Source organism: Rattus norvegicus, chromosome 11, assembly GCF_036323735.1.
Source record: "Rattus norvegicus strain BN/NHsdMcwi chromosome 11, GRCr8, whole genome shotgun sequence".
Taxonomy (NCBI): domain Eukaryota; kingdom Metazoa; phylum Chordata; class Mammalia; order Rodentia; family Muridae; genus Rattus; species Rattus norvegicus.
This window is the reverse complement of record NC_086029.1, coordinates 83972448-84023856: the sequence shown is the minus strand read 5'-3', so window position 1 is coordinate 84023856 and position 51409 is coordinate 83972448. Positions and strand designations below refer to the sequence as shown.

Sequence of the window (51409 nt, the reverse complement as noted above, 5' to 3'; positions counted from 1 at the left end):
CCTAAAAATAGAACACACGCACACACACACACACACACACACACACACACACACAGCCATCAAAACTCAGAAGCAATCCCTCTGCTCCCCACCCCCATAGACATCGAAAGTCCCTTATGTGTCACAAAATCAGAGGCAAACCTTGTGTATGAAAACCTTTATTATTAAGCACACACAGCTCAGCTAAGAAGAGAGAAACCGTGAGAGAGAAAGACAGGAGCTGGTTTTCTGGAGCTGACTAGCAGGTCCCTTGGCTTGGGGAACTTGGTGGAATCCTCGGAATGAGACAAGGAACCCAGTGAGGTGAAATTGGGACAGGCAGAAAGTATCAGGGAACAGCCCCAGAGGTGAGCCCGAGTCGGAGAGGAGGCACTGAGCAAAACTGGTGGAGTGAAGAAACCTGTGCCGAGTGGCTGCAGGCGTTTCCCCAGCACGTCTAACGTCAGGCGCGGAGAGGCAGCCGCCAGCATTAATTAGGTACAGATGCTGGCGCAGGGCAAGCCTCGGCCAGGAGCCGCTCCCGTAGGCGCGCGCCCCAGGCGCAGCCGCCACCTCCGCAGCCCGGACCAGCAGCCGCCGGGAGCCCGGAGCTTTCCCCGCAGCGCCACAGCGCCCCCTCATGGTAGTCTCAGGCAGACGGCTTCAGAGACTGGCGCCCAAGCCCAATGAAAGCCAGTACCTTCAGTACATCTCATACACATATTCTGAGTGTTTAAAAATCCTGATGCCTCCTGGAATCCCGTGCTTATTAAATTTGGATATGAGAGCTGGACTCAGGCACCAGGGCTCCAAATCTCTCTGCAGGTGTTTCCAGTCCGCAGTCAAGTTCAGAAGCAGTTGTCCTATAGCGGTAGTTCTGAACGTGAGGGACATTGGAACAACCTCGGAGACAGCATAAGGCGAGGGTAGATTCTGCTCCCACGGATCTGGGGTTCGGTCTTGTGAATCACCCTTTCCTTTCCCAGGATATAAACAGGACTGGCAGAGATTGAGCACTGACCGGGAGCTCACTAGAAATTCAGGCTTAGAGACCACCTTCCACCAGCTTAATCACACTCTTGTTTGACACACACGAATGGGTCCTCTGATATCATGGCTGAGAAATGTTATTTTAAGCACTCTTTGGTCAGAGTTCACACGGCAAGCTGAAGAGAGAGCTTCTCACCCTCCCCAAGACTGCTGAATCGGAGGCCAGGATAGGATGTCCCAGGTCCAACTATCTTGGGAGAAACTGAGGCCCAGAGGATGGGAGGATACCCCAGAACCTGATCTGTCTCCTCCACCAGTCAGGTAGCCAACTGTCAAGGGCTACGGTTGTAGCCTTGCCTCTGCTCTGCTTCATAGGACGGGCTGAGGGAGCGAGCGGAGACACAGGAAAATGGCGGTTGAGGGTGGGAAGCAGGCAGATATGCAAGATGGCTCAGAGCGGAGGTTGAGAGGATCTGTCAGTTTCTGACCCTCAGTGCTGAGACCCGGCCATCACCTGCTCGCAATTTCCCATCTGAATTCCCAGGGGTGGATTAGAAACCAATCTTATGAACCGAAGAAAGTCTGTAACACTGAGCATCCTGTCCCCAAAGTGGGCCTCGAAACAGCATATGGTGGGTCTCCATTTTCTTTGTTGATGTCGTCCAGTAATTTGACTAAGCACTGAGCGATCTGTGAGGTTGTGCAGGCCTGGGGACCATGATAACTGTGAATATAAATTTGAGGAGAGCATGGTGGGAACTTTTGGTGGCCATTGTTTTTTTTTGTTTTGTTTTGTTTTTTTAATTTTTTTACTTATATACTTTACACCCTGCTCATTGCCTTCCTCCTGGCCATCCCCTCCCACATTCCTTCTCCCCATTGCTCCTCCATTCTCCTTTGAGCAGGTGGGGACCCCTAGGTTTTCCTCGACCCTGGCACCTCAAGTCTCTGTGAGGCTAGGTACATCCTCTCCCCCTGAGGCCAGACAAGGCAGGGTGGCCATTTTTCTCCTGGGTATACAGAGGCATGCAAACTGTGTTTTGACCATAGTTTAGGGTCCATGTAAGAAGCTAAATAAACACATGAATACATGAGAAATAACAGTACAAGTCTGGAGAGCTCAGTATCCACAAAAGAGCAGGGAGATACTCAAGAGACACTTGCATGGCCCAGGGACACCAGAGCAGGCTTCCTGGAGATGCGATAGCCATCACAGGAGGGGCATGGTGGATGTTGGATGGGGACCACACATCACGTCACTGTTCTATTGCTGGGAAGAGACACCACAAACGAGGCAGCTCTTATAAAAGAAAGCATTTGATTGGAGGTTTGCTTAGAATTTTAGAGAATTAGCCTATGATCATCATGGTGGGACAGAGGCAGGCATGGCTCTGCAGTAATAGCTGAGAGCTTTACATCCTGGTCCACAGACAGCAGGAGAGAAAAAAAAGAGAGAGACTGGGCCAGGTGTGGACTTTTGAAACCTCAAAGCCAGACACACATCTGTTCCAACAAGATACCACAATACCTCCATCGAAGCCACACCCACTCCAACAAGACCACACCCACTTCAACAAGTCCATCCTTCCTAACTCTTCTCAAACAGTTCCACTTAGTCACCCTAGTGACCAAGTATTTAAATATGTGAGCAGATGGGAACCATTCTCATTCAAACCACCACCCAGCCTTAACCACTCCCCTACCCTGTTCCCAAGGGCCAGGAGTAAGTGAGCCTCACTTTAAGGCTGTTTGACATCTATAAAAAGGATGTGTGCCTGGAAGGAGGGCTCATCCCAAGATGGCCAAGGCTGAAGAGAGAGCTCCAGAGAGACCACCTTGAATTTGAAGTTGATGTGTGCATGTTTTCTCCAGGATTCTACAGAAAGCCATCTACACTATGGGCTTGGTTGTGAAAGTGATGGAAGCTTCAGAAAGATGGATTCTTCCCAGAGGCCAGCATGTTACCTAACTTTGACTGTAGTAAATGAAATGAGAACATAACCACTCTAAGGTATGGTTGAAGAGAAGCTGTTTATTGTAGAGGTGAGGGAGAGTCCAGCCAGAGGCCTCTGGAAGAGTCCAGAGCAGGGAGAGAAAGTGAGCATAGCCAGCAGACTGAACTGGTCCTTGAGAGGAGTGGGGTTCGGGGCAGAGAAGAGGGGCCAGCAAAGGAGACTGAGAGAGAGGACCAGGAGTGGAGCAGGCAAAGAGAGCACCAAGAGAACCAAGAGAGCATGACCAAAATGGCAGGGTTACACAGGAATGAGAAGCTGCGGGGAGGGAACCCCACATGTTGGAGAACTTTAGGCTAGGGGGCAGGTGAGAAGAAAAGAGAGGAGCCCCAGGTACTGAGCGAGCCTGGAGGCCTATGAGGGCTTTGGTATGCTGATAGGCACCCCAGCTAGTGTTTGTCCTGCGTTTCTTTGGGACCTGCCATTTTGGCCATGCTCATCTCTGGGTTCTTTGTTCTCTTGGTCTCTCTGTCTCTTTTGCTCCTCCCTTTTCCCTTTGGTCACACCCCGACTCCTCTCATGGCCCAGGTCTGTGGTTAAAGCATTCCTCGTGGTCTGTGCCCACTTGCAGTATTTTGGATGGCCATAGTTAACATTCTATATTCATTTCCACTTCCTGCAAAACTGCTCTGAGCAAATAAGCGTTTTTTAAGATTTAATTTAGTATGTGTGTGAGTGTACGTGTGCATGCGCGTGCGTGCGTGTGTGTGCACGTGCATGTGCTTTCCCCACATGTGTGTAAGTGCATCACATGCATGCTAAGTGCCTGCAGAAGCTGGAAGGCATCAGAACCACTGAGCTGGAGTTGCAGGCAGTTCTGGTATCAAACAGGTGCCAGAAACTGAGCCCAGGTCCTCTGCAAGAGCAGCAAGTGCTCTTAACTGCTAAATCCTCTCTCCAGCTCCCAAACGATCGATTTTCCTGCTATGTCGAAACAGAGTGGGTGTTTGTTTTCTTGGGGGCCTTGCTCTTTTGTGCTCCCAGCTACCCTGCCTGCCCTGTTATCTGCCTTACAGAAAGCAAAAGCACTGAATTGAACATTAACCAGAATGACTGAGAATGGGGCAAAATGCACAGTCCTGGCTTAGGAGACCAGAGTCCCCTAACCCCAGTTGTTTGTTCAAACAGGAAGAAACCCTGTGGCAGGCCACATCTCCAAGGGACTGGGGGTCAGCTGAAATACTTTTCATGGCAGTTAATAAATATTTACTGAATTCTGCGTAGGGGTATCCTCACAGGGCTAGCCACACCAGACACAAGGAGGGCTCAGGCAGGGAGTCTCCAGGTACATGGGAGAAGAGCTCTGAGGAGGCAGGAATGAGGTGGGACCCTGTATTAGTCAGGGTCTCTAGAGAAACAGAATTTATAGAATATATATATATATATATATGCATGTGTATGTATATATATGCATGTGTATGTATATATACATATATGGGATAGAAATAGAACATATATGAACATATATAAAGGGTATTTATTAGAATGGTTTGCAGGCTGGAGTCCAGCTAGTCCCACAATGGCTGTCCACCAACAGAAGATCCAAGAATCCAGTAGTTGTTCAGTCTATGACACTGGACGTCTCAGCCGCTCTTCAGTGGGTGCTGGAATCCTGAAGAAGTAGGCTCAAATCTTCATGGACTTGCCAGAGAGCAAGCAAAGAGAACAGGCGTCCTTCCTCCATGTCCTTTGCACAGACTGTCAGCTGGAGGTGGGCCCAGATTAGGGTGAGTTTTCCCACCTCCAAAGGTCTGGATCAAAGGCGTCTGGATCAAAGACCGGATTAGAAGTGAATCTTCGAACTTTAATGATTAAGCGAACTGCAAGGTGGTGCACACCCCTTTAATCTCACCGCTCCGGAGGCAGAGGCAGGAGAATCTCTGAGTTCTTGGCCAGCCTGGTCTACAGAGCAAGTTCCAGGACAACCAGAGCTATATAGAGAAACTTTGTCTCAAAAAAGAAAAAAAAAATTAAGCAAAAATCCCCCACAGGTGTGCTCAGATGAGTTTCGGTTACTCTCATACGTAGTCAAGTTGACAACCAAGAGGAGCCATCGTGACACCAAACAGAGTGAGCTACTGAAATGGGCCTGAGTTTAGAAGTTAAGGGACTGGAGAGATGGCTCAGTGGTTAAGAGCACCGACCTGCTCTTCCAGAGGTCCTGAGTTCAATTCCCAGCAACCCCATAGTGGCTCACAACCATCCCTCTTCTGGTGTGTCTGAAGAGAGCTACAGTGTATTCATATAAATAAAATAAATCTTTAAAAAAAAAAAAAAAGAAAAGAATGCTGACTGCTCTTCCAGAGGTCCTGAGTTCAAACCCCAGCAACCACATGGTGGCTCACAACCATCTGTAATGGGATCTGATGCCCTCTTCTGGTGTGTCTGAAGACAGCTACAGGGTACTCACATAAAATAAATAAGTCTTCTTGAAAAAGAAGTTAGGGGTTGGGGATTTAGCTCAGTGGTAGAGCGCTTGCCTAGCAACCGCAAGGCCCTGGGTTCGGTCCCCAGCTCCAAAAAAAAAAAAAAAAAAAAGAAAAAAAAAAAAAAGAAAAAGAAGTTAAAGGGTCTCATCTAAATCACGGACGGGTTGCGTAGACACCTTAGAATGGCACCCAGGACAGTAGGAGGGAGAGTAGCCCACTGGACTGACCACAGACTTAAGAGGAAAGTGTCTGGGTTATCCTGATGTGGATGACAATGTGAGACCATGGAGAGGAGAGGTGAAATGGCTCAGTCTCCTGACTTGCTGGGCAGTGGGAGGTGACAGTGCGCTGTGTGCCATCTAGTTACTGTCGCCTTGATACAAGCATCATCTGGAAAGAGGGAAGCTCAACTGAGGAGCTGTCTCTATCAGACCGGCCAGCAAGCCTGTCTGTGGGACATTCTTTCTTCCTTTTAACTTTTTTATTGATTCTTTATGAGTTTTACATCATGTACCGCAGTCCCGCTCATCTCCCTGTTCCCTCACATCCTCCCTCTGCCCTTGCAACTCCCCCCCCCCCCAGAATAAAAACACATACACAGACAACATCACCCAGCATGCACTTTCTATACCTTTCGAGCAATCTCATTGGCTCTGGGATGAAAGATTTATTTTTGGCTCAGCATTTTGGAGTTTTCAACCCATGGTCAGTGTGCTGGGTAGCGTTTTGTCAACTTGGCATGGGCTAGAGTCGTCTGAGAGGAGGGAACCTCAGTTAAGGAAATGCCTTCATAAGAGGGCTGCAGGCAAGCCTGTAGGGCATTTTTAAAATTAGTGATTGCTGAGGGAGGACCCAACCTGCTATGGGTGGTGCCGGCCCTGGATTGGTGGTCCTGGATTCTATAAGAAAGCAGGCTGAGTAAGCCATGATGAGCAAGCCAGTAAGAAACATCCCTCCACGGCTTCTGCATTGGCTCCTGTCTCCAGGTTCCTGCCCTGTTTGAGTGCCTGCCCTGACTTCCCTCAGTGATGGACTGCAATGAAGAAATGTAAGTCAAAGTAACCCCTTCCTCCCCGAATTGCTTTTGGCCGAGGTGTTGCAGCAACCAAAACCCTAGCAAAGAGAGTCGGCTTGCCTGATTGCTATGGCCAGTCATGCTCTGGGCCACGGACCCATGTCCTCAACCCAGTCCCTACCTCCTGCTTCCCACCGCCTCCCAGCACCATCATATTGTGAATCCACCAAGGTGTTGGGTCTAAGTCCTCAGATCCAACCATTTCCCCAAGCCATTGCCTCAACACATGAGCCTCCTCGGGAACATAATTCAACCCATTCTGGTTCCACAGATGCACAGGCAGAAAAGGGACTCTTGGGATCACTTTAATGGAGGGCTTTAACCCAGGTTCCAGGAATGGTGTGAAAATCCAAGAGCACATTTCCTTTAGTTCTTAGAGGCGCTGGCAGCCAGTGAGCCGGGAATGTTTCCAGGTTAAGCTCCCCCACCCTGCAGTTGCATCCCTGCCCCCACCCTACCGCACACACGTTCCCCACCTCAGGGAACTATGCTCTCTCTTCCTGCTTCTTCCACATCCTGCCCTGTGTGGATGCTGCCTTGTCCTCAGAATCTTCTCATATCTGATTTTTCCAGCCCTCAAGACCCAAGCCAAGCATCGCCTCCCCTGGAAGGTCTCTCTGGATGCTTCATCTCCTTCTCCTGACATGTCATTCCAAGTTGATCTCTCCCATATGCTAGTTCCAGCCCACATAATGTTCCTGATTCAGAGATGGAGTCTGTGTTCCCTCCCCGGGGTCTGGATGGGACCCGGGACTTCTGAGGCTGAGTTATTGAAAGGCTAACACTTCTTTCTCCTCTCACGGTGCTTGGGGACACAAAGGGAGTCCTGGCCACAGTGAGAAGCGGTACCCAGTGGCACAGACAGACCGTCCCTGTGCTGTTTGCACAGACAAACCCACAGTAATGCAAGAGCCTCAGTGAGCACTGCTATTTTAAGCCAGGACATTGGAAAGCAATTCGTCACTCAACAAGGGACAGAAACACTTCTCTGGGGTCCCTTGCCTCCTGCTCAGAGCATGTTTCTCACCAGAGGCTGACTAGACATCTCCTGCTGCATTTCGATCACTCAGAGACGGAGGTCATCACACCAGCTGCCTTCCCCGGCCAGACGCATTCCACAAACGTTTACCCAGCGGGCCCCAGGAATGGAGAGAGACTCCGGCGTGTCAAAGGTGAGCTCTGTGGTGACAGAACCATGAGCTACATCTCTGGCCACACAAGATGGATGCTTCAAAGCAAACGCAGCATTGATGGGATGTTCCTCTAGACTTTAAGGTTTTGCATATCATGGCTGCATCTGCTGCAGCATGAAGGGGTTTGTTTGTCCTCCACAGAAGGCACCTGTCCAAGTACCTGGTCTACACCGTATCTCAAGGGCCTCCTAAGCAGGGATTTACAACCACAGCAACCTCGCAGGAGCACTTGAGGTTTTCAGCTCTTCTGTCTTGTGCCGTTTGATTGGCACCCTTTTCATTGACAAGATAGGAACAAAGACCCTGCTATCAGTGAGGGAAGTGTCCAACAGGGGTCCCTTGCCTGGACCTCTGGCTCCAAATCCCAGCCCTCACACACCCCAAACACAGTCAGTACAGCTGCTACTAGGCATGGGTCCTGCTAGGATATACTTGGGGTTGATTGACCATGTGGGGATTCTCTCTCTTAGCACCCAGAGTATTGTTCAGCCCTGTGTTAACCAAACACGGGAACTCTACATGCAGCCATATTGCACTGGATTCAACTAGTACATCTGCTGCCTGAAGAAGCAACACACATACATACACATGCTCTCTCACATGCATACACATACACATACACACACACATACATATACACGCATAGATATACATACTCTCTCACATGCATACACATATACACATACACACACATACACATAACACATACACATGCACACAAATATACACATATACACACACATACACACATACATACACATACATACATACATACACACAAATATACACATATACACATACATACACACATACACACATACACATACACACATACATACACACAAATATACACATATACACATACATACACACATACACACACGTACACATACACACATACATACACACAAATATACACATATACACTTACATACACACATACACACACGTACACATACACACATACATACACACAAATATACACATATACACATACATACACACATACACACATGTACACATACACACATACGTACACACATATACACACACTCACATACACAGATATATATGTGCATATAATACACAGATATGTATGCATATACACACAAATACATATAAACTCACAGACACATAAACACACACATAATTCTCTTACATATATAAATAGACATCCATACATTTTTATACACATAGATACATACATACTGTGATAGTTTGAATATGCTTGGCCCAGGGAGTGACACTATTAGGAAGGAGATGTGGCCTTGTTGGAGGAAGTGTGTCACTGTGAGTGTGGACTTTAAGACCCTTTTTCTAGCTGCCAGGATGCTAGTATTCTCCTGTTTGCCTTCAGAACAAGACGTACAACGTTCCTCCAGTTCCATGCCTGCCTGGAAGCTACCATGCTCCCGCCTTGACGATGAACCTCTGAACATGTAAGCCAGCCCCAACTAAACATTCTTTTAAGAGTTGCCTTGGTCATGGTGTCTGTTCACAGCAGTAAACCCTAAGATACATGCATACTCTCTCATACACACATACATGTGTGTGCACCAACACACACACACACTCACACACACACAAACACACACACACAAACACACACACAAACACACACACACTCACACACTCACACACACACAAACACACACACACTCACACACTCACACACACACACTCACACACACAAACACACACACAAACACACACACAAACACACACACACAAACACACACACTCACACACACAAACACACACACACAAACACACACACACTCACACACTCACACACACAAACACACACAAACACACACACACAAACACACACACAAACACACACACACAAACACACACACTCACACACACACAAACACACACACAAACACACACACAAACACACACACAAACACACACACACAAACACACACACACACAAACACACACACACACACACTCACTCACACACTTCTTAGGTTGTTTCTCCTGGACTAAACTAAGAATCACGTTATCTGTGCTCCATCTGCCTCACACATGTTGCCTGTATAAACATTTAGGTGTGCAAGCACGCACCCTATCTCTGTGTCATGAGCTCACGAGGGTCAGGACACACTCTAACCTCCTTCTACATGCCTCCACAACTTGGTGGTGTCTCTTGGCTAGCGTCACTCCAGCTAAGGGCCAGGCTGGAAGGACACAGGCTGTGCAGTCACCAGTCATCGGTTTACTGTGAGCTGTCAGCAGGTGATGGATGCCCAAGGGTAGGCTGTAAATAAGAGTAATGAAACTCCAGCAGGCCTCAGCCTCCCGGGACACACGCCCCTTCCATCAATCTCTCCACATGACTGCTTAGCATTCAGGCTTCCGCTTGACCTGGCTCCAGTGGGCCCCAAGCATTCTTCTTCAACAGACACCATCCCTTCCCAGGCTAGAACAGGTAAACCTGGGAACACCCTGCTCGGTGACATCCGCATGCCTTTATGAATGAATGACAGAGACTGTTTTTCATCAACCCTGTCCTCAGGAAGCAGAGCTGTGTTCCCTCTGCTGGGCTGGGGAGGGTGGATGCTAAGTCACATTGGTCCTACCCAGCAGCTGCTTCTCTGGGCCCAATCCCAGTGAGTTCATGTCCGGGAAGAGGAAAGCGGAGTCCCGTTCTAGTTACATGGAGCAAACAGAGGCCCTAGGGACAATGGCTTCCTTAAAGCCAAGGGACAAATGGAAGACCCAGGTTGCCCAAACCAGAACTATGGGTTGCCCAGTATCTAAAAACAGTTCTCCCACAAGGTAGAGCTCACATGCAATGGGTTCATGTCCTAAGCTGGGGGCCCAGAATGGAGGGGCTGCTGTGCTGGACACTGGGAGACATCAGGAACCCTTCCTGCTTCCCTCCTCATTTCCATGACTCGCTGGCCTGCTGTAGCCTGTATGGCCATCCTCTTTTGCCTCAGTCGAAGCAAAGGAGGACAAATGACCAGCATTTCAGAGGGTCCCCGATCGCCACAGATGGCCCCCACTAACAGTTCCAAATTCTTCCGACATCGCCTCTTGTTCTATCTTTGTTTGTCTGTTTTGCTCATGTGGGGGTGAGCCCAGGGCCTTATGCTTGCCAGACAAGGGTGCCAGCGTTAAACAGAACCCCTGGCTTCCTCTTACTTTTTATTTTGAGACGATGCCTCACAAAGTCGGCCAAACTGGTTTTGAACTCACTCTGTAGCCCAAGCTGACCTTGAACCTCTGATCTATCCTAGCTCTCTTCAGTAGCCGGGCTTACGGCCTGTGCCACTGGCCCTCTATCCCTTCCCTTTAATGTGTTCCCCGCACCTGGATCGGCCCTTCAAAGGTTGTCTCTACAAAGACTGACCTAAGACATCTTAGGACTAGCGGGTGGGTCCCTGCACCCCAAGATAGCCAAAAGAAGAAAACAAAAATATCTCAGATGAACAGCCTTAGACCAAGCAGGATTGTGGTGGGGGTGAGGTGGGGGCAGGCTGCACTTCAGCTCCCAGAAGTCAAGCCTGGTCCCATGAAGTCTTCAGTCAGTCAGTTCAAAGCAATATCTCCAGTTTGCCTTGTTTCTCCTCTGTCGGGATCACCAAGCCCTTTGTAACTCCAGGCCCTGCCCGAGGCAACACAGAACCCTTCTTGTTTAGTGTAGGTACAGTTTACCTCACACACTGTCAGCTCACCCCTTCCTAACAGCCACTATGATGGCCGGTCCTGCATCCTCTGTGGTTGGTATTGGTGGGTAGATTCTTCTCCTCATGGGAAGGCTGCTCTTTTGTTCTCGACACTTCTTAGGCTACATGGCAGCTCTTAGGATCCATCTTCTCCTGGACTCTCTCCTTTCTTCCCATGGTCCCGCTTCATCCCCTGATTAGATGGCATCTAAATAATTATCAGAAACTCTGCTTCCAGGGCAATGCCAACCTGGGCAGCATCCTGGGAGACGCCGAGTTTCCCAGCATCACTGACACGCTACTCTCACAGTGTGAACTCCCTCTGTGTGACGCTGCAGGCTGCCCTGATCTTTGCGCGTTGTGACTGATTTTTGTCATTTTCTCATCACCTTCTACGTCATCAGCAAACCTTCCTCGGCAAGACTCTCCAGCGTGTGGCTTTTGCTCTTAATCTACAGTGTGGGCATCATGTGGGCAAACCTGCTGGCCTGGATCGGACACAGAGCCTGCTGAGTTCTGGGGCGGGAAAACACCTCTGTCAACAAACACGGAGATTATAACAGGTGCTTGGAGCATTTTGGCTACTGATGAGCATGAAGACATCCCCGCTTTAGAAAGCTCCCCTTCAGTGAGTGGGAGGATGGGCTACTGGGGTTTCTTTGCTGGAACTCTTGTGTTTCCAGTTGAAAACCAGCCACCTCTGGGGGTGAGGTTGGGGTATCTAACAGCGAGCCCTGGAGCCTTCTGTTTGCCATTTATTAGGACACGGCCATCTTTTTTTTTTTTTTTTTTTTAAGATTTATTCATTTATTATATATAAGTACACTAGAGCTGTCTTCAGATACACCAGAAGAGGGCATCGGATCTCTTTACAGATGGTTGTGAGCCACCATGTGATTGCTGGGAATTGAACTCAGGACCTCTGGAAGAGCAGTCAGTGCTCTTTTTTTTTTTTTTTTCTTTTTTTCGGAGCTGGGGACCGAACCCAGGGCCTTGCGCTTCCTAGGTAAGCGCTCTACCACTGAGCTAAATCCCCAGCCCCGCAATCAGTGCTCTTAACCTCTGAGCCATCTCTCCAGCCCAGGACACAGCCATCTTATAGATCCAATTTTTAAGATGCCTGGAGACTTCACACGTTTCCCAGTTTCACAGATGTCAAAGCAATGTCACACACTAGGACACGGTGATTTCAGAGCAAAAAAAAAAAAATTAAGTTATTCCACCGACCGATACCAATCCCCCCCTTTCGGCTTCTGCGTCTCACTCAGAAGTGCATAATCTCTGGGAAAGACCCCTGTTTCCGGTTGTAGGAGGGAGGAGACGTGTGGCACGCTGGCTTAGGTGTGCTTCTGTTTCTTTCCTCATCACTGTGACACTCGTGACTGACCAGAACAACGGAGGGGAGACAGAATAAACATGGCTAAGGGTTTCCAACATAGTCAGGCCCGTCATGATGGGGAAGGCAGAGCAGAGGGGCCTGATCTGAGGTAGCTGTTCGTTCACATGGTGGCTGGGGGGAGGGAGGGGGACGGGACACAGAAAACAGACCCAGCCAAAAGCAGGATAACTTTCAAAGGTTCAATCCTGAAGACCTCACCCTCTAAAGGCCAGCCCTCTCCTCTTCCTCCTCTTCCTCTTCCTCTTCTTCCTTCTCCTCTTCCTCTTCTTCTTTCTTCTCTTCTGTTTTGTTTGTGTTTGTTTGTTTGTTTGTTTGTTCCTTGAGACAGACTTTCTCTGTGTAGCTCATACTGTCCTAGAACTCCCTCTGTAGACCAGGCTGGCCTTGAACTCAGAGATCTGCCTGCCTCTGCCTCCTAAGTGCTGGGATTAAAGATGTGCACCCCTACCTGGCTGAGCCCCACTTTTCCTAAAGTCTCCTCGACGTTCAAGAAAGTTCCACAAGCTAGAGACCAAGCATCCGGACATGGGTGCGTCCGGGACAGATTTAAACCAAAACGAAAAAGCTGTGTGTTGTTCCTTGTGTCTGTGCGTGTGGCTGGGGTCTCTTCTGGGGTCTGGTTCCTTTCTCTGAAATCGTTTGAATCTCAGCATGCAGGGAGCAGGCCCCTGCAGGCCGTCGCAACACACCTGGTGACGATAATGATGCGTGCTCCATCTCCAGGTTCAAGAATAGATGCCAGGGGTTGGGGATTTAGTTCAGTGGTAGAGCGCTTGCCTAGGAAGCGCAAGGCCCTGGGTTCGGTCCCCAGCTCTGAAAAAAAGAACCAAAAAAAAGAATAGATGCCAGTAGGCAGATTCATGGTCACCTGTCGCAGAGTCCTGGGAGTGGGGGAGGGAAGAATGACCAACTGGTCAAACTGTCTTCCAAGCGGTCATTGTGCAGTCGCATATAGATTTACTGTGGGAAGTTTTACCCAGGAGAGAGGAAGAAGCTACTGCAAAGACCTCCCCAGGACAGAAAGGGAATGGGGATTCCCTGATGCATGAGTGGAACGATACAGGGTAGCTGTGTGCTCCTGCTGGAGAGAGACCAGCCCAGGGTATCCCATTCCACCATAGCTCTGGACTCCATGCCAATGCCATGGTCGGGAAGGTCCCAAGGTCTTTGGGCAACAGATGATAAGAGAGCTGAGGTGTCCGTGCAAAGCTTGGTCACTGGTGTGTGGTTGGAAGGATGCAACAAGCTAAGTAGATGGTGATGGGGGGTGGGGAGCTATTGTCTGGAGAGAGGCTGGAGGTCGGCTAGTTGTTAACATGATCTGGAGGCCGGGCGCATCTAGTGACCCTTTTGGTACTCCTGAGGGTGACAGCTCAGGTTAGCTATAATAAGCAAGACTAGGGCCAAAACCACATGAGTGCTGGCACAGAGGATGTCAGTGGGACGCTGACGTCTGCATCCAAGCAGAAGCCCTTGGAGGTTCCCAGACAACAAAGCAGAGCCGAGAGCCCTGGATGGATGTCGCAGGCCCATGAGACCACTTAACCCCTTAGTGAGTCCCAGGGGAAATTCTTAGGTTCTGTGCGAGCAAGAAGGGCTCCGCCCTGTAAGCAGAGGCTTTAACTGGCCTCTAGGCGGGAATCCAGGAGTATCCCAAACCCTCTGAGGGTCAAGATTCTCTAAGGCAGAGCTGAGCTCCAGTTGTGAGAGTTGATCAGCTGCACGGTGGATGGGAATCTGGCAGGGTAGAGAGCTGTTCTCCCTGGATGCCTGCTCTCAGAGAGCGTCCAGCTGGACTGGCCCAGGAGCGACTCGACAGTGTGCTTGAGGGTTCCAAAGAAGGCATAGATAGGATGGACAGTCCCAGGGAGACTGCTTCCACTGGGGAGGGGTGGGGAAGGGAACAGACAGTGGTCCTGTTGCCTCATATGCTCAATTCAACAGGGTACAGGGGGTTGCTTAGAATCCTAGGGAGCTGGAACATGCTGAACTCTCTGGTGGGGGTGCTTTCCACTTAGGAAAAGCTCTGAAAGGCTTTCCTTCCTTCCTTCCTTTATTCCTTCCTTCCTTCCTTCCTCCCTCCCTCCCTCCCTCCCTCCCTCCCTCTGTCCCTCCCTTCGTTCCTGTCTGTCTTTCACTGGTATTTGAAATGTTCTTTTGCGTGTGGATATGCACATGCCATGGCGTGGCGTAGTGGTTAGGAGACAAGCTTCAGGAGCCAATGACCACAGCTCAATCTTATTTCTGTCATTGTGCACGTTCTGACTCGATAGCTCCCTGCCTCCCATTTCGCTGCAGGAGTCCTGGGATGACCAGTGCTTATCACCATCTGGCTTCTTCCATGGGATCAAACTTAGATGCTTCTTCCAGCCAAACAGCACTCTCAGCCAAGTGCACATGCCAGGCAGAACGCTGGTTCCTTGGGTGAGACAGAAACATCTGTACTAGTCAAGTTCTCTTACTCACAGAGCCATTGAACAATGAGCCCCTGGCTCATTCTGCCACTCCGAAGGCCAGCAAGTTAGTCAGAACCCTTCAGCAGCCACCACGTCAAGAAAAGGTTCTAGAGAGCTCTGCACCCCGGGCCTCCAGGGGAGTGGGCTCTTGTTCCAAAGCAGATGTGGCACCAGCTCTCTCACAGCCGTGAAGAAGCATCTCCCTCCAGGGATGCCCTCCCAGGCAGTGCCTGAGAGGAAGGCTAACCCTGTAATGTCTCTGTCACCTCCTGACATTGCAGGGCTGAGGACTAAGTCTCTACCTGCAGTGGGGACCCCTTTGGGGGAGAGAGTCAAACGATGCTTTCACAAGGATCTCCAAGGACCGTCCTGCAAATCAGATATTTACATTATGATTCATAACAGTAGCCAAATTAGAATTATGAAGTAGCAATGAAATAATTTTATGGTTGGGGGTCACCACAACATGAGGGGACTGTGTTAAAGCATTAGGAAGGTTGAGAGCCGCTGCTCTGGCACGCGGGCCTTAAAGGGCCTGAAGACAGGTGTGCCTGCTTACAATACGTAAAGGGAGATATAAAAGAAACGGCTCTCTGTTTATATTCAAATTAAGATTCCAAAATACAGGCTGTTATTTTGCCAAGAGGAAATTATTTTACAAAAGATGAACAACCACTATAGTTCTAAAGAGACAAAACCTGCTTCTTCCCGCAAGCTCTGGCGGTCCAGGAACTCTGAAGCAGACATCCATGCACTCAGACTCCAGCAGTAGACGTAGGCAGTAATGACTGTTGACTGGATTGACACCATAGCGGTGTCTAGCGGCACCTTTGGGCATCGTGGGAGGGGAGCAACAGGTCAGCTTTGTGCCAGACCGGCCTCGCTGACATCAGGCTGACCTCCCAATTACCAATTCCGTTCCTGGGCGTGTGGGCACGGACAGGACCTGGCACTGCGGCTGTGCGGCCCGGACGAGGCGTCACGGCCACCGCAGAAAGCCGTTCTACCAATCGGCCACAAGGGGGCGCGCCGAGACCAGGATCCTAACATCTGCAGGGCTCAACCAGATGTGCCTCAGAAGCTAGCTGAGACCCGGGAAATAATTCACAGTGGTATTTGTACAGTGCTTGGTTCTCTACTCTGTAACCGCACCGTGCAACATCTGCACCGCAAGATTTAGAAAAGTACATTTCCCTTATGCCCAAGTACGCAATCACGAAAAAGAAACAGCAGTGTCCACATTGTCAGGAGACAAGCCAAGCAGAGCAGGTAAAACAAAGCGATAGCCAAACAGGTGACCAGCATTTGTCCAACCCTTTCTCCATTCACACCCAATTCCTTAGAAATACAGTCGTGTCGTATCACACATTCTTATAATGTGAGGAGGTTCTGTCAGGGTTTCTGTTGCAATGACTCCAACTCAGGTGTACGGGTCAGCCCCTCTAAATGGTCTCATGCGATCAAGAGAGTGGGCAGCATGAGATGTACTTGGATGCCAAAGCCTAAAGCAAGGTGCTGAACAGTAAACATTTTGTTTTGCCTTCTTTAGGGTCTCAGGGACACCATCCAAGGTCTCTCCACCTACTAGACAGGCAGTCTACATCTCTGTACATGTTTCTCAGACATGAAGAAATCCACTCTGAATGATGGTAAATAAACAGGCACAAGAATATATTAGTCACTCATGGTAGGTAGAGCATGCTGTCTATAATTGCATATGTTATTCTTTGATGACAGTGGCATTGTTTACAGTAGATCCCCCAGAAAATGGTGAGTAAGGTCCTCTGATGTTTGAATGGTTACCATGTTGCTAGAAGGTAAGAATTCTTCACGCCTGTTATTATCTTATGAGGCAGTCTATGTACGCCGCCCATCACTGACCAAAACATCATTTTAAAGGGAATAGTAGTAAGTAGTAGTAGTAGTAGTAGTAGTAGTAGTAGTAGTAGTAGTAGTAGTAGTAATACAATCACTCTTTGGAAACCCATCTTACTCTGCTGTCTTGGTGTGCTGTGAAATATTGAACTGTTGATAAGGAGACACAGCTTAGCCGGCTGCCCAGAGTTCCCCTGCTAGCAGATGACAGGAAGTCACCAACCTGCAGTGTCAAAAGACTCCTGCGAAGGAATCCTGTGTGCCAACAGGGGGCGCTCCACAAGGACAAGGGGAAAAAAAGAATATAAGACATGGTCTTCTATGCTGTTTGTGGCTTGATTCGATCAAAGATCCATATACCGTGTTATACTGGGTAGGTCCCGTGAAGCCAGCATTCACAGCACAGCCCTGGCTTAGGATGCAAATGGCACTGTTGGGCACAAATCTGGGTGGCGCCTAGACAAGCCGAACCTTGTTCTCACCCCTGGCTGTGGGTTAGAATCATGAAGAGTGAATATTTGCTGTTTATTTTAGAGGGTGACATCTTTGCCACCTCCCAAAGTAATTTTAGTCAGAATCTCAGAAGATGAAGCCCAGACACCTTATCTTGCTTGTTCCTGGACTTTTTTTTTTTTAACTATTTATTTTATGTATATGAGAACAATGGCACCAGAAGAGGGCATCAGATCCCATTACAGATGGTTGTGAGTCACCATGTGGTTGCTGGGAATTGAACTCAGGACCTCTGGAAGAGCAGTCGGTGTTCTTAACCACTGAGCCACCTCTCCAGCCCTGGCCTTTTTATTTTATTTTGCAATGGATTCTCCCTATTTTGCCCAAGTGAGACTTTTCTGGGCCAAGTGATCCTCCTGCCTCAGCTCCCTGAGTAGTCAGGACTATTGGTATACATCCCTGTGCTCAGCTAATGTTTGGGGCCCGTTTATATTTTAGTGCTAGGACCTCAACCGTGCTAGGCAAACAAAATACTCACAAGCCGCAGCACCCGTCTCTGGTATTCTCTGTGTTCGTTTTTTAAGGGATAGATGGTTCTGGGGTTCCTCCGACCTCTCTGTCGCACAGATGACGAAGCAGACCCAGTAAGAGGGCATAAGTTAATAAATGTCAGAAGTTCTAAAGGCGGGTGGGGGGGAGGGCAGTGCTCCGATTTCTAGTACAGAATCATAAAAACAAACAAACAAACAAACATAAAACCCCAAACCCAAAACCACTCAATTCTTGGTGGCTGTCGACAGGGCTCAGTGGTTAAGAGCACGAGTTACTTTCCCAGAAGACCCAGGTTCTGTTCTTAGGGCCCATTTCAGGTGACTCGTGATAGCCTGTAACTCCAGGTCTGGGAGATCTGACTCTCTTCTTCTGACCTCCAGGGGCACCTGGACACATCTGCACATACTCCCCAGGATATACATACATATACATAGTTCAAGCTAACATAAATCTTTAAAAAAAAAAACCCTCAGCTGTTGGATCAGGCTGGACTACCCCACAAGGAGACATGACACGAGACCCCTGGGTATCAGGCCATACACTGAGAGTCACCTGCTCACACAGCCTACCTGGATGTAAGCTGGCTGTTAACCAGTGTTCTCTCCCCAGAATCATTTGTCTCAATACCGTATTATGCTCTAATGTAATCCAGAGTTATGCTTTTAAGCTTTAAAAAATATTATTAGTCTGTGTGTATGTGTGTGTGTCTGTGTGTCTGTGTGTGTGCGTGTAGGCATGCACTCAAATGTACACATGTGTGAATACAGATGTGTGCATGCATACCCGTGCTACGGTACTTTTGGGAACAGCTCTCTCCTTCTACCATGTGATCTGGGGATCAAATGCAGGCACCGTTATACACGGAAAGTACTTTTGCGTGCTGAGCCATCTGTCCTGGCAGCCCTAGAGTTAGGTGTTTGAGAAGTCGTACTTGAGAGAACCGTTAGCTGCCTTTTTCCTTTCTTTCTGCGGTGAGTAGATGACTTCTTGGGTCACGCCTGGAACTCAGGCAGCCGTCCCTTGGATGGGCAGCCCTAAAGATGCTCTACTGTGCTCCAGGCTGTTACGTCCCCAGTGGTAGACTTCCCACCTCATGGCGGTCCAACATAGCACAGCTTCCTCAGCCTTCCCAGACCAAGCTGTCCATGCTTGGAAAAATAGGTTCAAATTACTCTTAAACCAAATGATTTTTAAGAAATGGAGCTGAGTGGATCTGGGATCTGCCTCTTTGGGGAATCCGCCTCTTCGGCGAATCTGCTGGCTGCTTCCTATTACTTTCAAACTAATCCATTTGAGCATGGAGGCGATAAAGGAGAAGCTTTGCTTTTGTGTGATGCAGGCATTCCTGTCCCTGCCTTTGCCTAACCTGTCCCTGCCGTGTCCACAACCTCAGGGTCTTCAGTCGTGCAGAGGAGAAGCCCCCCGAGGCCAGGCTTTCCTCTGCATCTCCCACCACACCCACCCACGTGGCCCCTCTCCAAACCCTTCTTTAACTGGACCCTGTTGGTAGCTTTTGAAGGGCTACATTCACCAGCTCTCTCCACTGCATCCCTGTTATGGGGTTATTCACAGGAGAGACTGCTCAGACATGGGTTTGAGCCAAGAGAAAGTCTTTAGTAGCTGGCCGGCGACTACACTGGGTATTCAGGATGGCAGCGTATCCCTGAGCCTCTCTCAGGATGAGCTTTTAAGCACAAAAACCGTGTTCCGAGTTGACGTGCTTCAGTTGACAAGAGCGGTTAGCCAGAAGCAGAGCTACAGAAGCCAAAAAGCAAGGTTAGAACATTTGGAGACTTCCCAGAACTGTGTACGTTGATGAACCAGGCTTTTATTTTAGTTTTGGCAAGTGCGTTGTCTGTGTGCTAGTTTTACAGCCTTGTATCATGGAGTCAGTTGTGCTAAGGTCAGGGCCCTGTCACGCCACTGCACATGAGCTTCCTGTAGAATCGATGTAAAGTAGAACCCATTCTGGTTTCATCTTCATTCCTGTAATTCACCGTCGGGACTTTTAGTCCATCTGGGCATGTGCTGTTAAGCTGCTGAAATCGTCTAGTTCCATTTCCTTAGCATCCCTTGACCTGTTGGTTCTCATCTCTAGCCAGACACTAACTTAAGCTATTTCCCTATTTCCTTAGCTTCCTGTTCTGGGCCAACTGCTTGAAGCATAGCAAGGGCATGTCCCGCCTCTGTGTAAACTCTTTGCAGAATCCTTAACAAGCATGGATTCCTCAAGTAGGCTGGAGAGATGGCTCAGCAGACGAGTGCCTTTGCAGAGGGCCTGGCTTCTGTTCCCAGAATCCTTACCACCACACCCAGGCCCAGAAGCCCAGAAAGCCTGGTGGCTGCTCTGGGCTCCAAGTCTTGACCTTCATCCACTGTTCTCACTCCTGGCTCCAGTGGCCGGTTCTACAGAACGTTGCCCTGCCCTCCCTGCTCCAGTATTTAACTCCCATTCTAATCAGCCTGTGGCTTCCTCGAGGCCAGGTATCCACAGGCCTCCTGTGCTGGATAGTTTTGTCAATTTGTTCAAGCCAGGGGCATCTAGAAAGGGAATCTCGGTTGAGAGAATGCCTCCATCAGATTGGCCAATAGGGGCCTTTTAATTACTTATTTATTGTTGTCATCATTATTAATGCTGAGACAACATCTCACTGTGTATTCTGGCTAGACTGGAGCTCTCTATGTAAACCAGTCTGGCCTAGAACTCACAGACATCCACTTACTTCTGCCCCCCAAGGTGCCGGGATTAAACACATGTGCCACTATGCCTAGCATTGGGGCTTTTTTTTTTCCTCTCCTTCTTTCCACTTCCGGTCCTGCCTTGACTTCCTGTCCTGAGTTCTCACACTGATGGACTCATTTACCCAATAAGCCCTCTCCTCCCTAAGCTGGCTTCGTTGGCTCAGTGTTTTATCAGAACAGAAACACAACTAAAATACCTCCTGAATGTCAAGACCTCGGCACATCCACACACAGGCCTCTTGGGTTTGGAGGTAAATTCCATATACTCCTGTCTGATTTCTCCCCTGGGCCAGGAGCTGCTGGGGTGGGGTGGGGCACAGTGCATTAACTTGGCCTTTCACTCTGCAGCCCCGAAACCAAGCAAGAGGTTGTGCAACATTCTAGGGGGGTTGGGGATGGGGTGAGAAAGGGAAGATGAGAGAGAGTCTTCACTGGCCTGAGCGTGGGGAATGGGAAGGTTTGAGAACAGGGGTTGCAAGAACAGAAGGTGGGAATTAAGAGTTGGTGGGTACACAGTTTTCATGTGCTGTGGTTGATGGGGTAGAGGAAGTGCTGAGCTTAAGAGGCAGATGTGAGGCCATTGGTGCTGAGGGGCCACCCAGTGAGTGGCGGCTGAGGAAGACCACCAGCTGGGACAAGGGAGACATCTTAGAAACCAGGGAAGAGCTGTTCAATGGCTGAGCATCGCAGAGTCAGATACCCTGAAAGCCATGACAGAGAGCAGCTACCCAAGTCACCAGGGGTGACCACCTCCTCCTCCTCCTCCTCTTCCTCCTCCTCTTCTCCCTCCTCTTCCTCCTCCTCTTCTCCCTCCTCTTCCTCCTCCTCTTTCTCCTCTTCCTCCTCCTCCTCTCCTTCCTCCTCTTCCTCTTCCTCCTCCTCTTCCTCCTCCTCTTCCTCTTCTTCCTCCTCTTCCTCCTCCTCCTCTTCTCCTCCTCCTCTTTCTCCTCTTCCTCCTCCTCCTCTCCTTCCTCCTCTTCCTCCTCCTCCTCTCCTTCCTCCTCTTCCTCCTCCGCTTCTCCCTCCTCTTCCTCCTCCTCCTCTCCTTCCTCCTCTTCCTCTTCCTCCTCCTCTTCTCCTCCTCCTCTCCTTCCTCCCCATCCTCCTCCCCCTCCCCATCCTCCTTCTCTTCCTCCCCCTCCCCATCCTCCTTCTCTTCCTCCTCCTCCTTCTCTTCCTCTTCTTCCTCCTCCTCCTTCTCCTCCTCTTCCTCCTCCTCCTCTTCCTCCTCCTCCTCTTCCTCCTCCTCGTCTTCCTCCTCCTCCTCTTCCTCCTCCTCCTCTTTCTCCTCCTCTTCCTCCTCCTTCTCTTCCTCTTCCTCCTCTTCTTCCTCCTCTTCTTCCTCCTCCTCTTCCTCCTCCTCTTCCTCCTCCTCTTCCTCTTCCTCCTCCTCTTCCTCCTCCTCTTCCTCCTCTTCTTCCTCCTCTTCCTCCTCCTCCTCATCCTCCTCCTATTCCCCCTCCTCCTTCTCCTCCCCCTCCCCATCCTCCTCCTCTTCCCCCTCCTCCTTCTCCTCCCCCTCCTCCTTTTCCTCCTCCTCTTCCTCCTCTTCCTCCTCTTTCTCCTCTTCCTCCTCCTCCTCCTTCTCCTCCTCCTCCTCCTTCTCCTCTTTTCCCCCTCTTCCTCCTCTTCCTCCCCCTCCCCCTCTTCCTCCTCCTCCTTTTCCTCCTCCTCAGTCATTTTCTGCCTCCTCAGGGAACAGCCATCTTGTGTGCTGAACAGGCAATGGCACACTGCCCTCCTAAGAGCCATGAAGCTGGGCTTTGCTCTAGGGCACCACCTTGCCTTGATTTCTCCTGGATGCAGCTTGAGAGGGGGCTGGAACAATCTCCCTTCCCCTCACAGCCCCGCCCTTCCCTTCCTTTTCCAGTCACCTCAGCTCCTCCAAAACACCCCTTTCCCCTCTCTAGCCACTAACTACAAAATTGGGACCAAGAAATCAGAACAGACTATTGATTTTTTGATCTATTAAAGGGACATGACCTCTACTTTATACAACTACAGTAGAGGTGAACACACCTCAAGGCTAGAACGCAGAACAGGGAGTGGGGTGGGGCTTAATGGTAGGAAAACACTGTGACGGGGTTATAACCTCTAGGCCAGTGGTTCTCCACCTGTAAATCGTGACCCCTTTGCCAAATCTCTACCTCCAAAAAAGTACTTGCATTGTCGCCCAAAAACAGCAGCAAAATCACAGTTATAAAAGTAGCAATGAAATAAATGTATTGTTGGGGGTCAGTACAACAAGAACTGTGTTCAAGGGTCACAGCATTAGGAAGGTTGTGAACTATCGTGCTAGACCATGGTGTGGTTCTCAAGGGGACCCTGGAAGATTTGAGGATGACCTCGTTAGGCCAGAGGTTCCAAGAGAGCACGGTGACGGAAGACAAGAAGATGTTAGATGAAGCAGGCCTCTCTCCTCTCTAACCTGGAGATGTGACATGTCCCTTACATTAGCTTCAGACATCCTGCTTCCTCTGCCCTAAGAGGTCGCTGGTCCAGGGCTTCCAAATCTCTCTGCTGCACCTAAGGCCCAGCAGCTTGAGCCTCAATAGACACAGTGACCCTCACGGAGCCACAGGTTGACCTCAACTCCCACTCCTGACTGGAATTGTAGGCCATTGCTGTGACATCTGAGCCCTCCCGGGAAGACAGTTGGATGTTCAGCCAGCGACACTGGGCCTCCTCGCAGGCAAGCAGCACAGTGCCCTCTGGGTTGCCGTAGATACACTGCCTGTGAGCTGCCCTTCCCTCCACAGCCAGATCCCAGCTGCCTGCTGGCTCCCTGTCATCTAGCCCCAACTGGCCTGGGTTGCCCGGACATACGAGCTGCTCCTGCTTCAAGTTTGGCACCAACTGGCCCTTGAGGTATGCCGGGCCTGCACAGAAAGTGTGGGTGTTGAAGATCCGGTCGTTGTAGAGACGGAGCCAGCTGGTGAGGTAGGACAGACGGCAGTCACACTGCCAGGGGTTGCCGAGCAAGGCCAGGTTGAAGAGGTCATAGTTGGTGTCAAAGATGCCCCCAGGGAGCATGGTCAGCTGGTTCCTGGACAAGTCGAGGAGCTGAAGCTTGGACAAGTTGTGAAAGAGAGTTGGGTGCAAGACCGTCAAGTTATTGCTGTCCAGAGAGAGTTTGACCAACTGCTCAAGATTCCTGAAGACATTCTCAGGCAGGTGGGTGATGGCGTTGTGGGAGAGCGTGAGGGAAGCGAGCTTCCTCAGGTTGGCAAAGCTGCCCTCAGGGACAGTCTCCAGCTGGTTGTAGGAAAGGGACAGGTGAAGCAGGCCTGGGTTGTGGGTGAAGAGACCGGCAGGCAGAGTCCGCAGTGCATTGTCCTTCAGGTTTAGAAAGGTCAGATTCCGCAGGGAGGAGAAGGCGGAGACCGGCAGGAGACTGATGGCATTATGCTGCAGCCACAGCTTCTCCAGGCTGAGCAGGTGTGAGAACAGATGTGGGGACAGCTCCGTGATGGCATTGCTGTCCAGAAAGAGCTCCTGCAGGCTGCCCAGATTGCTCAGCACTCCCTCGGGGAGCCTGGCGAACATATTGTCACTCAGCTTCAATATCTGCAGGCTGCTGAGCGACTGGAACATCCCCTTCGGCAGTTGTGTCAGGAGGTTCTGAGCCAGGTTGAGGGTTCTCAGATACCTCAGAGACTGGAATAGTCTCCCGGGCAAGGTCTGGAGTTGGTTTCCCTGAAGCTGGAGGGACTCCAGGGTGTCCATGTGGTGAAAGAGGTCCTCAGGCAGAGCCGCCAGCCTGTTAAAGTCCAGGGTCAGCTTCCCCAGTGAGCTCAGGTTAGAGAAGATGTTGGCACTGAGGTTAGAGAAGGGGCTGCCTGTGACCTCCAGGTCCTCCAGCCTGGGCAGTCCCCCAAAGGCATCAGGCTCCAGGTGATGGACCCGAGTGTTGAGGAAGACCACCTTGGTCAGGTTGGGACTACCGCTGAAAGCCCTGGTCCCCACCGTGGTGAAGGAAGTCTCCACAAAGACAATGTCTGTGACATGTGAGGGGATGTCCAGGGGGATAGCAGCCAGCTGCTCATCCGAGCAGAATATCTTCCTGTCGAAGCAGTCGCAGCCCACGGGGCAAGGCTGGGTGACTCTGACCAGGAGCAGGAGTGAGGCCCAACATAACCAGGCTCCCTGGAACATTTTCTGAATTCGAGGACAAAAAAACAAAGCAAAAGGAGTGTCTTTAAGAAGAGCATCATATTGCAGTGCCCAGAGCACCAGAGTGACCCCCAAAGGCAAGATCAGGCTGTGAGTGAGAATCGGTCTCTTGAAGGACGTGTATGTGTTTTGGGGGACAGTGGCTTGTGTGGTGCATTGCTGGGGGTGGAAACTAGGCCTGGTTTGTGACAGGAAAGCTTTCCCACCGAATCTCAGTCTCGGCTTACGGTCTTAGCAGCTCGCAAGGTGGTAACCCTACAGCAGCCATGTGGAGGGTGGCAGCCTAGTTCTCATTTCATGGAAGATATCGCCTTGCCTTCCAGATACCCCGCCAATTAGTGGCCAGGGCCGGACCAAGACTTGGATCTTCCGGAGTGTTCATGTTCTTCCCAGATTGGAAAATGATGTGGAAAGAGTCAGAAAGGGGAGCAAGAAGAGCATAGGTAGTGCGGGATTGTTGGAGATAACACGTAAATATGTGCAGATAAGCCCCAAATTGGGAATTCCTAACCCATAATCTTCCTGGGTTGCCAGATCTCAGCATATTTCAGGGTCTGGCTGAGAGCAGCTCCTGCCTGGTGCTTGTAGTTGGGTCAGCTAAAGGTAATACTGTGCAGGGGCTGGGCTCCTCGGAACTGTGCGGAGCACTGCCCTGCCCTCCCTGCCTGTTCCCACTGTCCCAGGGTCGGGTCCCAGGACCAGGGAAATTTCTAGGGTCCAGACACAAAGATTCTGCAGGAAACCTAGGGAGACCAAGATTTTAGTTTGCTATATTTCTATTAAAGGAAGGAAGGAAGGAGAGAGATGAGAGAGAGAGAGAGAGAGAGAGAGAGAGAGAGAGAGAGAGAGAGAGAGTCTAGCACAGTGTTTTGCAGCAGTGTGTGTGTGCCATTCACAACAATGTGTTCTGGAGGCCAGGGCAGAGATAAGGGCGGGGGTTTTAGTTTAAAGTTTAGTAGGCCACCTCCCCTGGAATAACTAGTAAGTTCAGAAAGTTCACAGCCAGTTTGTAATGTATTGAAAGGTCCTGGCTCAAAACAAGCCAACTACAAAAAACAAAACAGAAACAAAAACAAAACAAAACAAAGAAAAAGAAAACACACACACACACACACACACACACACACACACACACACGTGCACAAACATGAAAACAAAACCTAAAAAACCATCACATCTTCTAACAAGTCACAAATGAGTGACGTAGCCCACAGGTACATTTTGTTTAGTCCCTGGCGGTCTCATAGGTCACACATGAGAAGTGGGAATTTGTCCCGAAAGCCACATTTTAGAATTATCTGGAAACAATGGGTTCACATCCCCACCTGGCAAGACCAACTGGCGCTCAGTAGCCCCCCCCCCCCACCCTCAGAAGACATGCCCTTTGTGAGCCCTCGGTGGTGTCCGCTCACCTAGTCACATGACCTGCGGAGGTTCAAACCCCATGCGCTCAAATCCCAGACTCATGACTTTCTAGTCCAGTGACCTTAGACATGTTATTATCTGTGATTCAACTTCCTTATATGCAAACTGGGGATAATGACAGAACTGACAACGACGTGGTGATCGCGAGATCTAAATGTGCTTCATTTAGATCGGGGACACAGAGTAAACGAGCAGTTAGGAACCATGCTAACTGCTGTTAGGTTGCAAGATGCTGTCATTACAGAGAGAGTAGCTGAACAAAAGAAGTCGTAAGAAAATATCTTGTAGATAGAATACATTTGACTTTCCTGAAAATAAGAAAAATTAAAAAATAAAATAAAAGCAAGTAAGGCAAACCTCTGGCTGTTTCTCTGCTGCCCCCTGCTGGCTGGGGCTGACCCTTGCAGGCTCCACCTGGTCGATTGAGTGGAATTCCCCCAGGCGGTCCAGACCCGGTCTAGCAGCAGGCCAGAAACTAGACCTAGAGAGCTTATGAGAATAAGAGGCCAGGAGCTCTTAATGTTACCCATGCCAAGGGGTATCCAGTCACTGTTTCTGACTAATTCCTCTGGCCATTGGTACTCAAAGGAAGTTTCCAGAAAAAGGTCCCTCAGAATAAAAAGCTGTACAACTCAGGGAGGTGAGGGACCTGAGGCCTTTGCACAGGGATACTGTGGTGGTTTGAATACCCCACCCCCACCCCCACCCCCACCCCCACGAGACTCATGTATTTGGATGTTTGTTTCTCAGATAATGGACTGTTTGACGAGAGTTAGGAGGTATGGCTTTGTCGGACGAGGTGTGTCACTGGTGCCCACACCAAACCCAGTCTCTCATTCTGTCTGCCGCTTGTGGATCAGATGTAGCTCTCAGCTATTGCTCCAGCACTGTGCCTGCCCACCTGCCATGCTTCCTGTCCAGATGATCACAGGCTCACCTTCTGAAACTGTAAGCCACCCAGCCCCCCAACTAAATGCCTCCTCCTGGCACATTTGGTCACGGTGTCTCTTCACAACGACAGAACAGTAATTAGACAGTGACACAACCCAAGAGGCCCTCCACAGGCCACAGGCCTCCTAGCATTGCCAGGAGGAAATCTGGAGCCCTGGATGGACGTACCACAGAAGAAAAGCCAGGGCCTCTAGAGGACAAGCGTCACCACTGAGCCATCCAGTCTCATTCCTCTCATCCCCGTGGTGGCCTGGTGCCTCCTTCATGTACTGACCTTAGAAAACAAGGGCTTGGAGATGTTCCTGAGTAAGGCAACTGTCAAGAATCCAGACACGGAAGAAAACTATGACCCTTGGTAGCATAGAAATAAGGTGAAGCAAATCCACCCAGGTGTTAGAGGACCATCCGGCCCCCGAGGGGCTGAGGGGACATGGGGTTGGGAGGGAGTCTGAGAGGCTGTTTCCCCACCCCCAGCATTCTCAAACCTGCAACCTATGCAACGGAGAAACCTAGACAAGACCAGGACCAGGAAACCAGGACTCCCATAGCATGAGCCTCAGATATAAGGGGTCAGGATCCGACCCAGGTCTGTGCTCTGGGAATCTCTGCTGAGCCCACAATCCCACTTTGCTGAGCGTCGTGTCAGACTGAGAATAGGTACAGATCGGCAGGCTCACTCCTCACAGTGACAGGCCTGGGGTTAGCCCACCCGCCGTCCATGTCCTTTCCAACCTGAATCTTGTTGGGTTGGGTCTGGGCCGCCTTCAGTGTTCCTCGGGCAAGGAAAGGGCGTGTGCCTCCATGGCGGAGTCAACCTAGGGTCAGTGGCCTGAGGGAGCTACCCACTCTAGCTAGGTCCTAGTACCTGAGGCAAGGCTTAAGATAGCTATGCAGGTAGGCATGTGTCCTTAACCTTGTCACCCCTCTCGGTCCCTGGGGGTTTCCTGAGGAGACATCAGAACAAGGCTCTTTCAGGTTTAGGACAAGACCCTCCTTGTCTTTGTCTACACGAATGGAATGAGGAGGCAGAGTGAACATGATCCATTCCCAGCCCAAGACTCCTCCCCACTGCAGAGCACCGGAGAGTGGGCGAGAACTCCGTAGCCAGACACGATGGGCTCAAACCCTGACTAAGCCGTGTGCCGCGGCCAAGTGTCGTGATCGCTCTGTGCCTCGCTTCACCCTTAAAGCCCTGAGCACAGGATTACCTTCCACGTGGCCTCTCAGAAGGCTTTAATGAGAAAATACAGAGACAACCCCAAGCCCAGAGTTGGGTACGTTGTACGTCATCTGACCCGAGGGTGGCCACCATTCTCCTGAGCTTGGCAAGGGCCAGTTCTAGTCAGATGTCATCTCATGAGGTCAGGGGATTGATCCACGTGGAGCAGAGTGACCCCTCCCCCACAGCCCTGGTCCTAACACTTTTCCCTCTCAGTGGTGAAGGGCACAGGCTCACAGCCCTGACTTGGGTCCCCTAGCAATCCTTCAACAGTCACTGGGCACCCACTCCAGAGACAGTGGGGGTCTGCACCAGAGGCCACAGCTGTTGAAGGAGTATGCTATGCACTGAGAAAGACCCCTGAGTGGCCACAGCAGCGCCCCATACTCTAGCGAGGAAGGGGCACCTCGCCTCTCCTCCATTCTGAAACGTGAGTTTATTCATCTGACTGTTCTGGTTGACTGACAGCAAACAGCCCTCATCCTCTCCAACCGTACCTGTGATGGAGGGTACATCCCCCTGTGCTGTTCGACCTGTCATCCACCACAGGGCCAAGCCATGCCCCCTTCTCCAGGGTGCTGGGAACCCAGGGTCTGACCCCAGTGTGCCTGGTGCCACCTGTACTGGGATCTACCTCACCAGCAGGCTGGATACAACTGCCTGTTCCCAGGTCCCTGGGGAGCAAGAAGAAGAGCATCTGGGCCCCTGGCTGCTCCTCAGACTTGATCTCGTTTCCTCTAAGCCAGCAAACAAAACAAAGGGCTGAGGGCCTCAGGGGCTGTAGACTGTACCTTGCACAGGCCCTACCTCCAGGCCCACTTGAGACCCAGGGGTGGAGCAAACTCTGAGGCTCTGCCTCTGCACTGTTAATCCAGAACTGTGCTAACAACACAATCTTGACACCTAAAGCATAGACTGGCTGTCATTGCTAGTGTGGCCCTGAAAAGAGACTGAGGCAACAAACTATCAAAAAACAGAAGCTAAGGAGCTGGAGAGATGGCTCAGAGGTTAAGAGTACATACTGCTCTTACACGGGACCTGGGTTCCACTCCCAGCAACCACGTGGGGTGGCTCCCAACTGCCTGTGACTGTAGTTCCAGGAGACCCAGTGCCCTCTTCTGACTCCTGCAGGTACTTGCATGCATGTGGTGTAATACACTCATATGCACAGTTAATAAATAAATGAAATTTTAAAAAAGAAATATAACCAATAGGGCTGGATAGATGGTTCAGTGGTTAAAAGTGTATTCTGGAGGTTGGAGATTTAGCTCAGTGGTAGAGCGCTTACCTAGCACGCCAAAGGCCCTGGGTTCAGTCCTCAGCTCTGGAAAAAAAAAGTATATTCTAGAGGTGGCATATACTGCTCTTGCAGAGGACCACCACCTCCACGCACGTCAGTTTCTAGCCTCTATGTCAGTAATTCTAGCTCCAGAGAACCCAATGGCATCTTCTGGCTTCCACAGGCCATGTCATTCATGTGCACAGATACACACACACACACACACGCACACAAATACACACACATGCACACACACATACACACATGCATTAATGCATGCATACAATACACACATGTACACATACACACATGTGCATGCAGCATGCACACACCTGCATATACACACATCCCTACACACACATGCACACATACACACACATGCACATGAATACACACACATGCACACATACACACACATGCACACACCTGCATGAACACACATACATGCACACACATGCACACACATATACACACATGCATGCACATACTTGCATGTACATACACATGCACTAATGCACGCATACAAATACACACATGTACACATACACACATGTGCATGCAGCATGCACACACCTGCATATACACACATCCCTACACACACATGCACACATTCACACACATGCACACAAATACACACATATGCACACATACATACATATACACACATACCTTCATGAACACACATGAATACATATACAAACACACATGCACACGTACATACACAAACAGGTACACACAAATACACATGCATGCATACACACATGTGCACATGCACACATGCACACACCTGCATGTACACACATACATGCACACACATGCACACATGCACACATATACACACATGCATGTACACACATGTACATACACATGCACTGATGCACACATATAAATACACACATTCACACATACACACATGAGCATGCAGCATGCAGCATGCACACACCTGCAAATACACACATACCTACACACACATACACACATTCACACACATGCACACACACACACATGTATGTTTAGTGCTGCCCTCAGCTTCAGCTAGGAAAAGCTTCTTTCTGCAGTGGTCAGAAGCTAAGGAAGAGACTCATAACTGGTCAAAGTTCTGAGAATAAATGAGTACAGAGTGTTCAGCTCTGAACGGGGCATCTGCACATCAATACACCCCAAGACGAGTGAGGCTCAAGGGACATCTTGGAAGAGAGGGTGGAAAGAATTTCTGAGCCAGAGGAAGAAGTGCTACGGGGTTGGGGATTTGGCTCAGTGGTACAGCGCTTGCCTAGCAAGCACAAGGCCCTGGGTTCGGTCCCCAGCTCCGAAAAAAAAGAAAAAGAAAAAGAAAAAAAAGAAGTGCTAGGAAATGCTGACCTCTGGACAGGATGTGGATGTTGCCTCATGAATCCACTGCCACCCTGGTTACCTACCCAAGCCTGGCTCCAGGCCAAGACAGCAGGATTAGTCCAAGTTCCAGCAGGTAATAGTAACTGGACTCGTGAGTTATTTAAAAAAAAAATAAATAAATCAAAGACATGAAGGTGGGTGTGGGGTGTATTGGGGTATGGGGAGGGAGGGACTTGGGAGTGGGTATGATGAAGATACATTGTTCACATGCGTGAAATTGGCAAAGAATAAAAAAAGTTTCTATTTTTAAAAACGTGTTTCAGGGCATCCTTTTCTTGGATCTCCTCTCACCCTTGGTAATTCTTTCTTACTTTTCCTTAATAAATCTACATTGGCTCTGCTTTTAAAACATGTACATATTTTTTAAATATTTTAACATGATAAGCGTGTGTCTGTTTTAGGGTGAAGAAGAGAGCTATTTTATAAGACGGAGTTAACACAAGGTATAAAACACAAGGTACAGGTAGGTCCCAGGGCTCCCCACCCCACCCCATAAGGTGTGAGGCTTGACCCCAACCACAAACACCAACTCCAGTTCTGTAACTCTCGGATGGGGCATTGCCAAGGTTCAGGGAGCTTGGCTCTGTGCTGTGTTGGGTTTGTGCGAAAGCTGGCACTTTGATGTAAGAAGGCGTGGACTGGGTACTTCACTTTCCCACTCTGCCACGCCTCCAGCCCCTTGATGATGCTGCAATATGTCTGTGCCTACCCTTCCCTCTCTCTGCCTGCTCCTGTTCTACCCACCCTCTCAGACCAGTAGGAGTCCCCAACAAGCCTTTCTGGACTGTCCCTCCTTCACCTGGCCGGTCACTGGTGTCCTTTGCTAAGCACTGGGTTCTTCTGCTCTGTGTTCCCGTAGATCGTATACCAACCGAACCCCCAGGGGTCAGGCTCCTGCAGCAGTATTTTGGCTCTGTATCCCAGCACTTGGGTCAGAGATGGGCAAAGGGATGGCACCAGGCTGAAGGAATGGAATGTCTGTGGCACTCTATGACCACGCCTCTTCTCTTAACGGAGTGGGAAAGTACTTTGGCTCTGTCAGAACAGCCAGCTCTGCGTTCAAATCCAGACGCTGTACTTACTAGCCGCGTGGGCTCAAAGGGTTCCCTTCGGAATCTATCAAAGCCTTAATTTCCTCATCTTAATTAGAATCCTAGCCCTTAAGGTTAAAATTAGTTCCCGATTAGACAGTGCATTTAAAGTACTGCATAGTGCTTGACAAATAGCAAACACTCTATTTAGATCTAGGCTGAATGTGAGCATTGTCGTCCAAGCCTGGCATTCTGGGAGTGAGGAGACAACAGCACTAATTATGTCAGACCGCAGGCAGCACCCCCCAGGGTGGACCAGGATCTGTAACCACTCTGCCTGTCCTCATTCACACCTAGTGCCCCCCCCCCCCCCCCGAGAGTCAGACCAGGCCATCCACTCCAGGGCTGTCCCAGAGCAACAAGTCCCTTCCCAGTGTCCCAGTCAGGACCCTAAGCCAGATGTCCCCACATCCCCACAGACCCAGGAGGGAGGCAGGAGACCTACCGTGAGGGGCTGGGCAGGTGGGGCCAGAAGCCCTGGTTTTTCCTCGGAAACAGAAGAGAATTTCATGTGCTCTGCATTCAGTTGAATCCAGTCCCAACGCTGACCAAAGTCCTGGGAAGGGTTCCTCCCCTCAGGTGGATTGACCGTTCCCGGAATGTCACCAAGGTCACTTGGGCAAGGTCTATAAAGATTACAAAATGACCCTGACCAGCTCCCATAGACAGATGTCTAAGAGGACTAACATCCCACTGAGACCGTAGGCTTGGCATCTCTGGGACCCCAAGTATCCGCTAGCCCTGAAAAAGTGACTCCAAAAAACCAAAGTGTCTCCAGGCTACACTGAGATGAGGGTCGTTTCCTTGTGAACAAAAGTGTGGGCTAAGGCCACCCAGAGACCTGCTCAGAACTCAGTCCTGCCACTAAGACGAAACCTAAAACTTACCAGTCTCTCGTGTTTGCTGACTTGTTTATTTAATGAACTCTCTCTTTGGGGCATATATATCGCATGTGTGAATGCATGGGACAATTGAGCAAGTGAGATCATGAGTTAGGTGTGTGTGTGTGTGTGTGTGTGTGTGTGTGTGTGTGTGTGGTGAGCACGTGAGAGTAAGTGAAGTTGCGTGTGCATGCATACATACACTCGAATGTATTCTGTATGATAAAATTGAGAGTAACTATGTGTGGTAGGTATGGTCGAGTAAGGGACGTTTTGTGTGTGCATGCGCATGTGATTATATATATGAGTGTTCGTATGATGTAAGGTATGTGGCATGAAGGGACGGTCAAGAGAAGCGATGTAACACCCCAGTGTCAGGAGTCTGTCATCCAAGTCATCTGAGGCTGTCTAACCATTGCTCACCTTTAGAAAAACTGCTAGGACATATTTTTGCTCATGATCAGATGACACCCCATACTGGGAAGGTCTGACTGACCAATAGAAGGCATTTTCTCTCAGTACAAGAAAGAGGGAGACAACCAGGGATCTAGTACACCCAGACCCACGCTGGGTGGTGCCCGGCCTGGCAAAGACAAGATGGTGGCTTCAAGGAACGGCAGGGCATGGGACCGGCCTCTCTTGGGAGACTCACACCCAGCTCTGAGAACAACTTTGTATCCTGTGCCCTCAGGGCCTTGGCTGCTCAAGGAACACACCATGTTCTACTTGTCAAGATGCCAGGGCAAACAACAGGGATCTGGGTGCCGGAGCAGAGTTTGAATTCTGGCTTCTCAATTAATTAATCAAAACACAAGTGATTTGATCTCTACAAATCCCTGTGTTCTCTCCCATAGGAGGAGGCATCAGGGAAGTGTGTGTGTGTGTGTGTGTGTGTGTGTGTGTGTGTGTGTGTATGTGTGTATGTGTGTGTATGTGTGTATACGTGTATGTGTGTGTATGTGTGTATACGTGTATGTGTGTGTATGTGTGTATGTGTGTCTGTGTCTGTGTCCATGCATCCATGTGTGTCCAAGTGTCCAGAGTGCAGACATGTACACATATGTGTATGCACTGTGAAGGGATATTTGTATCAAGAGCTTCAAGGATCTCTCTAGAAAATAAGCATCTAGCTTCAAACCCTCTCCCCATTACCTAGAATTCCAGGAACCTGTCTCAGTGGACTCTAGGGGATTGGGGAAGGATGGCCAGTTCACAAGGTGACTCTGAGAAATTCACTTTGTCTTGAGTTCACTTTTTTTCATCTGTCAATTCAGCCAAACCTGTTCTTAAAGTCCCCGCTAGCCACATTTCCCACAAAGGCCTGTTCTCCACCCAAGATCAACTGTTTGTGAGGGGTCATCCATCGAGGTCACACTTAATCTAGGTGGCAAGAGTGACAGGCACAGGCGTGAGGCCCACACACCAAGATGTCCACAGAAAACACACTCGCCCTCCGTACACCGTTTATTATTGATCCTGGACACCAAGTCTGTTACAAGCGGCATCTAGCAAAGGACAGATTTCCCCAACCCTGCCCACCAGGGCTCACATTCTATAAAACCCCGGGAGCCTAGAAATCTCTAAGTGCACTACCAAGCAACTGGGACTATTTGCAAAGACCGAGTAGTAAGGCAAGCATGATTGTTGTAGAAGCAGAGTGAAGGCAATGGGAGGCAAGAACGCTCTCTCTTTAGGAGAAGGGCCCTGACTGGGTGAGGCTCCACGTGGAAGTTACCTGCTACGGAACTGTTACCTACACTCTGTCGAACAACAGTAATGGCTTCCCTCCTGAGATCATCAACAGTCAGATTCTCTTCTACGGCCAGATCTGGTTCTGAGCACTGAGTCCAGGGCCGAATCTTTGAGTAGTTAAGTCTGGGACACATGCAAGGCCTGCTTCCTGACTCAGGTTATTAGCCTGTTCATGCTCTCCCAAGGCTGGAACTGGCTTCCACAGTTCCATTCCGCCATCTTGATGCCTGCAGGAACTGTACAGCTGTGAGTGAGAAGCTCCAAGTCCCCAGCTGTAGCTGTCTCCTACAGTCTCCCGACGAAAGCCCTAGACAGCCCATGAAGTTTCTACAGGGATTGTCTGCTGGGCACTGCGCAGAAAAGACCCCAACACAAAAGCTAATGGTGGAACTAATTTTGCAAGGTGCCGAGAGGGTTAGGAGAATGCACATCAGGAGCTTTGAAGGACACCCAGTCCTCCAAACATCTATCTGTTAACAAGCTGGTTCTAGTTGGCCTTTATTAGCCTTCCAGAATCAACTGTTCTCCCCGATCTGCACAAAGGCTGGGGTGGTAGTCCGGAAAACAGTGAACAGATGGGCTAAGTGGGTTGAACTCTGCACCCTCACAGACTTCGAGGGACCACAGAGCTCATTCCAGCCCAAGAACTGAGCAAAATGGATTACCCTACTGGAAAGGACCCTCCACCCAGTGTTTCTGGCAACTCTTTCCCTAACTAGAAGATGTGATTTGGAGGAACTGTCTACTTTGCTTTCTGCTCCTGGGGAAGCCGGTAGAAGACAGCTGTCCTTAGACCAGCCTTTGAGCCAGTGAGGTATGCCACTGTCATAGCCGATGTCAGAAGCGACCAGTGTTTCCGGGTTATGATTGACTGGATTCTACCTCTCTCTATCCCTAGCCCACTGAGGCTGGACATAATTCACAAGGAGTTATGTCACAACTATTTCCGGGGAACATAGTACTGTGTCAAACATCCATCTGCAATAAAGCAGGCTCAGCTCCTTCCCTTCGCCCCAGGACTTACCAGCAAGCCACAGTCAGCAGAAGCAAGCCCACACTCACTCTGGGGTTGGAGACAGCCTTGGTTGGTGCGTACCAGTTGCTATAGCGACTTTGCAAACACTTTGGAGACCCAGATTGGCCTTGGAAAGATGATGTCTTTTGACCGACATCAGCTTCCCTGGGCCACCGAGCGTGCTGGCTCTCGCAAGCATTCCTTCTGAAGTATTCTGTCAGGGATCTGGAGGGGAAGTCTGGACATTGTGTAGGCTCCCCATTGCCAAGACCCAGGGGGATTTCTAATTTGCCTTGTGAGCATTACCTCATTTATCTCCAGCCTTTGAGTTTGTGAAGTGCACCCCATGGATCTAGATTTCCAAATCCCTGTCCTCACTGGTGGGGAAACCTGAAATTCTCTGCTTCCCTGTGTTGTTTTTGAGGGAGGGTCTTTCTACATAGCCCTGGCCATCCTGGAACTCACTCTGTAGACCAGGCTACCCTTGAACTCGCTAAAGGCATGAGCCACCATGTTCACTTGTTTCAAAGCTTTGACTTCTGCACAGGTGTATCAGTCATCCTGAGAAGGCTGTGTCGTCTTACCAGAACTGTTTAATGTACAGAAATAGATACATGCGTAGCAGGAAAGAGACCCAAGGAGGATGTGTTGTGACTGTCACCCAAAGAGAAAACTCTAAACTAAACCATTCAGCTCACAACCAGACCACAGGCAGAAGGTTCTGCAGAGCAGCCCCACACCCTGTGAGCTTCCAGCGTACCCCAATATCCGCTGTCTGTAAACACACTGTAGTCTAGCTACAGCTGACTAATGCTGAAGGAAAATTGACCACAGTATAGACGGAATCCTGGTTTCCGTTTCATTTGGTCGTTCAGCTGGAAGATCTCATCTCTGAGCTATTTTGCTTCCCCTGAGTGGAGAACAGAAATTAGAAACAGATACGGGCCTATAATGCCCATAAAAGGCTCAGTAGAATGCAGCCAATGAGCAGTACAGGACTTGCTGTTGGGGAAACCACGGTAGTTCATACGCTTCTGGTCTGGCCAGCATGGCAGCCTCCTGTCCTGACTGCGCCTACATCTCTTTCACTCCTAACAGCTGGGCCTGGCAAAGGCTTGCCATGGAGAGGTAAGGGGAGGTTGTAAGAATCCTCTACTAGCCTGTGGGAAGCTAGAAAGTCTCCAGCACCCTCAGAAGTCCCCCAGGACAAGCTTGGAGTGGGGGGCACTGCGATATCATTCCTTGGTATCATGCCAATCACCCAGGTATCTATTGAGATCACTGAGAACGCTCAGGGGCTGTCCACTACCGCACTCCCACTTTCTGTATGTGTGTGATGCTTCAATACGGAATCAGAAAGAGGCAAGCGCAGCAGGGTGTGCAAGGACCCCCGGCAGCAGGTTGCATTCTTCAGCCAGTTTCAACCAGCTGACTTTCATGTTCTGAGAACTTAGCCACTCAGCGTGATTGTTATACCATCAAGGGTTAGCTCTTTGGAGGAACGCTTGAGATGTTAAACAGTCTTCTCTAAAAGGCTGAACTTGGTGCAACAGATGCCTATGACAATTCCGCCTGGAATCAGATGGCACAGGTGTCTTTCTGTCCTGCAGAGCACCCTCCAAGCCGGCGCAGTGAGCTAAAAGAGTCAAACCTTCTCGGAGAGAGAACATAGTCTGCCTTCAGCAGCAGATAAACAAAGGGAGATCCCTCGCTTGAAGAGACAGAGTCAAGCCATGGCATAAAAAGAGAAGCAAGGGGGAAGGGGTAGAAAGCAGCATATGTAATACTTTGAGGCACTGATTGTGCCAGCAGAGAACTATCTCACCATGTGAGCAGGCCTTGACATCAAGTCTACAGAGGCTGGACGGGGCTGGGCAGAGGGAAACTTGTTCTTGGAAGTAGTGAGGATGTGGAGAGGGCCCCTCTGAAAGTTTCCTAGGTACTGACCTAGAGATTCCTGGGTTGGTTTCTTTCTTTTTTTCTTTCTCTCTCTCTTTCTCTCTCTCTTTCTTTCTTTCTTTCTTTCTTTCTTTCTTTCTTTCTGTCTCTCTCTCTCTTTCTGTCTGTCTGTCTTTCTTGCTTGCTTGCTTTTTTTTAATGACCAATTAGATTCTTCCTGTCTGTCTGTCTGTCTGTCTTGCTTTTTTAAAATGACCAATTAGATTCCTTTGGGAATAGAAGGTCCTGAAATGCCTGCTTCTCTACAGAAGACTCAGGGGCACAGGACAAGATGGGGGCACATTTCCCCTGGGGCCACCAGAGCCTGGCTGTGTGGGCCCAGGTTTGGAAGCTGCACGGTGACATTCTCAGATCCTCTGGTTTCACCCTTCCCCAGCCCTGCTCGAGCCTGCCTCCCTAGCACTCATTGGGAGCCTTCATCTGCATCAGGACTGCTTGGCTCCTCTTTTTGCAGCAGCAGCAGCAGATGCAGGCGGCTAGGGAACAGGCCAAAGCTATGATGCCGATCACGATGGCAGCAATGGCCAGCCCGCTCTGGGCCTCAGTCATGCCCCACGTATTTCGGTCATCGGTGGCTTCAATGGTGGTTAGATCGGTGTAGTCGTCGACGGCGCTGGTGATCTCCGTGGTAGAGGAAACAGATGTGGTGTCGGGATAGCTGGCCGTATCTGGGTAACTAGGTACTTCAGGGGTCTCTGGGCCCTGGACACTGGGTCCAGGGAAATTGATATTGATGATGACGAGGGACTGGCCTCGGACGTTGGGGGGACTGGAACACACTGGAAGAGTGTCTGTCCCCAGCCTGGCTCTGTTGAGAAGGAGCCAGTTATGAAGTGGGAGGATATCTGAGTCACATCTCCAGGGGTTGTCGTAGAGGCGAAGCTCACACAGGTTCACCAAGTGATCAAAGATGCCCAAAGGCAAGTTTTCTAGATTGTTGTTCTGCAGTTGGATGGTTGTGAGGCCGTTGACGTTGGCAAAGATGCTGCCCGGAAGCTGTCGGAGGCGGTTACTCTGGAGCGAGATGTTCTGCAGGTTGGCCAGCGATCGGAAGACGTTGCTGTCCAGGTCCTGTAGAGCGTTGGTGTGGAGGGACAGTTCTCGGAGGTTCGTCAGCCCATTGAAGGCTCCTGGGGAGATGTAAGTGAGCTGGTTGTGACTGAGAATCAGGACCTGCAGCTGGTTCAGGTGGCTGAAGGTGTTGTCGGCGAGGGAGGTGATGTGGTTGTTGTAGAGCCAAAGCTCCCTCAGGTTGGGCATGGGCCCGAAGACCCCCGGGGAAAGCTCCCTCAGGGAATTCCCAAAGAGTGTGAGCTTGTTAAGCTGGGGCAGCTGCATGAAGATGCCAGGGGGCAGCTGGGAGATGTGGTTGTTGGACAGATACAGTCTCTGGAGGTTACGGTTATTGTGGAACAAGCCAGGGGAGAGGGTGCCAATCTGGTTCTCTTGGAGGGCAAGCTCCTGGAGGTTGCCGAGTGCATCGAACGTGCCCATGGGGATGTCTGAAAGCCTGTTCTCGTGTAGCCGGAGCACCTGGAGGTTGCCCAGATGCTGAAAGAGCCTAGGCGATAGGTGGGTGAAGCTGTTCCTGCCCAGGTTGAGTTTGGTGAGTCCTACTAGGTGGTCGAAGGCTTCTTCGGGAATGGATTCCAGATTGTTGCCATGCAACTGGAGTTCCCTAAGATTACTAAACTGGGAGAACTGGGCTGGCTGGATCTGCACCAGCTGGTTATTGGAGAGCAGAAGGGACTCCAGATTGTTTACGTCCTGGAAGACCCTGATGGGCAGCATCCTCAGTTTGTTGTTGGCGAGGCTGAGGTAGCGCAGAGAGCCCAGATTGCGGAAGGCACCCGGCATGATGGTTGACAGCTCATTCTTCTCCATCTTTAGGGCAATGAGCGCTGAAATGTTGAGGAACAGGTTCTCAGGGAGCTCAGTAATGTGCGTGTTAACGACCTGCAGGCTCATAGCATTCCAGGGCAGGGGGGTAGGCATCGCCACAATCCTCGCTCCTGTGCACTCCACCTGGGAGGCCCGGGAACAGGTGCATTCACTGGGGCAGCCATAGTAGGCCAAACCTAGAGCCCAGGCCTGGCAGCCCACCAGCAAGAGGAGGTAATGTTTCAGCGGCATGGCCTGTGTGGGGAGAGAGAGACGTGAGTTACCGTTACCTCGCCCAACACCAACCTTCAGCGTCAGTCACGGCTTCAAGCCCCACCCTCCCACACCTAACTCAAAGCTCGCTCCACTTTTGGCCAGAGAGGCCCTTCCTACATCTGCCCAAGCAATTGCCTCCCCTGGGAGTCTCCTTAAGCTCATTCAAGTCTTCCCCACGCTTCTAGGTCAAGTTCAAGTCCGGCCATCATTAAGAAGTTTCCTAGATTTCATCAGTGGGCACTGGTCACCCCCTTGTGCAAGCGATAACCCTAACCTCTTCCACTGCCAAGTCACAGCCAGCCTTAGATGGCATCTGTCTGTCACCTTCCCTACTTAGCAACTAGCTTCCCCCCCCCCCCCCCCCCCCGGTTCTTTTTTTCGGAGTTGGGGATCGAACCCAGGGCCTTGCGCTTCCTAGGCAAGCGCTCTACCACTGAGCTAAATCCCCAACCCCAGCAACTAGCTTTTTAAGGGTGTTTCCCAACAGTCCTGCATGTTGCTAATATTAAAAGCTATATCTTTAAAAATGCATTTTTTATTAAGTCTGAGAATTTCATATATACATACATTGTATTTTTTTTTTTCTTTTCTTTTTTTCAGAGCTGGGGACCGAACCCAGGGCCTTGCGCTTGCTAGGCAAGCGCTCTACCACTGAGCTAAACCCCCAACCCCCATACATTGTATTTTAATCATACTCATTTCCCCGTCTTCTCCTCCCTCCCCTTACCTCTCCACCCACTCCATCCCAAGTCATGTCATATATATGTGTGTGTATATGTGTATATATATATGTATATATACATGTGTGTATATATGTGTGTATGTATATATACATATGTGTATATCATACGTATATATGTGTTAATGTATATATACATATGTGTATGTGTGTATATACATATGTGTATATATGTGTGTATGCATGTATATATACATATGTGTGTATATACATATGTATATATGTGTGTTAATGTATATATACATATGCATATATGTGTATATACACATGTGTATAGGTATGTATATATGTGTATGTGCATATATATATGTATATATTGTGTTAATGTATATATATATGTGTATATATGTGTGTATATGTGTGTGTATTATGTGTATATATACATATAAATCTCCCACTGAGTCCTATTTGTGCTGCCCTATACACATGGGTGTGTGTATGCTCCATCCACTGGAGCATAGTCTACCTGCCAGGGGCCACACTGTTAAATAAAACTGCCATTAGCAGCCATTAGTTTTCAAGGAGCTCCTCAGAAAGGGGTGGAGGCTCATAAGCCCCTCCCCCACCCGTGCCGGCATGTTGACTGGCTTAATGCTGGACTAGTCTTGTGCAGGCAGCCACAGCTGTAGTGACTTCGTGACAGGTCCTCCCCTACGTATTGCTCTTACAAGCTTTCTGCCCCTTCTTCAACGATGCCCCCTGAAGAACTGGGCCTTAAAACTCTCGCTCTCAGCTCATGGAGAGATGTTCAGGCTACGGGGAGGGGCAGCGAAGCGCAACAGAGGAAGGTAACGGGAAGAGCAAACATCTCTTTCCACCCCCTCTCCTGCCCTCCCCACCAGCCCATGGCCACCTTCACCACCCTGGTCCTTCCTCAACCTGTCCACGTGTGCTTCATCTAGAGATAATCCAAGCCATCCTCTGATATGAAGCCACTGTCTGCACCACATGCTGTCTGTCTGGAAGAGGTGGCGGGGCCTCGGGTGACGCCTAGGGTGTGGCTTGGAGAGTGAATCCCAGTTCCCACAGAGAGATACTGGGTGGCCTGGAGTAAGTCCCTGAAAACGTAGGCACACTTTAAGCTGAAGGGTATAAGTGAGTGCAGATGTCTCCTTGGACAAAGGAGTTAAATACACCAAAGACTTGGCATCTGAAATTACCTATGGCAATGACAAACACAGAACCGCGGGCATTGCTCCCTATGTGGATATCCAAGGTAATGTTTGGCCTTGAAAGTTCTCAGACCTCTGACTTCATCTGCTAAAGTGACCTCTTCAGGGGTAGAAGTGAGCCACTCCTGAGGCTGTTGTGTGGGTTAGATGGAAAATAGACTGAAAGGCATCCTGTGCATGGCTGTGTTAACTCACGTCCCTGTTCCCAGCCTACCCATAGCATAAGTCCCTAAAGGCAGGTCGTCCTCAGGTGACTCTAGTCTGGCATTCTTAGTCAAGGGACTGAGGATTTCTGTGTGTGGGCATGAGTGTTCATCTCTGCCCACAGTTCAAAGGAGCCTGTAACTCCCGAGGCCTAAGGAGTTGCCACCTCCCGTCATTTTATAGGGAAGCAGGAAGCAGGGAAACTGAGGTCTCAGTCTTTAGGTTCCAGTCCCCCAGCTGTTAGGCGAGGACTTTGAGTGGTGTGCGGTCCCTCTCAGAAGGGGTGAAGCTACTGAGTAAAGGCAGGGCATCAGCAGGCAATCAAGACACCCACTGGGGTGGGGCACTCTACACCTTCTCTTGATACCCCAAGATCATGGGGTCCTGAGCCTGAAACTTCACCCTGGCCTGGGCTTCCTATACCCCTCCTCCATCCCCCAACAAACAAGAAGCTCAGAAAGACCCTACCTGTCTCCCCCACACACACACTTCAGCTTTTCACTTATTCACAGCCCTTCTTAGCCCTGGCCTCTCGAGCTTTCCTGGAGGACTTGCCTAAGTTTGTATAACTATGGAGGAAGAGAAAAGAACACCATGCCCGCCCACTTCAGTCCATGGCGAAAGAGTAGGAGGCAGATAAAGCTGAGGACCACATAGTGAGTTGGGTCCAGAAAGAGAGAACAACCACACAGAGTCAGGCACAGCGGCTCATGCCTGTAATGGTTACTCAGGAGGCTGGGGCGAGAGGACCCTTGCAAGTCTGCGCTAGCCTGAGCTACAGAATAAGACCTTGCCGCCCCCGAAAAGTTGACGGAGGGCGGGGGGAGTCTGGGCAGAGAGAGTTCAGTCCCTCCATTGCAGGGGAACGGAGACAGGTGGGTCCCAGGAGCTCGCTGGCTGGCCTGTCATCCTAGCTGAATGGAGGAGTTCCGGGTTCAGTGAGAGACTTTATCTCAAAAACCAGGGCGGTGTAGAATGAGGAGGACACCTGAGGTTGACCTCTGGCCTCCACGTGTGCACCCCGCAGCACGAGTGCTCGTCCCCGACAAACACGTGCACACAAGGAGAGCCCAGGGAAAAAATGGCTCAGTGTCCAAAACGGAAGGCTTCTTCCTGAGAGTAAGAGACAATACTGCTATGAAAGCTAATGTGATACGGAGTGTGGCGGGGTTGCCGGGAGGTGACGGCCTGACTCTACCCTCCCCTGATCGGGCCACATCCCTCAGTGTCCTGCTCTGCTCCACTCTGAACTTCAAGGCCGATGGCAAAGTGGTTTCTTAAAGAACTCCTAGAAGATGGTGAGAGGACAGAGGGACCGGAGCATCTGAGCACCCACAGGCACTGCAGAGGAATAGCCAGGAGGACGGACAGAGGATGCAGAGTCCTTCCAGAGGGAGATCCCCCAACGCTAGTGTGCCAGGGTCATGGCACTGCAGAGTTCAGTACAGGGTTGCAGAGGCAGCAAGCTCCACGTTCAAACACAGCTGAGCACGCTGAGATTAACGAGATGTGGAGAAGACCGTGGCCGTCCAGCCCATGGCTGAGATTTCGGGTTCTGTGGCTGAGTCCCAGTGACTGGAGGTGAGAATCCTCCCCGTCCCAGGAGGCTGCACACAGTCAGGACTTGCGTCCATCCCCTTGATGGATGCATCTGAGACGCACCACTGGCTGAGGCTCAACTGCTCCTGGTGCTGTCTGAACTACTTATTCCTTGTAAATACTAATTGTCTCAGTTCTGAGGAGGACGTCAAAGCCCAAGTAGTGCCACCGCAGAAGGCTGTACCTGTTGTCTCTTCCTGTAGGAAGGAGCTCCCCTGAACACCATCTCCCCAGCTACGCAGGGTTATCAGGCCAGCCCTGTGAAGACTCTGGCAGAGCACTTTGAAGCCCGGGAGGGGTGACCAAAGCAGTAACTCCCCACGGGAACAGACACTGGAGTCTAAAATGGACCACTCCACACAACAAATATTGCAAGAATCCTCAACATCCTTCTACGAGTCCTCCCTGTCTGCTGAGCCCACCCAGGGCTGCACGCAGCTGTTTCCTCTTTTCCAGTGGTTTTTGCAGCTGGTGCCCCTCCTACTCCCACCCATTCCCTGCCAGCTCCTGACCACCTGCAGGAGGACCACAAAGGTGCCCCAGTCCTGAAAGGAGGGAGTACCCAAGGCAGCCCCGGGACTAGGCCTTGAACTCTTGACAGTTCTGCAGACCACAGCCCCTTGGCCTCGAAGAGCCAGCATAGGGTGGCATAATAGCCCACGCTGCCCAGGGCCGCTTGGTAGCCGTGACAATGGCAGTTAAAGGCCCTCAAAGTTGCCCTAATTACAGCTTCCTCCTCCAGGCATCGAGCGTCCTCAATCATTTCAGCCAACCCCTGTGGAGGGGGTACACCTGGCGTCAGTCAAATCCACATAGTCAGAGAACTGGCAGACAGTCAGAAGGACGGACAGCTCCCCTGGAGATGGACGCGGCCCCTCCCCAGGAGTCAAAACGCTTGAACAGGAGTGCTGGCTTTGGGTCTCTCTGCAGAAACACCCAATGACTCACAGGCGAATACATAATTAGCCTTGAAGCACTGGGCTTTGCTGGTTGGGAGCTGGGGCCTCTTGGATTAGTCCCATTGTTCACGTTAACTAAACACAGTGTTCCCTGGAAAGAGAATCCTCATTTCAATGACACAAACTGAGACTCTAAAGAGGGCCACGGGGACCCTTATTCTACTCTGGTCTAGACACTAATGACCCGAGTTTAGGTAAATTCTGCTGGCCTCTGTTTCTCCTTCTGAAAAGCTTCCGATAACCTTATGGCTCTCGTATGCTTCAGGCGGAGGCAGAGGAACGAAGGCTTACCTTTCTCCCATCCTCTCTTCCCCACCAAGAGCCCCACTTGCATGCCAAGGCTTGAAAACCCTTACTTTCTCGAGCCTGCTTGTTTCAGACGTTTTTCCAGCAGGGTAATCCCATGAGTTAATCATTCTATCTTCACACAGACCAGTAGAGCCTAAAGGCCCTCTCCTGCCCTTCCCAGTGCACCTGAGGAAATTAAGGCCCTCAAAGATCTCCCTCCATGCCTGTGACACTCCAAGAATGGCTTCCTAATCAAGGCCTCCTCCAGTGAGATGGAACCCAGGTCCCCCCCACTCCCAAGAGAGGCCAGGTTTGGGGCTGCCTTCCCCATTCCCACCTAGTACTGTCCTCAGCCTGGCTGCTCTTCGGTGCCCAGTCTAAGAGACATGAGGTCAGAGACGCTGAACACAGATGGAATTCAGACCTCAATGTGTCTACATCTCTCATCTCTCACATACACACACATCCTCACACTCACACACACTGTATCATACATACACACTCATATACACATAAACTCTCACACACACACTAACACAAACTCTTTCTCACACACATACTCACACACACTCACATTGACACACACACACACTCCATCATACACGCTCACATACACATAAACTCTCTCACACATACATACTCACTAACACATACAAACTCTCTCACACACATATTCTCACACAGACACATACCACCAGACATACACATTCACACATCAGACGCACACACGCTCACATACACATAAACTCTCTCACACACACATACACACATACTCTCTCTCTCACACACATACACACACACACACACACACACACACACACACACACACACACACACACCCTTCTCCCCTAAGAGTCTTGTTGTCTAGTTCTGATCTCTTAGCATGGCTGCTGTGTCTGTGAAGTGATCTAATGTATGTAATGCACTGAGACTGGCTCTGGGGACAAAGTGGCTTTCTATAAAAGCAAGGGGTGATTACTGCTATCTTGCTGAGCAAAATCAGCTCTCTGGAGGCTCCACCCACAGAGCTCCTGACTTTTAGGTTGGGCTAAGGGTTAGACTCACACTCGTAGGGACTCCCGATTCGAGTGTCTACACACCACACTCAGAAGTACCTCAGATGTGGTCTAGACTACCTGGAAACCCTTGCTCAAACGCTGTGTCATTTCCCACTAAGAACAGAGAAAGAATGGGAATACTGGCTGGAGGCTGTTTCACCCTCTAGGTGCAGCATCTCTGAATTTGCCTCTCCCAGCTGCACTCTGTAGATTGCTCTACTTAGCCTATAAGCTGCTCCATGGTTCATGGCATCAGGATACCACGGGTACCAGAGCCTTTTGATGTTATCTCCCTGTACCATTGGGCTGCTTTGTAGATGAGAAATGGACCGGTCCATAGAGAGGAGGAGACTCTCCCAAGCTCACACAGGCAACTTGAAGACTTTTAACTCAGAGCCCCGTAGACCTCTGAACCTCATTATAATGCTACCACAGAGCTGCAGCCACCACCTCCTGTAGTGGGGAGGGGGGAGCTAGCCTTGCCCCTCCCCTAGCCTGATTGACTCTACCTACCCAGTATTACTAGATACACCCAAGTCCTCCCCCAAGTCTTTCTGGAGGTGACTTTACCCTCTGAGGCTTCCCTGATGATGAGTTGTTTAGGGTTACAGGAGTAACCTGGAAGAGGGGAGAGAAGGTTCTGAGTGGGGGGTGGGGGGGGATCAGGACGGTTGAGCCTGGTAAACACAGTCCATGAATTAGGACTACTCTACCCCAGACACGAAGCTCCCTTGAATCCTAGGACAAGACCTTCACCACCAAAAATACTGTTTCTTGTTTTGTTTTTTAAAAAGAGAATGAATAAGAAAAAAAAAAAAAAAAAGAGCAGCTCCTTCCAGCCCTGGGCCCTCGGTGGGTGGGAACCCTCCCAAGCCTGGGGCAGGCCTAGCCTGGCTTCCTGCAGAGGCCAGAGAAGGGCTATAATTTGCTCAGCAAAGAACTATAATAGCTTTAACTGCCCAGTGCAACAGCAGGAGTTCTGAAGTGGGGACTTTCTTAAGAAGCCACAGTCAACAGAGTCTGCATCATCTTCCCAGGGAAGCGCCTTAGGTCTCTGTCCAGTGTGTGTGTCCCACAGCCAAGGCAGGCACGGGAACCTGCGACTTCACTGAAGTCGGGAGTCAGGGAAGCAAATGTCCTCTGTAGTCACAGCCTTGGTGTGTCTGCTGTCAGGACAAAGCCTGGGCAGCGTTTCTCCCAACTCTGCACATCTGGATCTACTCCTACTTCGTGCTTCACCTCCCTCCACGTACAGAGCTAGTCTGGGTAGTGTCCCCCAGCCCCAGGAGAACCTTCCTATACTTGCTGTGGGGTCTCCTCGGAGCTCTTCCCGGCTACGACCCTCTCACATGCCTTCCCCGTCACAGTTGCTCCTGAGGCCAGCAGCTGACTCACAACCGCAGGCAAACTGAACTGTCTGGTTCGGAATTTACTCCAGATGTTCAGGCAATGCAGAAAGAGAGAAGACCTGCTTAAGGAATTTCCAAGTTACAGAGCAGGGACACCCACACATCCAAGAGCTGTATACAGTGGGTAGTGTCAGCTACACATCCTGGAGTAGCAGCCGGCTCGTGGCGGGCAGCGATCAGCACCGTCAGTTATCTCGGGAGTTACAGTCTGCCCTGGAGTAGTGCATTTGGCCCTAAAGGTAGAGCTGTCAGGTTCAGAAGGCTCTGCTTTTCCACGGCTGGTTCCTCTGCATTGTGGACAGAGACATAGGTGAGGGGCGAGATTAAAACCCACCCAGTTTGTGGGTGGTAGTACATGCTTTTAATCCTAGCACTCGGGAAGCAGAGGCTGGAGGATCTCTGTGAGTTGGGGCCAGCCTGGTTTACATAGTGGGAACCTGTCTTGAAACAAAACAAAACAAAAACTCACCCAGCTAAGTAGTAGACTGTTTAGCATGCTTGAGGTCCTGAGTTTGATCCTCAGCACTGAAATGCATACAAATAAACATGCATACATACATCATACATGCATACACACACCATACATACATACATACATCATATATACATACATCATAATACATCATACATACATGCATCATGCATATGTACATCATACATATATACATACATCATACATACACACATACATCACACATCATGCATACATCATGCATACGTACATCATACGTACATCATACATAATGTACATACATCATACATACATACATACATACATACATACATACATAATGACACCTGATTCTCATCACAAACCTACCTCCAGCCTCTCCTTTCCAAAGTCATCAGCTCTCCCGACCTAGACCCTGTGACACATCTAAATAACCAGAATAGGATAATCTAAACTACACACAGAACCTGGACATCTAAACCCTCGGCTGGATTCCAAATTGGCAGTCCTAACTAGGGTTGCACATCTGCTGGAGTCCAGCAGGTAACACTGTAAGTCTACGACAGTTAGTTAGGGTTGATTTCTTCCAGGCAGAAACCCTGTGAATAAAAGTTCACCATCCTGAACAGATCCACGTGCAGGGTCCCCTATAAGCCGCCACCTCTGTAGGCTTAATGGAAACAACATTAAGCCAGAACCTTAGAGAAACTCCTGCCCTTGTGGATCTGGTCTCCCGGACTAGATAAACCCGGTGCTTCAGTCAACTTTCAACTAACTCCCTGCAGGTCAAAGCCCTCCCCGTTGCACCCCAGTCTGAGTTCACGGACCATAAAGACAAGGAAAACAAACAGAGCATCAAGATTGTCTGCTGGACCCTGGGACCCGATCAGTCGGGGCAGGTTCACCCAGCTCCTGCGCGGGCTGGACCTGTCCAGGTCCTCAGAGCATCCCAGGCAGTGTCAGCCCTGCCCCTTGTAGAGGCTCTCAGGATCCTACGGTCAGCCAGGAGGTGGGGCGCGGCCGGGAGGGGAGGGCGGGCACCCACTTACCAGCAGCTCCACGCGGCTGCCGGATCAACAAGAGGGAGGCAGCGAAGAGAGGAGGAGGACCAGGACAGGCTCAAGACTGCAGCATGAGTGAGGGCCTTCTGGGTCCTCCCGGTCATTTAAACGGCCCCTCGTGAGTCACCGCAGGGGGCAGTGTCGGCCTGCGGGGCGGGGCAGCCTCTGGGCGCATCATCAGGGAATTGCGTTCAAGCTGAAGGGGCGTTCGTTCTTTGACTGCACTTGAAAATAAGTTTCTTCTTTTCCTCTCCTTCCCCGTCTCCTTCGGATTCGCTATGCCTAGTGTGGCACTGGAAAGGAGTTTTCTGCCACCTCAGTGGGTCTCTGAGTGACCAGAGCCAGCCATGATTGAAGTTGTGCTTTCTCTGGCCTTTGAGTCCACTCTCCGTTTCCCCCCTCCCTCCCCCTTCTCCCCTTTTTCCCCTCCCTCCCCTCCCTCCCCTCCTTTTCCTTCCCTGTATTCTAAACTTTGTATATCGGATTAACTCCAACTTTACAGAAAATATGCAAGAACATTATGAGGAATACTCTGGCTGTTTCATCCAATTCAGCCGTAGCTAACATTTTGGAAAAGTCATTTAAATTCCAAGGAGGAATGTCGTCTCCTCCACCATTTCTCTTCTAAAAGTAGCATTTACTGCCCCTCTAAGGCCATCTTCTGTTCCTAGGCTTCTGAGTGTGTGCAGGCTATGTCCCTGGGCTGTGACAACCATGAAGGTGGTGACTGAGAATGAGGGCTTCTACACCTTTCACCTCTGTACCACAGTCTGAGCATGCCCCAGTTCCCTACCTTCCTACTCTCCCTACCCCAGTAGGGAACCAGGAAATTCTGGTTCTACTCAAAGTGTCCCAGAGAGAGACCCAGGAAGAGGGCAGAGGAGTCATGGCTGGGGAGGGGGTCATCAGACCTCTCTGCTTCTTTTCCCTGACCTCCCCTCAAACAAAGCACTTAAAGGCTGTAGCTGCCTTGGCTCGTTTTTTTGGGTTTTTTTTGGGTTTTTTTTCTTTTCTTTTCCTTCTCCACCAAGCGGCCAGAATGAGGCTTGCACCCAGCAGCTCCTGGAATGCGCAGAGCCTTAATTAATGTTTGCAGGGCGCTTTGAGATCTGCGATGAAAGGAGAGACACAAAAGTTCAGTGTTATTACTGAAACAGTCATTCGGCGGCTTACTGTGGTCAAGCCCTACAGCCTGAATCACTCCTCACCGTGTCACCGTGAATCACAGCCAGAAACAAAAGTGCCCCGGCTATTAAACAAGGAGAGAGCTGCCACCACACCCCCAGCCCCAGCTCTCCAACCCCAGCTTCCTTTCCCACTAATATTCCACGGGAGAACATCGTCCTTCTTTTTTTTTTTTGGTTCTTTTTTTCAGAGCTGGGGACCGAACCCAGAGCCTTGCGCTTCCTAGGTAAGCACTCTACCACTGAGCTAAATCCCCAGCCCCGAACATCGTCCTTCTTATCTCCAACTGTGGGGCCTCCACGCCTTGAACCCAGGGTCCTCAACTTCCCGCCCGTGGACCTCCAAAAATAAGAAAATTCCCCCTATCCTGTTTCCTTCTTTCATTTCTATACATGGTTACTGTGCTAGGCTGAAGTTACTGTGCTGGGAGTTGTAGTCGACACTGGCCATTTAAGGATGGCCATTCACATAGCGCAGCTGTAAGGCGGGTGTCCCGAAGGACCTGTGTCACCGTTCTGTATTGCCTCCTCTACATCTTACCTTCCAATCATGCCACAGTGACGTTCAGGGCTGGTTGACACCTTCCATGGAGCTTCCCCAGTGCTTTGCAGGATAAGACGACATCACAGACGCAAGCGGTGACAGCCAAGTGTCCCTAGACAATGCCAAACGTTCCCTTCTCTGGGAAGGGGTGGAAGAGAGCTATTGGTCTCTCAGTAGTTCTCCATACTGCGGATGATGCATCTCCAATAGAAGGCCCAAGGTCACAGGCGAAGGAGCAGAGCCAGAATCCAAACGCGTGGGTCACATCTCCATGGGACTGAGAGCCCAGGTAGGTATGACTGCAATGAGTAAAAACGCCGCGCTACTTAGACAGGCTGTGTGGAGGGGTCTGTGAATAGATGAGGTGGTGGTATGAGGGACACAGTTTATGGGGGTAAGGGGAGATGAATTTTGCAGGCCTGGTGCTGAAACTCAGTGGAATGAATCGGAAAAGCATGAAGGCAGAGCGAGGAAGGACGCTTGGCCTTCCTCCTGTGTGTGCGAAGCTCAGATTTGTGATGGAGCTGAGGAAGCCTGGGATGCCTCCCTGAGGAGTGTGTGACCTGGCAGCCAGCAGGAAACCACCAGACACATCGGAAGAAGCATGAC

The 51409-nt window shown here is 50.2% G+C and overlaps 2 protein-coding genes and 1 long non-coding RNA gene across 5 annotated transcripts; 1 reads left to right on the top strand and 2 right to left on the bottom strand.

Moving 5' to 3' along the window:
- The first annotated feature begins 906 nt into the window (after nucleotides 1-906).
- Nucleotides 907-9153, top strand: LOC134480928 (uncharacterized). Of its 2 annotated transcripts, XR_010055970.1 has the most exons (3): nucleotides 907-1601; nucleotides 2842-2980; nucleotides 9036-9153. It is a non-coding gene; the product is annotated as an uncharacterized LOC134480928 (long non-coding RNA). The 2 variants fall into 2 exon arrangements; XR_010055971.1 differs by lacking the exons at nucleotides 907-1601; nucleotides 2842-2980 and adding an exon at nucleotides 7065-7657.
- A 13882-nt stretch (nucleotides 9154-23035) lies between these two features.
- Nucleotides 23036-32914, bottom strand: Cpn2 (carboxypeptidase N subunit 2). Of its 2 annotated transcripts, none has more exons than NM_001107085.3 (2): nucleotides 32814-32914; nucleotides 23036-24993 (listed from the first exon to the last, which is right to left on the bottom strand). In NM_001107085.3, exons 1-2 carry the CDS (start codon nucleotides 32877-32879, stop codon nucleotides 23362-23364), a joined length of 1698 nt encoding a protein of 565 aa, NP_001100555.2. In that variant the 5' UTR covers nucleotides 32880-32914; the 3' UTR covers nucleotides 23036-23361. The 2 variants fall into 2 exon arrangements, with proteins under 2 accessions (NP_001100555.2, XP_063126561.1); XM_063270491.1 differs by lacking the exon at nucleotides 32814-32914 and adding an exon at nucleotides 29892-29914.
- A 1785-nt stretch (nucleotides 32915-34699) lies between these two features.
- Nucleotides 34700-49149, bottom strand: Lrrc15 (leucine rich repeat containing 15). Its single transcript, NM_145083.2, has 2 exons — nucleotides 49061-49149; nucleotides 34700-40111 (listed from the first exon to the last, which is right to left on the bottom strand). The coding sequence occupies exon 2, from the start codon at nucleotides 40106-40108 to the stop codon at nucleotides 38372-38374; it is 1737 nt and encodes a 578-aa protein (NP_659551.2). The 5' UTR covers nucleotides 40109-40111; nucleotides 49061-49149; the 3' UTR covers nucleotides 34700-38371.
- Between the last annotated feature and the right edge of the window lie 2260 nt (nucleotides 49150-51409).

What these genes read in the sequence shown, in the direction of transcription:
- Cpn2 (NM_001107085.3), bottom strand. Translation starts at nt 32,879, where the DNA reads ATGAAATTCTCTTCTGTTTCCGAGGAAAAACCAGGGCTTCTGGCCCCA. An exon ending in CACCTGCCCAGCCCCTCACG is followed by an intron (nt 24,994 to 32,813) that starts GTAGGTCTCCTG and finishes CCTCGAATTCAG; the next exon opens with AAAATGTTCCAGGGAGCCTG.
- Lrrc15 (NM_145083.2), bottom strand. Translation starts at nt 40,108, where the DNA reads ATGCCGCTGAAACATTACCTCCTCTTGCTGGTGGGCTGCCAGGCCTGG.